General features: G+C 44.5%; 1 protein-coding gene across 7 annotated transcripts; it reads left to right on the top strand.

Moving 5' to 3' along the window:
- The first annotated feature begins 53,223 nt into the window (after positions 1-53,223).
- Positions 53,224-64,017, top strand: LOC147852544 (uncharacterized). Of its 7 annotated transcripts, none has more exons than XM_087334105.1 (13): positions 53,224-53,733; positions 54,236-55,003; positions 55,202-55,448; positions 55,528-56,886; positions 56,981-57,459; positions 57,550-57,672; positions 57,751-57,831; positions 57,908-57,961; positions 58,045-58,196; positions 58,362-58,504; positions 58,596-58,686; positions 62,608-62,778; positions 63,451-64,017. In XM_087334105.1, exons 1-10 carry the CDS (start codon positions 53,575-53,577, stop codon positions 58,381-58,383), a joined length of 3,444 nt encoding a protein of 1,147 aa, XP_087190231.1. In that variant the 5' UTR covers positions 53,224-53,574; the 3' UTR covers positions 58,384-58,504; positions 58,596-58,686; positions 62,608-62,778; positions 63,451-64,017. The 7 variants fall into 7 exon arrangements, with proteins under 7 accessions (XP_087190231.1, XP_087190234.1, XP_087190233.1 ...); XM_087334108.1 differs by lacking the exon at positions 63,451-64,017 and adding an exon at positions 59,971-60,182 and having other exon boundaries at positions 62,616-62,900; XM_087334107.1 differs by lacking the exon at positions 63,451-64,017 and adding an exon at positions 59,971-60,182 and having other exon boundaries at positions 62,608-62,900.
- Positions 64,018-72,089: the final 8,072 nt, after the last annotated feature.

Raw genomic sequence — 72,089 nt, 5'->3', positions numbered from 1 at the left:
AAGACGATGAAGTCCGAAGACAAAACGGCGATGATCACACTTCTCACAGAATTTCGTAACGTGTTTGCTGGTCATACGAAGACATGCGAGGGCTCGACCGTCAGTTATACCAGCATCAGATTCACTTGAGCAAGGACGCAAAACCAGTGGCACAAAGACATTACCGGATGAATCCCAATTATGCCGCCAAAGTCAAGGAGGAAATCGACAAACTGCTAAGAGTTGGCTTTATCCGTCCGGTAAAGAAAGCGACATGGTTGAGCCCGATCGTAGTCGTACCGAAGAAGAACGGAAAATTTCGAGTTTGTGTGGACTACCGGAAACTCAATGCGGCTACGGTAACGAATGCATTTCCACTTCCGTTCACAGATGGAGTGTTGGATGCCGTCGTCGGCCATGAGGTCTATAGCTTTCTAGACGGATTCAGCGGGTATAATCAGATCCGGATGCACCCCGACGACCAAGAGAAAACGGCTTTCGTCACCAAATGGGGGGTGTTTGTGGCCGTGGTGATGATGTTTGGACTCAAAACGGCACCGGCAACATTCCAACGAATCATCATGGAAATCTTTGGTGAATATATCCCGGCTTTTATGCAGGTTTTCCTTGACGATTTCGCCGTCTATAGCCGGGAAGAGGATCATTTGCAGCACCTCCGTCTTTGTCTAGAAAAGTGTAGAGCGTACCGGCTAAGCTTGAATCCAGCGAAGTGTGTATTTGGTGTGTCCAGTGGAACCCTACTAGGACATATTGTGAGCAAGGAAGGCATTGCAGTCGACCCGGACAAAGTGAAAGCCATATTAGAAGCACCGGTGCCGGCAAAGGCAAAGGCATTGAGCCGGTTCTTAGGACAGATCCGGTGGCACAGCCGGATGCTCCGATACTTGGCCGACCTGGCTACACCGTTGCATGCTGATGTACATCGAACACCATTCCAGTGGACCGACACCGAGGATAGGGCATATAGGGCCCTCAAGGTACTATTGTTGCAAGCACCGGTAGTGCAGCCTCCGGATTGGAGTAAAGAATTTCATGTGTTCGTGGATGCCTCCGACATCGCAATCGAAAGCGCACTGATGCAGCTTACGGAGCCAAAGTGGTACCGGCCAGTGTACTATGCCAGCCGAAAGCTATCCCAAGCGGAACAGAACTACTCTACCACGGAACGGGAAGCTCTAGGGATGATCTACAGTGTGACAAAGTTTCGGCATTATTTATTGGAAAGGAAGTTTTCCTTCCATGTAGATCATTCGGCACTCCTCTACCTGGTGTCCAAGGTGTCACTCACCGGTAAGTTGGCCCGAAGGACCTTACTGTTACCGGAATTCGAGTTCGAAATATTCCACCAACCCGGTATACAGCATGCCGTAGTGGATTATTTAAGCCAACTAGAGTCCGGAGAGACGGGCGACGGAGTAGCGGACGAGTTTCCGGATGCGGAGCTGTTTCGAGTCACTATGGAAATGGCAGCAGATGAGACGGTGGCAAAGGAAGACAAGTGGCTCACAAATATGCACCAGTTTCTGAGCACAGGACTGCCTCCGGAGGAGATGAACCGGGACGAAAGGAAATGCCTGGCGGTGCAAAGCCGACATTTCTGCTTACTGCGAGACACACTTTACCACAAGGGCGCGGACGGCATATGGAGACGGGCTGTGCGCAGCGATGAAAAGGACCTCAGACTGAGGGAAGCCCACTGCGGAGTTGCCGGAGGTCACTATGCTGGAGATGCGACGGCCAGGAAAATATGGCAAAGTGGCCTATGGTGGCCAACTACATTAAGAGATGTTGTACGGTACGCAAAAGAATGTGACCTATGCCAGCGAATGGGCCAGCCAACAGAGCAAGCTCGAATGCCACACCAACCTGTACTACCACTCGAACCATTCCAAAAGTGGGGGCTGGACTTTGTTGGACCATTCAAACCACCGGCAATGAGAACAGGTAATCGGTACGTCATCGTCGCGACGGATTACTGCACGAAATGGGTGGAGGTCAAAGCCTTAAGAGACCACACCGCTGCGTCATCGGCAAAATTTCTATACGAATACATCTGGTGGCACTTTCTCGGCCAAGTAGTTGAAAGCCTGACAACATTCTATGCCGTTGTCCATAAACGGAGCACACCGTACTATCCACAAGCAAACGGGTTAGCTGAGTCGACGAACAAAATGCTCCAGAATATCCTCCAGAAGATCGTCAATGAAAACCGAACGGATTGGGATACCAAGCTACATAGCGCGCTTTGGCCATACCGGACAGCATACAAAACGAGCATCCGAACAACACCGTTCCGGTTAGCGTTCGGACTAGAGGCGGTCATGCCGGTGGAATTCCAAGTACCAAGCTTACGGATCCAGCTACGGGAACGGCTGAACGAGAAGGAGTCGGAGGCAATATGGTTAACGGCGCAGTGTGAACTCGAGGAAGAACGACTGGCAAGCATCCTGCACTTAGAATTGGAACAACAGCGACGGAAAGCATTTGTCGACCGGCACAGGAAAGGAAATGAAAAAATGTTCGAAATCGGCAAGCCGGTGTTAGTATTCCAGACCCGGATGGGCAAGATGCCGGGTAAACTACCATTTAGATGGACCGGCCCGTATTGGCTGACACGTGAGTATAATGGGTCCTACCAGTTAGGGACAATTGCCGGCAAAGTGCTAGGCAAATGGGTCAACGGATTCAGATTGAAGCCATATAGAGGACCGATGCCCAAGAACCCATTTGAGTGAAGGACCGACACCGGATCGGGAACCAGTGCGGAAACGGCAACCTGTGAGGGAAACGGCAACCACCAAGATGGAGGAGACGGCAAGCCGGTAACTGGGGAGAATGAGGCGACGGCAAACCATAATGAGGCCGGTAAGGGTCCGATAGGACCAACGGACAAGTAACCTCACACTACATTTTATCAAAAAAAAAAAAAGCGAAGTAATCATGGAAAAGCGAGGTATGAACGGACGAGAGAGCGAGGAGCGAAATGGTACGTAGTGGGCATTTAAGCGCCGCCACAGGACATAATGCTATTTTAGGACACGACGTGCACACGCTCGAAAAAGGCGCCAGAATGCACAGAGTAAAACCACAGCACATGGAGACCTTCTCATTTCGCGAACCCAGGAGCACAGAAGCACCAAGGCATTGGCAGATCACCAGACGAGAACCTACGCACAGAGAACCCCCGCTTTCTGAACTCTCTCTCTCTCACTCTCACTCTCATCACCATCCAACCTCGCCACCACAATCCGACCTCGACACAGACATGGACCTGCAAACGTTGTCGGAAGCCGCCAAGAAATGGCTAAAGCAACACGGGCTCGAGGGCTTCTTGACGATTATGGAGGCACCGCCACACAAAGAAGCCGACAAGGTGATCAAAGAAATCGACATAGAGGTCATAACGGAGGAGGCAATCCGTGCGTTAACAGGCCTTCCGGAGGGAGGCATATTCACGATCGACAATCCGACCTCGGAGCAACTCATCAAGTATTTTGGTGAGTACTCCCTAGCCAGCAAGGGCTACCGGACACAGGGCGGCGGAGATATGTTGTTCCACGAGATTGCCCGTGTGATCCACGAATACAGCCATGTGTACCCTAGACCCCCTGTCATGCCGCAGAACCGGGCAGGGATGATCATCGCCACCTATGAAGGGATCAAGGTGGATTGGCTGGTATTGATCGCAGACGGTTTGTGTGCGGCAATCAAGATCGTCAGAGGAAAAGACGGCAAAGAAGGCCGAGACGGACGGAAGATATGGCACGCAATGGCTCACCTTGTTTGTGCCACCCGTCCAGCCCAAGAAGCGGGGAAGAGTGGCGGACAACACCCCAAAGACTGCTTCCAAAAGACAATAGTTGTTGGCCTCTAAGGCCACTAAGGGGAAGGCGGCGGACGCAGAACAGGCTTAGACAAGGCCATCGACCGAACCGTTGAGATAGCAGGCCAATTTGGTGGAAGAAACAGTACGGATTTTCTCGCTACATACAAGATGGAGATGCAACAACGTGATGTCATTGAAGAGAAGCAAATATCAAGCTTCAAGCGTGCCGTAGCTATTGGGTTACAAGGCCATATAAGGGAGATTCAAGCCGCCCAAATACATGGGTGGGATTTGAAAGGGCGCTTTTGGTTGAATATATGCTTGAAGATGCGTCGAGGATGAATCGTCATACGTTGATGAAGTGGATCGAGAAGAAGGGGAAGAACATGAACACATCGGGAGTGTACACCAAATTTGACCAAATGTAAACCCATCTCCCGAGAACCGACCAAACACTTCTCGAAGGCGATAAAGTTTTGTACTTCTTAAAGGCGGTGGATGCAAAAGATAGATGAGAACTAGGTAGTCTATTAGAGGACGAAGCACAACCCAATGGTCTCATAACGGATTGGGTAGCGGTAAGAAGATCATGTGATCGATTTGACAAACATCGTCGATGGCTAGATGATTCCGACATGGCGGGCCCGGTAGTCCAAAGAAGGAAGGCTCCAATAGCAACTGAGATGACAAAGCAAAGCGAGCCGACCGAAAGAGCGATGGAGAACTCTGTCATTGAAGAGTTGGCACGAAAATTCAAAGAAGTTTCATTAGCTAATATGAGTCGTAAAGGGCCGAAGGGGAAAGACCCATATAGATGTGTATGGTGTGATAGTGTTGATCATGCAAGGAAAGATTGTGCTAGCCTTCAAGAGGCAATTCGACAAAACCTTGTCTACATGGAAGGCAACATTATACACTCAAGTGAGACTCGAAAGCCCTTGCAAGTGAATTTTGGTAGGGGGGGTCTAAAGAAAATCATGGATGAGGCCGATGTGAGCCATGTTGAAGCTATACACTATGTTGCATCCGCCGGTATAAGAATCGGGAAGGAGAAGCTTGGAATGATTAAACTGGGAACGAGGTTTTGGCCGACCGTCCTCGAATACAAAAAAAATAAGGAAGATTAATTCGGATGATGCAAAGCTAGCCAACCTTCATGTACGAGACCTTACTGGGTGGGCGGATCCAGTTGATAACAACACGATCTTCACAGAGGTCATATGCAAAACCCACGAAGTGTTTGTGGATGAGAAGCGGAAGAGGACGGGTCTAGATGAAGGCCCTTCTAAGAAACATGACATAAGAAGCTTTAAGAAGAAGGAAGAGATGATCAAGACCACACGTCAAGAAGATGGAAGCTCAAACAAGAGAGCCGAGGAACCAGCTCAACCCATTGAAGAGAATGCTAAGAAAGGGAAGGATAGATCGACGCCAACATACAAATTAAGATCGGATATTGAACAAACAACTAACTTAAGAAAGGTTCTTGAAGAAAGAGTGCTCAATAGTCGTATTGACCTTACATTGAGAGAACTACTTGGAATTGCAAAGAAGGAGTTCCATTAGACCATCGTCGATCTTATCAAACGTAAAAGACAACAACCAGATGAGGAAGAGGGAATTTCGACAAAGGTGACAACCAATGCCATAACTATGGCAAGAATGGAAGAGAAAGAAGAAGATCTAGTGGACAGTCATTATGCATGACCCCATTGGGCGAGAGTGTCAACGGAAACTCCGGTGAAGATTGGAGAGAGCAAAGAGACGGTTGTGGCTCTTATAGACCACGGATCAGAGATTAACCTCATGTCGATGGATTTCTACAAGAAGGGAAGATGGCTTATCAACACAAACCATGGATGGAAGATTCGTGTGGCGACAAAGGCAACGGAAGATCTTTATGGAGCATGTCTCAACATTCAAGTCATAATCGGGGATGTAGAGATCGACCAACACTTTTTTGTGCAAGATTCGGCTTCCCATTCGGTGATTCTTGGGGAACCCTACATAACATCATCATGGATGGAGACTAAGGTGTTCGATAGTGGAGCAGCATTCGCTCAGGTAAAGAGTCTTGATGGTCAAAAGTCAGTTCAATTCTTGACAGTGTGAGCTAATCATGAGAGGAACCGAGATAGCCTCGGATTTTTAACACGGACTATTGAAGAATGGGGCAAAGATAGTCCAAGAAAAAGTAAGTCCCCGAAAAGAAGAAAGAATCAAGAAGGAGTACTATATTTAGCCCCTAATGGTGCGTGTGGGATGACTACACTCAATGAGAGAGAGAAGCACCAAGTTCAAAACTTTGAACATTGGCTAAAAGAACAAGGAATATTAAAAGAAGAAGATAGCATATCATGGGTCATGGAGGAAGCCTCATTTAACGATACAATTGGAGAAATAGAGAGTATCGTGGACTTGAGCCCTCATGAGCAACATACGATTCAAGTAAACTCCATCAACATGTATACCGCCATCGACAAATGCCGATGAGGGGTCATGGAGGAGTTGGTCAAAGTAAACACAAAATATAAATCAGTAGATAAGAAGGTCAAGCCAATAGCTATTCCGTTACTGGAGGATAGTTGGCAAAGGATGAAAGAAGTTACCAAGGATCCAAGTCTTAGAGACCTAAAAGGGATAGGCCATACCTTCACCGAAGAATCAAGATGGAAACTCCAAGTCGGGAAGAATGACTTTCTTCTCCCCAAAGAAGAAGAAAGTTTTCAGATGATGCTTGAGAGACATGGGAAAGCCTTCGCCTTCTCTCCACAAGAAATTTGATGTGCCGATCCCAAGATGATAGAGCCAATGGTGACATTTATGGTGCCGCATGTACCTTGGAACCTCAAGCTGATACCGGTTCCAAGAGCTCACATTCTGAAGTTGATTGAGCTTCTAAAGGAAAAGGTTAGGATGGGAATTCTTGAGCCGTCCAATGCTACCTACTCCAATAGATGGTTTACGGTGCCGAAGAAGAACGGGTCCTTACGCGTTATTCAAGATCTCCAACCCGTCAACAAGGTGACGATCCGAAATGTCAGAATTGGTCCAAGCGTGGATGAATTTGCCAAAGCCTTCACGGGAAGATTGATCTATTCCATTGGTGATCTCTACTCGGGCTATGATCAATTTAAATTGGCAGTCGATAGTAGAGACATTACAACAATGAGGACACCGATCAGGTTGGTAAGGATGTGCACCTTACCCCAAGGTGCGACAAACTCCATAGCCCACATGGTGAATGCCATGAACAAAGTGTTAAAGGATTGTATTCCTGATATCACAATGCCTTTCTTAGATGACATTCCGATCAAAGGATGCTCGGTGGAAGAAAAAGATGAATCAAAAGATGAAGATGGTTGCCGAAGATTCGTCATCGATCATATAAAGGATAGCGAGAAGGTGTTGCAAAAGCTTGAGGATGCAAGTCTCACGTTTTCGGGAGAGAAGTCCTCATTCGGTCAACTAGAAATATTGATAGTAGGACACTTATGTGGATCTTATGGCCGGAAGCCATCTCCATCCAAGGTGAATGTTATCCAAGAGATGAAAGAGGAGTGTGAGTCCTAAATAGAGGTGAGAAGATTCTTGGGAGCATGTGCGTTCTACCACATATGGATTCCACATTATGCCCATGTCGTTGAACCATTGTATGGACTACTAAAGAAAAGGAAGAAGGTGAATTCATCGAAATTGGCAAGTACTTAAGCTCTCTTACAAAGGATGAATCATGGTCAAAGGAAGACTTCTACCGAATTAGGAAGAAGGCCTACAAGTTCTTCCTCAAAGAAGGACATCTATGGAAGTTTCCAAAGAGGAAGAATGGAACTCCACTTTGAGTGGTGTGCAAGAAACAAGATCAACAAACACTAATTGCTGAATTTCATGATAGTGTGTGGGCAGGTCATCAAGGTATATGGGCAACTTTTGCAAAGCTCAAGGAGAAGTATTGGTGGTCGGGTGTTTACAAAGATGTAGCAAGCTATGTTGAAACATGTGCGCAATGCCAATTATACTCGAATGTTTGACATAGGGATGAACTTCATCCGACATATCCATTATCAATGCACTATAAGTGGTTGGTAGACATAGTGGTTATGCCAATGGGATTGTGGCAAACGAGATACCTCATGCTAGCAAGAGAGGATCTCACCAACCAAGTAGAAGGTCGGGCACTAAGGAATAAAACAACTTTGGCAGTTTGCAAGTTTCTCCTTGAAGATGTTATTTGTTGATACGGATGTCTCGGCAAAATAGTAGCCAATAGAGGAGGATTAGATAGATGCAAATGAAGCTAAAGAGTTTTTCTCAAGGATAGGCGTCAAATTATCACTTACTATGGCATACAATCCGGAGGCAAATGGAAAGGTGGAGCGGGGACATAGCCCAATTGTAAAAGCTTTAGCAAAGGCTTGTGATGGGAAGATGGGGGACTGGCCACGATTATTACCATATGCATTGTGGGCCGATAGAACTACACATAGCACGACTACAGGATATATGTCGGTCCAGCTCATATTAGGGCAAAAACCAATAATGCCTATCGAGCAAAGTGTTACCTCATGGATGGCTTTGCCATAGCAAGAGATGAGTCGAGAAGACTTGCTAGCTACAAGGATCCAACAATTAGAACGGAGACCCAAAGATGTCAAGTTATCAATAGAATGGTTATGTGAGGCTCGATTGAGGAACAAGGAGAATTTTGATAAAAAGCATCGTCTTCGTCTAAGAAAAATTGGAGGAGATTGGGTACTTGTCTATGATAGTAGCCTTGATAATCAGTTCATGAAACGATGGTTTGGCCCATACGTGGTTAAGGAAATTGAAAACAATGCAACCTATTTTCTAGCGGAGTTAGATGGAACTCGACTTGCTTTGCCAATTGTAGGGAAGAGAATCAAGATCTTTAAGAGAAGAGAGACGACAAGTCCTCAAATTGAACCTCTAGACTTCAAGGTTCAAAAAGAATAAGCAATAGCAGCTAACAATCATTGGCACATACCGAAGGATGTGCAGGTTTGGTGGGGGTGGATGTCGTGATGTTTTTAACACATAGTGTGAAACCACCCTCGAAAAGAAATAAAATAGTAGTTCAAATAAACTAGTATTGTGAAGTCAACTTTATTGGTAGAAAAAATACTTTTTCATTTTCCAAAGATAATTCCTTCTAAATAAATGGTCAAAGGATTGAACCTTACAATAAATAATGATGAATATTAAGCTAGAGGCAGTTTTCAAAAGTAGAGAAAAAAAAAAGCACACGTGGATATAAGGAGCACAGTAGAGAAACAAGCTCATAATTTCCTCGTCAGATGTCCAAATTAGAAAAGAAAAGATGCATAAGAAAGCTAACCCAAACAGCTTTCCAAGAATATCTTGCATGTGAAATTTGGGGCTAGAAATAAAAAATAGTGAGGAAAAGAAAAGTCGACTCATATAGACAAGCTTTTTTTTAGGAGAAAAAGGCAAACAATCCTAAACCTATAAATAAGAGCCTATTCTAGTGAAGAAGGGGGGGAGGGAGAAGGAACGCGGAAGATATACTCAATTGGAAAGTGGAAGAAGAAGGATCAACAACATCAAGAGGCATCATCAACAAAGAAACTCCTTCTATACTCCACTCTCTTCTTTCCTCCACCTCTCTTCCCCCATTCATTTATAAACAATCCTTCATATTCGCATCCAACCCATTATAACATGATTCTTATATTATAAAAGAATCTATTATATTGATATAAACTAATGTTTTCTTTCATCTACTTGTCTTATGTGTAAATCTTGATTGTGCTTATTTGTTATCGTCATTTGTGCTTATTTGTTTGTGTGTCTTGTGACAAGGGAGAGCGTTTCGGGCTTGCCCATGCACCTCTCCTTTCACAAAGGCATTCAAACCTACATGTCTTATATGTTATCATCGTTTGTGCTTATTTTCTTGTGTGTCTTGTGACAATGGAGTGTTTCGGACTTGCCCATGCACCTCTCCTTTCACAAAGGCATTCAAACTTACGTGTCTTGCGTGTTAGTGTAAATCTTGCTTGTGTGTTCGTGCGACTTGTGGCAAGGGAGCATTCGGGCTTGCCCATGCACCTCTCCTTCCACAAAGGCATTCAAACTTACCTGTCTTGCGTGTTAGTGTAAATCTTGCTTGTGTGTTCGTGCGACTTGTACCAAGGGAGCGTTCAGGCTTGCCCATGCACCTCTCCTTTCACAAAGGCGTTCGAAATTGTGTCTCCCGTGTATAAACCTTGCTTGTGTATTCGTGCGACTTGTGGCAAGGGAGTGTTCAGGCTTGCCCGTGCACCTCTCCTTTCACAAAGGCGTTCGAAATTGTGTCTCTCGTGTCTAAACCTTGCTTGTGCGTTCGTGCGACTTGTGGCAAGGAAGTGTTCGGGCTTGCCCATGCACCTCTCCTTTCACAAAGGCGTTCGAAATTGTGTCTCTTGTGTATAAAACTTGCTTGTGTATTCACGTATTTTGTAACAAGGGAGCGTTCGGGCTTGCCCATGCACCTCTCTTTTGACAAAGGCATTCGAAACTCTGTCTCTCGTGTGTGTAAGTAAGCCTTTTCCTTGTGTGCCTGTGTGTAAGCCTTCCTCTCGTGCCTTCGTTCGCCTTGTGACTAGGGGTTGATTCGGGCTTGCCCATGCACCTCTTCTTTTCACAAACACGTTCGAATACTTGTGCCTTGTTTGTGTAGGCCTTCCTTATGTTGTGTGTGTAAGCCCTATTTCCTTCCCATCCATAACCACGGCGGTTCCGCCTCACGATCCGCACATAGTGACGGATTTTCACGACACCGCGTCCACATTGGAGGAGATTAATGTCAGAACCACGAAGGCTCCACAACTGCTCTCAATCACTAAGGACCTGATGCCAAATGAGAAAACGGCCATGACGAAGCTGCTCCAGGAATTTACAGATGTCTTCGCATAGTCTCATGAAGACATGAAAGGGTTGGACCCGAAATTTTATCAACACAAGATTAACTTGGCCACGGATGCGAAACCGGTGTAGTAGAGATAGTATCCAACCATCCCGTGTCAAGGAAGAAATTGACAAGCTCTTGAAAATAGGGTTCATTCGACCAGTAAAATAGGCCACATGGTTGAGTCTGACAGTGGTGGTGCCAAAGAAAAATGGGAAAATATTTGTGTGCGTCGTTTACCGTAAATTGAACGTCGTTACAATTATGGACGTGTTTCCCTTACCATTTACGGATAGTGTATTAGACGTAGTCGCAGGCCATGACATGTATAGTTTTTTGGATGGCTTTAGCGGATACAATCAAGTACGAATGCACCCAGACGATTAGGATAAGACTTCATTCGTCACGGACTGGGGAGTATTCGTAGCGGTGGTTATGATGTTCGGCCTGAAGACAGCCCCCGCCACGTTTCAACGAACTATCACGGAAATCTATGGTGAATTAATAGCTGCGTTTATGCAAGTCTTTCTCGATGACTTCGCAGTATATGGGACGCGAGGAGAACATTTTAGCCATTACGGCTATGTTTGGAACGATGTCGTATCGCGCGCCTCGGCCTTAATCCAGCTAAATGTGCATTCGGGGTCACCAGTGGAGCTTTGCTCAAACACATTGTGAGTAAGGAGGGGATTGCAGTAGATCCCAACAAAATTAAGGCTATCATGGAAGCAAAAACTCCTAGTAACGCAAAGGCTCTCAGTCGCTTCCATCAACAAATACGTTGGCACAGCGGTATGTTACGATACTTGGCGGATTTCGCTACTCCCCTACACGCTTCAGTACACCGTACTCCATTCAAATGGACGGCAATAGAAGATAAGGCATACGAGGCACTCAAAGTAGTGTTGACCCAAGCGCCCGTCATACAGACCCCAGACTGGTCTAAATCATTCCACATATTTGTGGATGCCTCCGACATTGCAATCGGCAGCGCGCTAATGCAACTCACTGAGCCTAGTTGGTACCGACCGGTATACTACTCCAGCCATAAATTATCGGATGCAAAGCAGAATTATTCAACAATAGAGCGTGAAGCCTTGGGGATGATTTATAGCATAAACAAATTCCGACATTACTTTCTACGGTAGAAGTTCATGTTTCATGTGGACCACGCGGCGCTACTCTACTTAGTCGAGAAACAGGCGTTAACGGGGAAATTAGCCAAATGGATATTGTGACTCCAGGAATTTGAATTCACAATCCAGCATCAGCCGGGTACACAGCATGCCATAGCTGATTATCTAAGTAGACTAGATAATGGCGACAACGCAATAACGCAAGACGACGATTTCCCCGACGCTGATATTTTGCAGGTTGCGGCTATAGCGACACAAGACGAGAAGAGTTTTCCGGACCGGTGGCTAATGGACATGACCTACTTCTTGACAATAGGACTACCACCACCACGACTACGAACGGACGAAAAGAAAAGACTCGCAATACGAAGCCGCAATTTCTGCCTAGTTGCGGGAGTCCTATATGGTATCTGGAGGCGCGGTATACGTCAAGAGGAGAAGGAAGCCGTTTTACGCAAAGCTCACTGCAGAACGGCAGGAGGGCATTATGCAGGAGACGTTACAGCCCGAAAAGTATGGCAAGCAGGCCTTTGGTGGCCAACTATGCAAAAATACGCGTATCAATATTGTAATAAAGAGTGCGACCTCTGCCAACGCATGGGCCAACCTACGGAGCTCACATGAATGCCGCACCAGCCAGTACTCTTGCTCGACCCCTTCCAGAAATGGGGTCTCGATTTTGTTGGCCCTTTTACTCCGGCAGTGGCACGAACAGGGAATAAATATATCGTCTAGTCACCACGGATTATTGCACGAAATGGGTAGAAGAGAAAGCATTACGGGATAACATCGCGGCATCGGCGGCAAAATTCTTATGAGACCACATTTGGTGCCGTTTTGCCTGCCCAATAGAACTCATAAGCGATCAAGGAAGCCATTTTTTGAATATGGTTATCCACGACCTCACACACCATTACGCCGTAGTTGTTGTCCACCGACGGACAAAAGCGTAGGGATAGGAAATAATATAGGACCATAACGCATGTAACGGTTCATGCAGGAAGCGTGAACGGCTAAATAGACCCTGCATATATAAAGGGCAGAAAACCTCTGATAGACGGTGCGTGTAATTTTGGGAATGTAAAGAAACACCTGATAATAGAATTCTATCTTCTCTGATTTCCTATGTATAGCTACGGCTAATTCACTGTGTGTATCTTGAATACCTAAGCATTTAAGTACGTAAGTGTAACCCTTGATAGGGATTCGGTTGTAGCCGTCTTCCTTATACGCTGATAGGTTATAGGGATTCTTCCCCTACACAGTATGCTTAAACACTTGTTCGTTGTTCCACACCCACTTTGAGGTCTAGGTCGAAGGACTGACCGCGGACCGTGTTACTAATCGGCAACACTTTTGGCACGCCCGGTGATCTGTGTTTTCTCACAAACGAGCAACAACGAATGGATGTTTAGCTGCAGACGCCCCAGAGAACCAATACGACAAGACCGGCCAATAACAAGGTCCGTCACACGCCAGGCAGAAGAACGCGCACGGCAAAAGCCACGCCTCAGCGACCTCAGTACGACCTGCTGTGAGTACAAAGGTGATTCTTCGCTCCCCAAATACCTCGACGAGACGCGGGGACTACGCTCACCACAGCCACCCGGTGGCCTTTCCCAACCCATCATAGCCCCCACCATGGCCTTTGCCTACCCCCGCTTTAACAGCGAAACCGACGCCGCAACGCATATTCGCATGTTCTTGAATTTCTAGAATGCGAACCACATGGCGCAGAGCCTTTCGGAGGCGGTAGGACACCAGTCGAAAATGACGGAGTTCGGGTTAACATTAGATGGGCGAGCTGCGTTTTGGCATTCACAAATGGATTTACCAGCAATAACAACCTTCGATCAGCTGTAGTCCGCGTTCTTGCGATTCTTCCATCGGAGGGTTCCACAACGCGAAATCCTCAGATAGTTTTATACGATTAAGCAACTGCCGACAGAGACGATAGCGGACTTCAGCTTACGCTTCTAAATTTTACAACGAAAACTGGAACGGAGACCCGCAGAAGACGAGGCTCGGGAAACATTTCTGGCAACTTTACGCCGGCCCATCCGGGCAACGCTCAACAACAATAGCGTGAAAGGGGAAACGGCGGATATGGTAATTGAACGAGCGTTACAGCTTGAGTTGGATGATGAGGAGGAAAGGTTTTCTATGTCCTCCTTACGACAAGCGTTACCTCGGGATGAGGAACGCCAATTTCGGCAAGCAATCCAATGCACGATTTGCTTGAACTCCAGGCATTCCGCAATGGACTGCAATATGCGAATCCACTACCCAATCTGCCACTCGAAGGCTCACACAGTCGACCAATGCGAGTACAATATGTTAAACAGAGCCACTCCCGCAGTCCGCAGCATGGACACACAACGTCAACCACATCGGGTTGAACAAAGGAGGCAAGAAGACCGACCCCGGTATAAGGATCGCAACCCACGGGAGGACCGGTACCACCAGAATCGCCGAAATCACAACGATTCCGAGGAGGACGACCCAGAGGACGAGGATTATCGCGGACATCCGAGTTACGCCAAAGGGGGTCGGCGCTACGAGAATCAACGGCCGACAAACAAACGGGGCGGCATCAATGGCTATCGTGGTAAGCCACAACAATATCGGGATCACTGGCGTTACGACGAAAGCTCGGGGGAGGAGCGGAACCAGGAACAACGACGGGACCAATAGCAGCCACCGCGTACATTCCAACAAACGAGGCCGGACCGCGAGGAGCAAGTAGCACCAGGGGAGCGACACACACCACCAGGAGCCGAGAAGGGTGAATCAAGCATCCATTGTTTTATTTGTCAGCAACCCGAACATTATGCCACGCAAGGGAAAGGGGCCCGCTGTCAATACGATTACGGCGGAGGTGCAGCAAGTCACGACACGCCAGCAAACAAAAACGGTTGATTGGGCTGCGCAAGACGAGGTACGCCGACAAGCCCAAGCGTGGGTGGAAAAAGCAAACGCGACAAATACGGAACGTATGCGGCAGGAGTCCGTGAAAACAATGGAGCGAGCAGAGGATGAAAGACCGGTTCCAGACCCCATTTGGCAGGCGTTAGCGGGCTGTGAGATAACGTTAACTATGGAGAAACTGCTGCAGCTAGTCCCACGTTTCTGCCAAACCATGGAAGAACGGGTGACAGGCATACCCGGGGTGAGTATCGCTACAAACCTTACAGACGTCAGCAGCGGACCGCCGGTAGTGGATCAGCACAACCCAGCTATTACATTAATATTACACGGACAAGAAATTCCTGGATGTGTAATCGACGGCAGCTCAAGCATCAATGTCATTAGCGCGAAAACTTGCAAGCAGTTAGGCATTTCAGAATGGGAGGCTTGCCCATTCTGGCTCTGAATGGCGGATACCCGCTCAGTACGACCATTAGGATTAATTCGCAAAATCGGCATTATTGTGGGAGGACACCGATTCGACATCTCGGCGGTCGTCCTCGCCTTGGACGCCCCAGGGGCATACCCAGTGCTTTTGGGCAGACCATGGCTTCGGGCAGCAAATATCAAGCAGAGCTGACAACACAAGTGTATTAGTTTCCGACACGGACGCGCCAAGGTTCGCGTACCTACGGAAGGAAGCACGCCACAACTGAAGGGTATAACACCATTATACGCAGAAGATATAAATATATTGGCTGGGGTGGAGGATGCAGAATTGCAGGCATACCTCGACGAGCACCCTCGGATTATTCCGTTGTTTGAAATAGACGTCATCGCAACCGCGGCAGAATATGCCACGGCCACTATTCTCCACGACGAGCCTTACGAACCAAACCCAGAGTCCATACTGGAACTCAGCAGAGCATGGGCAGCATTCGAAAGGGAAATGGAGATTTCTCGACGAGTCACCGCTTCCGCCCTCGAAGAAGTAAATATGGGTACGGAATCGGAGCCTCGTTTCCTCTCCATTGCAAAGGAATTACGGCCGGACTAGCGAAAAACGATGATCGCACTACTCACGGAATATAAGGATGTGTTCGCTTGGGCTCATGAGGACATGAAGGGGTTAGATCCCAAGTTCTATCAGCATAAGATTAATTTAGCAACCGACGCGAAACCCGTCCAACAGCGCCGCTACCGCATGAACCCGAACTACGCGACCCGCGTGAAAGAAGAAATTGACAAGTTCCTGAAGGCGGGGTTCATACGACCAGTTAAACAAGCGACATGGTTAAGCCCGATAGTGGTCGTTCCAAAGAAAAACGGAAAAATACCGGTATGCGTAGATTATCGAAAATTAAACGTCGTCACCATTACAGACGCATTTCCCTTACCCTTCACCGATAGCGTACTGGACGCCGTCGCAGGCCATGAGATGTACAGTTTTTTAGATGGCTTCAGTGGCTATAACCAGGTACGCATGCATCCCGAGGACCAAGAGAAAATGACATTTGTCACGGACTGGGGAGTATATGTGGCAGTCGTCATGATGTTCGGGCTAAAGACAACGTCGTCAATATTTCAACGGACAATTACAGAGATATTTGGGGAATACATTCCGACGTTCATGCAAGGTTTTTTAGACGACTTTGCGGTATATGGGAAAACAATAGACCATTTCTCGCACTTACAATTGTGCCTGGAACGTTGCCGCACCACATGCTTAAGCCTGAATCCCGCAAAATGTGCTTTTGGCGTGACCAATGGGACTCTCTTGGGCCATATAGTCAGCAAGGAGGGAATAGCGGTTGACCCAAACAAAATCTCCGCGATTACGCAAGCCAACACTCCGACAAACGCCAAATCACTCAGCTGGTTTTTGGGGCAAATAAGGTGGCATAGTCGGATGATACGGTATTTAGCGGACTTCGCCACACCATTACACGTTGCCGTACATCGGACTCCTTTCCAATGGACTGCAACGGAGGATAAGGCCTACGAGGCACTTAAGATAATGCTCACACAAGCCCCCATCGTGAAACCACCAATTTGGGCGAAGCCATTCCACGTGTTCGTCGACGCCTCGGACATAGCAATAGGAAGTGCACTAATGCAGCTCACCGACCCAAGCTGGTACCGGCCAGTATACTACGCTAGTCGCAAATTATCAACAACAGAGCGTAACTACTCCACAACGGAACGGGAGGCGCTAGGGATGATCTATAGCATTAATAAATTCCGGCACTATTTATTAGGATGGGAATTCACGTTCCACGTGGATCATTCGGCACTTCTGTATTTGGTGGAGAAACAAGCCCTGACAGGGAAATTGGCACGGTGGATGCTGCTGCTCCAGGAATTCGATTTCGTAATCCAGCACTGACCAGGGACGCAACACGCAGTGGCGGATTTTTTGAGCAGACTCGAGAATGGAGAAACAGTACAGAAAGATGACGACGATTTTCCGGACGCTGACATCCTGCGGGTAGCAACACCAGCAGAAAGGACGGAATCGACCTTTTCGAACCGATGGCTTATGGAAATGATGTACTTTTTAACTACGGGACTACCTCCACCACAATTACGCACGGACGAGAAGAAACGACTAGCCGTCCAAAGTCGTCACTTTTGCCTCGTCGAAGGCGTTTTATATCACAAAGGAAGTGACGGCATTTGGCGACATGGGATACGTCACGATGAGAAGGAAGCAGTTTTACGAGAGGCACACAGCGGCATGGCAGGCGGCCATTACGCGGGCGACATCACATCCCGAAAAGTATGGCAGGCGGGCCTATGGTGGCCAACAACACAGAAGGACGCATCCGAGTATTGTCGAAAGTGTGATTTGTGTCAACGGATGGGACAACCCGCGGAGGGCACAAGGATGCCACACCAACCCGTATTACCACTAGACCCCTTCCAAAAGTGGGGATTGGATTTTGTGGGGCCCTTCACACCAGCGGCGGCCCGTACAGGCAATAAATACATATTGGTAGCCACGGATTACTGGACCAAATGGGTAGAAGCAAAGGCCCTATGTGAAAATACGGCGATCGTCACAGCCAAGTTCCTTTACGAGCACATCTGGTGCCGGTTTGGCTACCCGATTGAGCTCATCAGTGACCAAGGGAGTCACTTTCTCAATACGGTGGTTTGGGAACTAACACATCATTACGCCGTATTCCATAAGAAGAGCACGTCATATTATCCGCAAGCGAATGGATTAGCAGAATCCACCAACAAGACATTACAGACCATTTTGAAGAAAATCGTCAATGAAAATAGAACGGACTGGGATACCAAACTACAGAGTGCGTTATGGGCGTATAGAACCAGCTACAAAACAAGCATACAGTCAACCCCGTTTCGACTAACGTTTGGGCTGGAGGCTGTTATGTAGGTCGAATTTCAGATACCTAGTTTGCGAATTCAGGTACAGAACCGACTATCAGAAGCCAAGTCGGAGGAGATACGGCTCTACCACCTCCTCGAACTAGGGGAAAAGCGCGTCCACAACATGGCAGTGTTGGAGCAGGAACAGCGACGACGTAAAGCGTTTGTGGACCGACATCGGAATGCAAGGGAAAAGGAGTTCGCCGTGGGTCAAGCGATCCTAGTTTTCCAAACGCGCATGGGCCACATGCCGGGGAAGTTACGATTCCGTTGGACCGGCCCATACTGGATAATTGGAGCGGAACAAGGCACGTTCCAACTAGGTACGTTGGCCGAAGAAGTAGTACGGCAAAAGGTGAATGGGTTTCGGCTCAAACCTTACCTGGGCCCTACGCCACCTAACCCATTCACCACCGAACGGGACAGAGCCAGAGAACTCATAGCGTAAAATGGACAGCCCCACTTGTATCATAATGTAAAAAAAGGTAAATAACCGTTACGAAAAAAAAAAAAAGAGGAGAAGATAGCGACTATTAAAACGACTAAAGGCATGCACAAACTCCTAGTTCAAGAACACGCGGCACCACGATGGCTCACCGCCCAATGAACCCTAAGCCACAAATAAAAGGAAACAGAAGATTTTCTGCACAAAACAGAAACCCATCTTCTAGTTATCAGCGCTCCCATCGCTCCTCCCCCTCACCTTCTTCCCCATCCTACCACAAAGCTCCAACCCACCACAACCACCCGCCCCACTCCCCAGAACGTACAAAAACGGCCGACACTACAGAGGACGCAACAATAGAGGCAGAGCCGCAGCCGACTGCAAGCACGACAATGGTGGAGCCCAACCCACTAGCTCAAGAAGAGTCCATCGTACCCAGACCGCCCACACACGGCGACGGCGACTCCGGGAGAAACCAGCCCAACCAAACAAGGGAGCCACACCACGATGCACCTACGGGCCCTACGTCACCGACGGACGCAGACACCGCAGCAGAGCCAAACATCCGGGCCATTTGGGAAGAGGATTAACGGGATGGGTCCGACGTGCCAGGGCACTATCCCTCAGACGTGCCAGGTGTTGTCCGCCGGAATAGTAACCGACGGACAAAAGCGTAGGAATAGGAAATAATATAGGACCATAACGCATGTAACGGTTCACGCAGGAAGTGTGAACGACTAAATAGACCCTGCATATATAAAGGGCAGAAAACCTCTGATAGAGGGTGCGTGTAATTTTGGGAATGTAAAGAAACGGCTGATAATAGAATTCTATCTTCTCTGATTTCCTGTGTATAGCTACGGCTAATTCACTGTGTGTCTTGAATACCTAAGCGTTTAAGTACGTAAGTGTAACCCTTGATAGGGATTCGGTTGTAGCTGTCTTCCTTATACGCTAATAGGTTATAGGGATTCTTCCCCTACACAGTATGCTTAAACACCTGTTCGTTGTTCCACACCCACTTTGAGGTCTAGGTCGAAGGACTGACCGCGGACCGTATTCCTAATCGGCAACAGTAGTACATAAGAAGAGTACGATGTATTATCCTCAGGCAAATGGATTAGCAGAATCAACGAACAAGGCATTGCAGAATATCTTGAAAAAGATCGTTAATGAGAATAGAACGGACTGGGACACTAAGTTGCATAGCACCTTGTGGGCTTACCGCATGAGCTACAAGACAAGCATACAATCAACTCCCTTCTGACTAGCGTACGGGCTGGAAGCCATAATGCCCATTGAATTTCAGGTACCCCGCTTGCGTATTCAAGTTCGTGAAAGACTGTCGGAAGGTCAGTCCGAACAAATACGTTTACAGCAATTATTGGAGTTAGGCGAAACACGAGTCCAAAGTATGGCAATCCTAGAACACAAGCAAAGACGACGTAAAGCGTTCATAGACCGGCACCGAGGCACTAGTGAAAAACACTTCAAAGTTGGGAAAGCCATTTTAGTTTTCCAAACCCGGATGGGCCAAATGCCAGGAAAATTAGATTCCGCTGGACAGGGCCGTATTGGATAATAGGGGCGGAAAATGGAACCTTTCAATTAGGGACCCTTGCAAGCGAAATATTGTGGCAGAAAGGGAATGGGTTCCACCTGAAGCCGCACTTCGAACCTACGCCACCGAATTCGTTTCACGGCGTAAAAGACGATATGGTCGTTGCTTCATAGTCGAGACCTACTTGTAAGAAATGTAACATTAATATTGTACTTTACCGTTAAAAAAAGAAGGTGAGGACAATCACAACTATTAAAGGGCTTTTATGCATGCACACTTTCCAAGGGAAAGAACGTGCGTCGGCACAATGAGGCACAGGCCCATGAACCCTAACTCACAAAAAGAGGAGAACAGACGGTTTTCTGCACATTACAGAAAACATAATCAAGCCTTCTTCTCCCCTCGCTCTCTAGCTTTTCACAAGAATCACGGTCCAAGCAACTCGCGTGCCCTAACCCCTAATCACTCCTCGCACGATCCCTGCCACGGTACTATGTTGATCCCCATCTCCTTAGCACTGCGACGATGGCTCTTGGAAAAGGGCTTTGAAGGCTACATCCAGGTAGCAGAGGCGCCACCACACCCCGACGCTCATGTTAGGAAATGGAGTATGTGGTGATTGCAATGCAACAGAAGGTGAACGTAGGTGTGTGTATGTATAACAGTAGAGAGAGAAAGATGGAGAGCTCAAGAGACAGAGATAGACAAAAGCATATATTATATTAACGAAACAAAATACATCCAACATTAACTAAGTTATAATGAGTTGGTTTATATACCAACTAAGCTAGGGCAAGCGCCCTTTCTACTATTTAGAAAACTAGCCTGGATGTCCATGAGCTAATGTGAAACCTATCTATGGGAAGTTAAGTTCGATTCTCCACATGCCCCTTCGAACACAACTTCCATCTGTCGGAAAGTCGTTCAGTTCGTACTTCGACTGGTCTAGTCAGCTATGTTGCGTATTGCGTAGCCTATCCGTGTTGCGTCTGCGTACTCCCCCTCAAGCTCGGCAATGTGGACGACGTGAGACCAAGATCCAATGCAAATTGCCCGAGCTTGTCGATGCCTAAGGCCTTTGTAAAGATATCAGCGACTTGTAGGTGCGTGCTGATGTGTTGGAGGTCAATTTCTCCGGCCTGAACGCACTCGCGGATGAAGTGGTAGTGCACTTCGATGTGTTTAGTCCGCGCGTGAAATACGGGGTTATGCGTGAGGTAGATACTACTCATGTTGTCGCAGTACAGGCATATTGGATCTTTGATGGGTACACCCAGATCTTTTAGTATACGCTTAAGCCATACAGCTTCACATGCGGTGACTGTCGCGCCCCTGTATTCAGCTTCCGTGCTCGACAGTGCGACTATCGGTTGTTTCTTGCTACTCCAAGAAATTGCTCCACTGCCGAGGGAGAAGACGAATCCGGATGTGGATCTTCTATCCGCTTTGTATCCTGCCCTGTCCGCATCTGTGTACCCTTCAAGTCGAATGGTCGTATTCGACTTAATACAAGATGCCATAATCCATTGTTTTGCTAACATACCGTAGTATCCTCTTAGCGCAATCGAGGTGAAGGTTTCTTGGATTCTGCATGAATTGGCTAAGTAGGCCAACCGAATAACTGAGGTCGGGTCGCGTAATGGTTAGGTAGATTAGATTGTCAATCAGTTGACAATACTGAGTCGACTCGCTCGCGGTCGTGCAAGAGTTGGCATCAATCTTGAGATTACGTTCAAGAGGGGTATTCACAGGTTTGCCCTCTGTCATTCCGAACTTGTAGAGTAAGTTGAGAATGTAGTGTCGTTGTGAGATCATGATCCCGACTGGTGTCCGAATTACTTCAATACCTAGAAAGTAATGAAGTTCGTGCAGGTCCTTCATTTCGAATGTACAGAGATGTATCGGATTATGACATCCGAAATCCAACTTGGTGAAGATACTACGTGATCTTCAAGTGCCAGGCACGCGGTGCTTATTTGAGGCCGTAGAGTGGCTTCTTGAGTCGGCATATGGCGTGCGGATGATTACACGATTCGAATCCCTTGGAGGAAAGCGTTTTTCACGTCCATTTGATGGAGGTGCCACCCTTTTGTTGTTGCTAACGCGACTACGGTCCGTACTGTCAACATCTTTGCCACCGGGGCAAAGGTTTCTTTGTAGTCTACGCCGTGTGTCTGTGTGTAGCCTTTTGCAACGAGCCATGCTTTAAAGCGATTTACGGAACCATCGGCATTGTGCTTCACCTTGTAAATCCACCTGCAACCAATTGGTTTCTTGTTCGGGGGCTGAGGAACGAGATCCAATGTCTCGTTTTTGCATAACGCTTCCATCTCCTCATTCATTGCGTTGACCCATCATGGATCCTTTGTGGCTTCGGAAAGCGTTTCCGGTTCCCGTACTGACGCTACCTTCATCATGAATGCGTAATGATACGCCATGTACTCGTCGTAGCCGTATCGGTTTACGGGGTTCTTCTCGCGTGTGGATCGGCGTGGCTTGTCATTTGTGGATTCTAGGGGTTTCTTCACGCCGTCCGTATGGATATCAAGGCCATCGAACTCACTGTCGAGATCGAAATGATCTTCATACTCCTGCATTTTTGCTTTGCCTTTGTCCAGCTTTGGACTCGGCCGGGATGTGCTTTCATCGCTCGGCGGCTCTGATGGCCCACTCAGCCCTGTCGTAATTGGGTTGTCTTCTAATGTCTATGTGAGCCGATCCTTAGCTTCTATTTCTATTTCAGTGTCATCCGCGTCGAGCGGGGTTGGAGTCAAAGTGTTCTTTGGTGCGTACCAGGATGCGTATTCGTCGAAGACTACGTCTCGACTTGTTCAAACCTTACGGGTAGATGGGTTGTAGCATTTGTACCCCTTCTGTTCGAGTGAGTATCCTACGAGGATACATTTCTCCGACTTTGGGTCAAGCTTTTGCCGCGTATCGTCGGGAATATGTACGTAGGCGATAGAACCGAAAATGCGGACATGTGATAAGTCTGACTTCTTTCCAAAGAACTTCTCATGAGGAGTTATGTCGTGTACTCATGAGGTTGTGCATTTATTCATGAGATATACGGCCATATTCGCTGCTTCTGCCCAGTACGATTTCGGCAGGTTCTTCTCATTCATCATGGCTCGTGCGACTTCTACTATGTGGCAGTTTTTACGTTGTCGTGAAGAAAACCGTCCACAAGCCGAATTGGTGCGCCGGAGCATAAGAACCGGCTCTTCATGCACGTACGCCTTGTGTTGTACATAGGAGAGAATTAGGGACATGGGAGATCCTAGGTAGGTAGATTCGGTAGGTAGGAAGTTAATAGGAAACGGCTCCTTCCTTGCCTATAAAAGGAGGGAGACGAGGAGGGGAATAAGGATCGCGGATAGAAAGGACGAAGTGTTGTCGGATTGCGGGCCGAAGGCTTCTCTCTCTTCCATACTCTGTAGCTCCTTTCTGTGCAGGTTTCGGGAGGCTCGCGCTGCTCTGAGGAATGCCCGAGTGCTTCCGGCAGCACCTCCAACCTACTCTTTCCTTTCTATGCGTTTACGAACAGGCATCGGCATCTGTTCGCCGGCCTGTTCGGTTGTAACCGACTTCGTGTTCTTGTTGTTTGTCTTTGTTAATACATACATACATTCGTGTCTCTCTGTGTCGCTGTCTCACTCGCGTCTTTGTGTCGAAGGGTTGTGTCCCTGTGGATCTACGCTCGCACCTAGTGGGTCTCTTCCCTTCTCCTTTCTCTCTTGCTCTTCGGTACAAGACCCCCGCGGTCCCGCCTCATTCCACGCATCCGCGAGGAATACCTCGACATATTGGTGAACCCGACGTGAAGGAGGCGGCAGAAGAGCAGAAGATGAAGGGGTCGGATCTTGCAAAGGCCATGGCTTCGGCCGTGGATCGGATATTGAGTGCACGCGAGGGCACCGGCGCCCTCGACAGAGCCATTGAGGCGGTCGTCGGTACGATCGGCCAGTTCAGCGGAAAGGATGCCACGAAGTATTTGGCGTCCTACGGGGCAGAAATGCTGATCCGGGACATTCCGGAAGAGAGGCGTCTTGCCGGGTTTCCTCGAGTTGCGATGCCGAGCATCCATGCGGAGGTGCTCGAGGTGCGGGCGGAGAGCCGTACCTGGGAGGAGTTCGAAGGCCGACTCCTAGAAAAATACGGGCTGGACGATGCACTCCGGCTTTCGAAACGAGACTTCATGGAATGGGTGGAGTCCCCCGGCAAGGGAAGAAACGCATCGGCACTCCTCCGGGAGTTCGAAGAACGCTTTGCGCGCCTTTCGGCGCTTGACCGAACCGTTCTGGATACGAGCCGGGTCCTACTGTTCGTCAAGTCGGTGGACGAGCGGGACCGGGATCAAGGCGGCTCCTTGCTGGAAACCGAAGATGGGCTGACGACCGACTGGGCTGCAGTTAAGAGAGTCTGTGGCCGTTTCAACAAATGGCGGGAATGGGCTGACAACGGGGCGGCCGGTGCGGGCTCTGTCACAGCAAGGAGGCTTGAACCGGCACTGCAAGGGCGAAGGGAAGAAACCCGGGAATGGCTCGAAACCGGTCCGGCTTCGACTGGCATGGTCAATGGCTCGTCCGGAGGAGCAGCGCTGGAGGAGTTGACGCGGGCGATAAAGGATCTCCAGATCGCCCAGACTCGAAGGGAAGGCGGCGAACCGGCTCGTGACCGACGGCCGGCAGCAGGGAACATGTGCATTTGGTGCGACGAGGTCGGCCACATTCGGAAGGACTGCGGCGATTTCGCAGAGGCGTTGAGGAACCGGGTGGTGTACCTGTGGGAAGGCCAGGTGCACGCCGGCGACACCAGAAGGGCCCTAAACCGAAACGATGGGCGAGGAGGTATGAAGAGACTGATGGAAGAGGCAGCAGCCCGACACGTGGAGGCCATCCACTACTCGGTGTCGGCCGGCATTCGGGTCGGGGACAGCGAGGCCCGAAAGGAGAGCAAAGACGGATTCTGGTCGGCAATGCTGGAAGTCCTCGCCAGCGCACGGTTGAGGAAAGACGAAGCGGACCGCGCCGAGAGACGCGTCCGGGAAGTAACTGGGTGGAGCGACCCGGTCGAGGAGAAGACGGGCTTCGTAGAAGCCGCCTGCCGGAACTACGAGGCTCTGGTAGAAGACAAACGAGTGGGGAAAGCCGGAGCGGCCAGGCCCTCACAACGGTACGAGACCCGATTCGAGCAGCGACGGAACGATGCCGATGGGCCCAGCTCACAAGATAACCCCAGGAAGGGCGGATACCGACTGGGGACGGAAATAGAAAGGACTACGGACCTACGAAAGGTCCTAGAAGAACGGATCCTCGATAGCAAAGTGGAGCTATCATTGCGGGAGGTGCTAGGGATCGCCAAGAAGGAGTTCCACGACTCCATTGTGGACTTGGTGAAACGAAAGAGGTTGTCGACGGAGACGGAACCGGAAAGACCGGTGGAGGTGCGGACGACGCACATCGACGACATGGCGCTGGAAGATGAGTGGGCGGAGAGCCACTATTCGAGGCCACACTGGGCCCGAGCGACCACGGTGACCCCGGTAAAGATCGGAGATGTTCAAGAACCGGTGGTGGCACTGGTGGACCACGGTTCGGAAATAAACCTGATGTCCATGGACTTCTATAAGAAGGGAAAATGGCCGATCAACACCAAGCACGGCTGGAAGATACGGGCGGCGACGCGCGCCACCGAGGAACTGCATGGGGCCTGCCCGAACGTGCGAGTCAAGATCGGCGACGTCGAGATTGACCAGCACTTCTTCGTACAGGAGACATCCTCGCACCCGGTCATATTAGGGGAACCATACATCACGGCGGCGCGGATGGAGACCAAAGTGCTGGACAACGGTTCAACCTACGCGAGGGTCAAAAGCCAGGATGGGCGCCATTCGGTCCAATTTCTGACGGTGCGACCGAACCACAAGCGAAACCTCGAATCCCTCGGTGGTGAGAACTGGGAGGATTTTTAGAGAGGGCTGCCAAGGCGTGGGGCCGAGACAGTCCGGACACTCGGGAAAGACCCCACAACTGTACGATAGAACCGAAACCGAAGAAACCTTGTACGATAGGCAGGAAAATTTGCTTCTCCGACGACAGAGGATGTATGATAGTCGGCATCGTTGGCCGAGAAAGGGCAAGGGCAGAGGAGCGACTTCGAGCGTGCGGAGTTCTCGGCCCAGACGAGGAAATCAACGGAGCCGTGGAGGCGGTCTCCTTCGACGACACCTTGGGGATGCTGAGGAAGGTAGCCGGAGAAGACCTTAACGAAGACCGGACGATACCGATATGTTCCGAAGAGATGTACGAAGTCATCGCGGACTTCAGTCAGGGGCTCGAGTCGGATCGGATGGCCCGAGTTAGCACGAAGTACAAGACTGTGGACCGGAAGGTAGGGCCGGTTGCGGCACCCTTACCGGAGGGCAGCGAGTCCCGAATCAGAGGGGTGGCGTCGGACCCCAGTTTACGAGATCCGGCCTGCATAGGACACACCTTCACCGACGGGACGCTCCGGGAGCTCAAGATCGGTGGGGGCGGGTTCCTACTGTCGGCGGAGGAAGACCGGTTTCGGAGAATGCTCAGAAGGCACGGGAAAGCCTTCGCATTCTCACCGGAAGAGATCGGGTGCGTAGACCCGACGATCGTGGAGCCGATGGTGATATTCACGGTACCGCATGTGCCGTGGAATCTCAAGCCGATTCCAATACCGAGAGCTCACATCCCGAAGTTGATGGAGCTATTGAGGCAGAAAGTAGATATGGGCATTCTCGAACCGTCGAGTGCCCCATACTCGAACCGATGGTTTACCGTACCAAAGAAAAACGGAACGATGCGCTTCATTCAAGACCTGCAGCCGGTCAACAGAGTGACCATTCGGAACGCAGGAATCGGACCGACCATAGACGAGTTCGCAGAGGCCTTCGCCGGAAGGTCGATTTACTCGGTCGGTGATCTATACTCGGGGTACGACCAGTTCCAGCTAGCCGTGGAGAGCAGAGACATTACGACGATGCGAACTCCCCTCGGCCTAGTGCGAATGTGTACCCTGCCACAAGGAGGGACCAACTCGGTGGCCCACATGGTGAATGCAATGAACAAAGTACTGAGGGATTGCATCCCGGACATCACCATGCCATTTCTGGACGACATCCCGATAAAGGGGTGCCCGGTGGAAGAGAAGGACGAGACAGTCGGGCCGGACGAATGTCGGCGATTCGTGGCAACACACATCGACGACTGCGAGAAGGTGCTACAAAGGCTAGAGGATGCGAGGCTCACCTTCTCCGGGGAGAAATCGGCCTTCGGGCAATCTGAAATCCTGGTGGTCGGACACCTGTGTGGACCGTATGGCCGGAAGCCGTCTCTGGCAAAAGTAGAAGCCATCTCCGCGATGAAGACCGATTGTAGCTCAGTTACAGAAGTTCGGAGGTTCCTGGGGGCATGCGCATTCTACCACATATGGATCCCGCACTACGCCCACGTTACGGAGCCGCTATACGGGTTGCTGAAGAAGGGGCGGAAATTCGAGTGGCGAGACGAGCACACGGAGTCGGTCCGGAAGCTAAAGGAAGCTCTTGCGGCAGCACCGGCGCTCCGGAAGGTTGTCTACGAGAAGGGTACCCCGGTATACATAACGGTGGATACGAGTCCGACCGGGATCGGATGGGTCGTCAACCAAGAAGACGAGGAGGGCATTCGGTTCCCGATTCGATTCGGCGCGAAGGTCCTCAGTGAGCGACAGCGAGGGTACGCCCAGGTTAAACGCGAACTCTGGGGTATCGTTTCGGCAGTAAAGGCCGACAAAGACTACCTGATCGGGACAGAAGTGATTATCGAGACGGATTGCCTGCCAATTCTCGGCATGGTTTCCGGATGCGCGACACCGGACCTAGCGATGCTCAGGTGGATAGCGTACATCAAGTCCCTGGATCCGGAAATACGACACATTTCCGGAAAGGACAACGCCATGGCCGACATGCTTTCGAGGGCAAGGTTTGATAACGAGGGCGGCATGGTTTCAGAGGACGAAGAAGTCGGCGTGGACTTCTTCGAGGCGGCGTATGTGACGACCGATGGGACGAGCACTCCTTCACTTAACGACTTCGATGAGAGCAAGTACGACGGCGAGTGGCTCCAGATCGGTGGATTTTTGAGGACGATGACGCCGGATGCATCATGGACGAAGGACGAGGCCAACCGGATCCGGAAGAAAGCTTACCGATTCTTTCTCCGGGACGGATACTTATGGAAGCACCCGAAGAAGAGGAACGGCGTCCCACTCCGGGTGGTGGCGATGAAGGAAGAACAGGAGGAGCTGCTGACGGCCTACCACGACAGCCCTTGGGCGGAACACCGTGGAACGTGGGCCACGTTCGAGAAGATAAAGGGGAAGTACTGGTGGTCGGGACTGTACCGGGACGTGCATCGGTTCGTGACAACTTGCGAGAGCTGTCAGATGCACTCCATAGTCCGACACCGGGACGAGCTTCACCCTACGTACCCTCCGACCATCCACTTCAAATGGATGGTAGACCTGGTGACGATGCCGATGGGAGTAGGACAGATGCGGTATCTGGTCCTGGCTCGGGAAGATCTGACGAACCAGGTGGAAAGCCGAGCCCTTCAGAACAAAACGACCACGGCCGTATGTCGGTTCCTAATTGAGGACGTGATATGCCGGTACGGGTGCGTCGGGAAGATCGTGGCTGATCGCGGGGAGTTGGACGCCGAAGAGGCCGAGGAGTTGTTCGACCGGCTAGGAGTCAAGCTCTCGCTTACCACTACGTACAATCCGGAGGCGAATGGGAAGGTGGAGCGCGGACACGGACCGATCGTCAAGGCGTTAGTTCGGGCATGCGGAGGTCAAGTCGGGAACTGGCCACGGCTGTTGCCTTACGCGTTATGGGCTGACCGAACTACGCACAATTCGGTAACCGGATTCATGCCGGCAGAGCTCATGTTTGGGCAGAAGCCGGTCATGCCGATGGAACGTACGATCTCCTCATGGGAAACCGTGGACTGGAGAGACGAGATGAGCCGGGAGGAACTGTTGGCGGCGCGCATACGGCAGCTCGAGCGAAGACCGGAGGACGTAGAGCAAGCTACAGAAAAGCTTCGGGTGGCAAGGACGAGGAACAAAGCCCGGTTCGACCGAATGCACCGGCTCCGACCGAAGAAGATCGAGGATGACGACTAGGTGCTAGTCTATGACAGCAGCCTCGACAACCAGCACCGAGCAACACGGAAGTTCGCAAGAAGGTGGTTCGGGCCTTACGTGGTACAAAGCGCCAACGACAACGGGACGTACCATCTGGCGGAACTCGACGGCACGAGAATGGCGATACCGGTAGCTGGGAAGCGGATCAAAGTGTTCAAGAAGCGTCACGACGACGAGCCGGATCCGATTAACCTTGACCGGAACGACGAACGATCCGAAACCGAGGAAGAACCGACGGGCGGGGATTGAAGGCTGGACCGGTTTTCTCCGTCCCAACTCAATTTGGCGCATGCCGGTGGATGCGCGGTTAGGTGGGGGCGGATGTCGTGAAGAAAACCGTCCACAAGCAGAATCGGTGCGCCGGAGCATAAGAATCGGCTCTTCATGCACGTACGCCTTGTGTTGTACATAGGAGAGAATTAGGGACATGGGAGATCCTAGGTAGGTAGATTCGGTAGGTAGGAAGTTAATAGGAAACGGCTCCTTCCTTGCCTATAAAAGGAGGGAGACGAGGAGGGGAATAAGGATCGCGGATAGAAAGGACGAAGTGCTGTCGGATTGCGGGCCGAAGGCTTCTCTCTCTTCCATACTCTGTAGCTCCTTTCTGTGCAGGTTTCGGGAGGCTCGCGTTGCTCTGAGGAATGCCCGAGTGCTTCCGGCAGCACCTCCAACCTACTCTTTCCTTTCTGTGCGTTTACGAACAGGCATCGGCATCTGTTCGCCAGCTTGTTCGGTTGTAACCGACTTCGTGTTCTTGTTGTTTGTCTTTGTTAATACATACATACATTCATGTCTCTCTGTGTCGCTGTCCCACTCGCGTCTTTGTGTCGAAGGGCCGTGTCCCTGTGGATCTACGCTCGCACCTAGTGGGTCTCTTCCCTTCTCCTTTCTCTCTTGCTCTTCGGTACAAGACCCCCGCGGTCCCGCCTCATTCCACGCATCCGCGAGGAATACCTCGACAACGCTCAGCTACGCCATTTTTTTGAGTTGTATGTCGACACGAGAACTCTCGTCGGATTCCTTCCTTGCGGAGATACGCCGAGAACTCATCCGAAAAATATTCTTTGCCTCCATCTGATCGAAGGCAGCATACATGCCGGCCCGTGGCTTTTTCCACTTCGGCTTTGAACTTTTGGAAGTGGACGAACACTTCACTGTTTTGCTTCATTGAATAAATCCAAGTATTTCTAGAGAGGTCATCAATGAACGTGACATAGTAACGGCATCCGCCGAAAGTAGCTATTTGGGTTGGTCCCCACACATCTGAATGTATGACATCCAGGATCCCTTTGCTTACATTCCGCTCTTTTGGGAATAGATGGCGACATTGTTTTCTGAATTGGCATGCTTCGCACACGCCAGTGATCTCCTTTGCCGTAAAGTTCGGGAGTCCGATTACGACTCCTTTTGTCTGCATGTTCTAAAGCTTCTAGAGATTGATGTGGCCGATTCTCTTGTGCCACAATTTTAAGTCGGTTTTGACTTTCTGGCCTTTTGCGTACATAGCTGACTTTACTTCGCTCAACTGGAGGATGAACATACGGCCTTTTCATCTGCGGTTAGCTACGATTTGATCGCCTTTTTCAATGAAGCACCCATCGCTGTTGAAGCGTACCTACATTCCTTGTTCTACAATCTGGCCGACCGAGACCAGAATTTTCGTGATGGTGGGAACATGCAGTACGTTCTTGAGGTAGGTCTGTTCGTCGTCGTTTCCGAATGGGACATTCCCGATATGCTGTATTGGATGAGTCGTATCATCACTTGTTTCGACATATCCGGGACGTTCGGGCTTCCGTAATTCCCGAAACCAATCTTCATGGGAAGTCATGTGATTGGAAGCTCCCGAATCGACAAACCATACACTATTAGGAGTGAAGACGTTGGTTGTCACAAATGCTTCATTATGAACATTCCGCCATGGTCGTTGTAGTCGGAGTTCGTGGCGTAGTTCGTGAGTTGTCGGCATGCCTCACGTTTCTTCTTATGGCACTCTTCTTCGTAGTGGCCAGGTTTTCCGCAGTACCCGCACTCGACATGGTTTCGGTGATTGCTTGGTCCGGCGTTATGACTCCCCCTTCCGCCAAGCTCTTTGAGCCTGTTCCTGTCCGCTTGCCACTGGTGGGAGTTACGCTCTTGATTCCACCGATCATTATGGCCTTGTCCGAAACGACCTTTGTTTCCACAGCCAAAATCTCTTCTATTATCCGACTGGGAGTAGAGTAGATGACCATCTGATGCGTTGCTCCTCTGTCGGGCGTGATTCTCTTCGACCAGCAATATCGATTGAAGGTCAAAGAAGGAGGGAGGATTCTCCCTTGCAAGAATGGCTTATCTAATCGCGCCGAAATGTGGTACTAAGACTCTGAGGCATATCTACACCAGTTCGTCATCATCAATGACGACGTTGATCAATCCAAGGGCGTCACATAGCTCCTTGATCTTCAAGGTATAGCTTGAGATTGACATGTCCCTCTATTGGATGTTATTCAGCTCCTGACGAAGGTGGAGCTTGCGTGTGGCCGTGTTGGCTGCGAAAATCTTTTTGAGATTTTCCCACGCCTGCTTCGGCGTTTTTGCCTCTCAAATGTAGCCAAGCATATGATCATGAACGCATGATGCTAGACAATACAACACACGGTGTCGTGCCTTTCGGCTCCGGATCGTTGCGTGAGTCGGGTGGGAACCGCTGGGGTTTTGGACTAGGAAGAGGAGAGTTTTAAGGCTAATAAGAATATAAATATGTTGTAAGAAAGAGTTATAGCAAACTCGTGAATCCCACGAGTGTATTGTATTAGATTAATCAATATGAATATAAGAATATAAACTTCGGTTGAAAGAGAATGATATAGAATTCTCGTGAATCCCACGAGTATAGTTTATTAATTGGTGTTTTTTAGAAACATATCCAGTTTCCAAATATTTTTCACACACAATTACATTGTGCTCCCCATCCTTATGTAGTGATGAGGAAGTCTTAGTAATCCATGCTTTTTCTCTAAGTTTAGACCCCATGCTTTTCCTATAGATAGACTATATGCTTTATCTAAAGTGATCATGCTTTTTTCTAACTTGTGCGTTTTTTATCATGCGCGCTAGATGTGTATGTGTAGCTTTTTCTTTTGTTATGCGTTTTTCTAATGTTTATCCTAGCGTGAATTTACCTTTCTATGTGGGACATCTATGCTTTAACACTAATGAAATGCTAGTGTAATGGTAAGACATTACATTATTAACATGGAGGTGCAAGGTTCGAATCTTGCCCTATGCATGTTCCATTTATTTTGCTATTTTCTTCTATTTCTTCATTTTTTATTGAATCTAATACTATATACGTTTTTCACGTAGTGTACAAAATACACTACGACACTCACCCCCTCCAAACCCGCACATCCTCTGGTATGTGCCGAAGTTGTTGGTGTTTGTTAGTCTCCTCCGTCCGGTCTCTACCCGATTGGTTTCGTTGCCGGCTCGTAGTACCCTCGACTTCTCTTGTTATGTTGACTTTGTCTCTCCATTTGGAGCACATCCATTCTTTCCACCCGAACCATTGTCGACATCCGATCCACCATAGTCTTCGTTCGCTTTTTGCATGGCCCGCTTGGTCCTTGTCATCCGCGGTAGTATCTTTTCTTGCCCTCTTTCTTTTCTTCATCAATCTCGACTTCTTTTCGGATTTTCGGTTTAGTCGGATTAGCTTACTTCCGATTCGGTCTCGTCGGATCGTCTTTCGTTTAGTTCGGCTTCCTTTCCGATTTGTATTCGGTCAATCCGGACTCGGTTGATCGGTTTTTACCGATTCAATGCTCTTTCGGGTCGGTTTCTTTTCTTTTCTTTTCGTCCGGATTTGCTTTCTTTTCTTCGTTTTCACCTGCCTTGTCCGGTTCGACTTTCGGCACTTCTTTCCGTTGTTCGCTACGTAGGTCCTCCGATATGTGCTCGTTGTTCGGTCCTCGTGTGGTTGTAATGCATGCTTCTTTTCTCGCCGTAGCACGTGCTTCTTTATTCGCCATAACACGCGTTTCTTTATTCGCCGTAGAGCGTGCTCTGTATTACGCGCTTCTCCCGTCGTAGACCCGACCTCCGCATTGTCGCACTTTCTTTTAGATCGGAATTTCGGATGGATCATTTTCCATCCGAACCGACTTCCGACTTTACCTTCCTCGCCGCCATCTCCCGTCTCTCCGGTCTCACGTTGGTTCTCAGACACAACCGCCGAAGTCTCTAGATATTGTTGGCATGAATCCTCGGTATTACCTTCTTTCGTAGTTTCACCCTTAGCATTCTTCTCGGCTATCTCTTCATCGTATTCGTCGGCTTCGACATTCGTTTTCTCTCCGCCACCTTCCGTCTCTTCGGTCTCACGTTGCCTTTCGATCGCAACCGCCGGAGTCTCTGGAATTAGTGGTGGGGAAGTCTCAATATGGCAATCCGCCATTGATTCGTCCATAGCCACCTCCGATTCGATTTCGTCTTTTGTGGCTACCTCCTTAATCACATCCGCTTCACACTCTTTATCTGCATCAATTATGCAAACATCTATTATGCTTACCCCTTTTTGACCCGATGTCTCGGGCACTTGTATCCCGAAATTTCCTTCTACACTTGAATTATCGGCCTTATCCTTCGCCATCGTTCTTTCACAAGACGAGTGGGTGTCTTGTTCCACTCTTTCTCCCGTGGTACCATCATGTTGTATTTCGGCCTTCATATTGGCTTCATCGTTTTTCCTCAATCGACCATCCTTCATGGGCCATGTCGTTGTTGACGAGATTCTCAGCTTCCTTTCATCATGTCTTCGGCATACCCTTTCGACTTTGGCCCAATCCTCGGTAAGGCCGTTCGCACCGTCATCATCAGTGAGCCACCATGAAAAAATCGATATAGAGATCAGGGAAAGACATTTATTTGTCACCCCCATGGTTTTTAAAACACCTTTGTGTTACCATAGTAACCTGATCTTGAACCTCATCTCATACGTCCAGAGGGGTATTGACGTGAGATAATGATATCGATTAATGCTCGCCCATGATATGTTTACATCACGACATGATGTTATGACTATATCTCTGACCTTATCCTATTTCTTTTCCAGAAATAATCTTTAATGGCTCAAATTAACGACCCAATGTCATCCGCTCAAGCGGAAGGAACTCAAGGGAATCCTCCTGGACAAATGTCCACTGAGATGTATTTGGCACAAATAACCCAATACCTTAGTTTCACCGCTCAACAGATGACCGAACTTCGGCAATCTCAGAGTGCTCTTGAGGCACGTGTCATTAGTCTACAACGTGAGACTAATAGACCTGATGAGCGACAAGGTGAACCATCATTTGTCGTTAAGCCATTTACGGGAGACAAAAAGGAAAGAACCGAAGAAGCAATCTGCACATGGCTGGGACGATGGGAGTCTCATTTTGAGCTCTATCCCACGCCAGATAGTACGAAGATTGCATATGTCGGTCGAGAACTCGGGGGTAAGGCCGCCGCCTGGTGGCGTGGCCTCCGTACTATGGGGAAATTGCCCGATACCTGGACAGATTTTGTCACGGTTTTTAAGGGCCAATTTCTGCAACCTCCCTCTCGAACCGAGGCAGCACAAGCTTTAATGAACCTCTCTAGCAGGAAATTTTCCTCGCTAGAAGACTATGTTCACCATGCTAGAACCCAAATCCAAAAATCGGGTCTAGAAGGGGACAATTGGTTGATAGCTTGTTTTGTCAATGGCATCCCCAATTCGGACTATCACTGGATAGTGCACGATAAGGATCCAAAATCCTTCGAAGAGGCCGTTGAAATAGTTCTTCGCTATCAACGCACTTCGAAGAAGGACCATAACAAACCCAACGAAGCGCCCGGGACTAAGCAACCGCAATTTGTTGGGAAACACAAGACACCCAACGAATTCCTGGATCGCGATTGTAAGCGACAACATCCTTTTTGTGTATTCTGCAAAAAGAAGGGTCATACAAAAGATCAATGTCGAAAGCTCCAACGGAAAGAGCACGACAACAAAGCTAAAGCTGCAGACCATAAAGGTCAGATTCCTAATGTCCTTCAGGTCTATACACATCATTTAAGTACTTGTCAATGTTCTTTCCCTCACTATGTATTGGGTCCCAATGATTTACTACGTGCAAACGGGTATATCAATGGATCTCCCGTACAATTTTTATTTGATTCGGGAAGCTCACACAATTTTGTGAATGATCGTTTGGTTCAGATATGGGGAATCCAACCCACCGTAAGTGATCACACCTACACGGTGCACTTGGCTGATGGAAGAGTACAATACATCAACGGGGCGATTCATTCATTAGGAATTTCTATTGATACTTATATAGAGGAAGTAGACTTCCATGTAATGAATCTTTGTACCACCGATGTAATACTGGGTTATCCCTGGTTTTATAATAAAAACTCTTCTTTATTTATTGATTGGGTTCGTCATTCCATTTCTTTTGTACTGAACGATTGTACGCATTTTATTCAATGTGTAAAAAAACAATCCCTCTCGATTGTTTCCTCGTGTCCATCAATATCCGAGTTGTCTTATTCTACGTTATTTTATTGTGTACTTGATCCGGACATTCACGTTTACAATATCGATAATGTCCCGATTCAATTAACATATTTTGAACAACAACAACTTGATGAAATCTTAAATGATTTTCATGATGTTTTTCCAAGTGAACTACCTAATGGGTTACCTCCTAAACGTAATATAGACCATCGTATAGATATTGTACCTGGTGTTGCACCAATAAGTATACCTCCGTATCGCTTAAGTCGATCCGAAGAAGATGAGGTATCTAAGCAACTCAAGGACTATTTACGAATGGGTTATATACGTTATAGTAAATCTCCATGGGGTGCACCAGTTCTCTTGGTTAAAAAGAAAGAGGGCACATGGCGTATGTGTATTAATTACCGACGCTTGAATAAAGTGACGATCAAGAATTCGTATCCATTGCCCCGGCTGACGATCTAATTGACCGTCTCCAGGGAGCTCGGTATTTTACGAAACTTGATCTCCGTACTGGCTACCATCAAATACGAATAAGTGAGGACGATGTTCCTAAAACGGCATTTCGTACGCGCTATGGCCATTACGAGTTTTTGGTTATGCCTTTTGGTTTGACCAATGCTCCGGCTACTTTTCAACAAGAAATGAATGACATTTTCCGAGAACAACTTGGAAAATTTGTCGTTATTTTCTTGGATGATATTTTAGTTTATAGCCGTACATTACAAGAACATGCTAGACATGTCCGCTTTGTTTTACAAACATTGCGTGACAAACAGTTTTATGCGAAGATCTCAAAATGTGAGTTCTTCAAGAAATCAATTACTTATCTAGGACATCTCATAACTGAACGAGGAGTTGAAATTGATCCTTCTCACATTGAGAAAATCAAGCTTTGGCCCACTCTTCGGAATATTCGAGAAGTTCGATCATTCCTTGGTTTTGTGGGGTTTTTGCGAAAGTCTCTTTGTAATTACTCCCAATTGACGACGCCGTTTACTAATCTTTTAAAAGGTCAAACGCGTAAGTCTACAAAACCTATTGTGTGGAATGCTACACTAGACCTTGCCTTTATCTTGTGGATTCTCTCTTGTAGTTCGTCCGAGGCCACCCGACTAAAGGATATCACTTGCAATCCTTCCGGTATCCGATATTGCATCATCTCCGCCTTATATTCACGTAGGTAGCGTGACACACCCTTACCGTTGAATTCCCCGTTTCGTCGCAGAAGCCGCTCTACTGCCGCCTTCATCTCCGACATCGCACGTTGTTCTTGTTGCATCCGCTCAAACATTATCATCATCATGTTCATCGCCTCTTGTTGATTCTCCATCTCCTTGCCACCCGTCTTCACGTCGGGTTCACCAACTGTGTCGTGCCTTTCGGCTCCGGATCGTTGCGTGAGTCGGGTGGGAACCGCTGGGGTTTTGGACTAGGAAGAGGAGAGTTTTAAGGCTAATAAGAATATAAATATGTTGTAAGAAAGAGTTATAGCAAACTCGTGAATCCCACGAGTGTATTGTATTAGATTAATCAATATGAATATAAGAATATAAACTTCGGTTGAAAGAGAATGATATAGAATTCTCGTGAATCCCACGAGTATAGTTTATTAATTGGTGTTTTTTAGAAACATATCCAGTTTCCAAATATTTTTCACACACAATTACATTGTGCTCCCCATCCTTATGTAGTGATGAGGAAGTCTTAGTAATCCATGCTTTTTCTCTAAGTTTAGACCCCATGCTTTTCCTATAGATAGACTATATGCTTTATCTAAAGTGATCATGCTTTTTTCTAACTTGTGCGTTTTTTATCATGCGCGCTAGATGTGTATGTGTAGCTTTTTCTTTTGTTATGCGTTTTTCTAATGTTTATCCTAGCGTGAATTTACCTTTCTATGTGGGACATCTATGCTTTAACACTAATGAAATGCTAGTGTAATGGTAAGACATTACATTATTAACATGGAGGTGCAAGGTTCGAATCTTGCCCTATGCATGTTCCATTTATTTTGCTATTTTCTTCTATTTCTTCATTTTTTATTGAATCTAATACTATATACGTTTTTCACGTAGTGTACAAAATACACTACGACAACGGCTTGTGGCCTGCTCCCAAGCGGGATAGTTGGCATGTGTTGGGTTGGGGGTGTGATTCGTGAGCTCCTTCGATGTAGCTCCAGTAGCCTTGTCTGACAAGATATTGATGCATCTTGTATTCCCAAGATGCGAAGTTCGTTCTGTTGAGCTTCTCGGTAGGAAGAGCGCTTCCCATTTGAGTATTCATGGTGATTTCTTCTCTGTCGATGGGCCGGTTCTGTTGATCTTCAGTGTGCAACACGACACAATAAAAAATGCTTGATCAGGCAACCACACACTCTGATACCATGTTAGGAAATGGAGTCTGTGGTGATTGCAATGCAACAGAAGGTGAACGTAGGTGTGTGTATGTGTAACAACAGAGAGAGAGACAGAGACAGACAGAGATGGAGAGCTTAAGAGACAGAGATAAACAAAAGCGTATATTATATTAACGAAACAAAATACATCCAACATTAACTAAGTTACAATGAGTTGGTTTATATACCAACTAAGCTAGGGCAAGCGCCCTTTCTACTATTTATAAAACTAGCCTGGAATGTCCATGAGTTAGTGTGAAACCTATCTATGGGAAGTTGAGTTTGATTCTCAACAGCTCAAGAAATCCCCAAGAAGCTCAATGGCGGCACAATTATGAATGCCAGCATCAGAAAGAAGCTGGGTTTGACAGAGGTAGGAGAGAAACATTTCGAGATTCCCCCTACAGAAGACCTGGAAAGATATTTCAGAGAGTACTCAACCTCCGCCAAAGCCAACAGAACAAAGGACATTCCGAACATTTTTTTTCGAGAGGTTGCGAAATTTTTATTGTAAGTCGGTTGCGCCCATGTGAACGCTTATGGGATGCTAAAGCAGAAAGTCGGCATCGTCATCGACACGTTCGAGGGCCACGCCATGGATTGGGGAGTAATCACGGGCCCATCGTTAAGAAAAGGCTTGCACGCCTTTCAAGCTAGGAAGAAGCTGCATCCAATAATACAACAGTACTTAACCGTGTTGTTTCCTCCTTGAGAACTACCCGCACCGGATACAAGACCCACACCTCCACCTCGGTCCGCGAAATGGCGATTAACGGATCTAGCGACGACGGAATGGGAGGAAGAACCAAACCCTGCCACCGTCGAAAAAGCGCTGATGCAAGAGGAAAGGCAAGCCAACTGCGTCGATTCCGGCGAAGCGCCATCTACGGCCAAACAGGAACAACCAGAGCCAAGCCACAGTAGCCCTAGGCCTAAGCGTCGACGGCTGGATCGCAATGATGGTCGCGGACTGGTAAAGGATGCAGACGCACGGGTGGAAGATTGTGCGCCCACAGAGCCCACATCTACACTAGAGCTCATCCATGAGTTGCAACCAATCATAACGGCACAATCGCAATGTGGAAAAGGCGTGCTTATGGCCGAAAGTGAAGTGTTAAGCTATCCGAACATTCCGGATACGAACCATGAGTTCGGCACATTGTTACAATTCAGGACAACATATGAACTCATGGAATCCCTGGCGACACAGCAGATCAAGGTGTCCCAGCGAATGGCCAATGAGCACATGGAACACTAGATGATTGAGCGTGCACTAACACAGACGGTGGAGAGCGAAGATGAGGGTCCACTAGCGAAAGTGGGCCGGAAACTTAATGCAGGGATCTGGCACGTTGGAATTGAATTGCCTCCCCTGAATGTTGCCTTAGTGGAGGTTCATCGGGAGTTAGCAAAAGTGAGCCTGGGTGCCAAAGATATGGCAATCAAAAATAAAAATGTTTGGAAAATAGTAAAAGTGACCCAAGAACAATTGAACAAGGCGTAGGAGCGCATCGCGCAACTAGAGAACAATGTGGCCAGTACGCAACCCCCTCCGGCCCCTGCCCCACACGACACGGAAGTTCAGACGCTAAGGGAAGAGGTGGAGACCCAAGCAGCACTCACAGCAAAGGCAAAAAGGGCTACGAAGCTAGCCGAAACGAAGATTGACCGGCTTAGATCATAGCTCTGACAGGGAAGCAGACATCAAGGCGAAAGGAAGCAAGGCGTCAAAACACTTCAAGATAAGCTCGATGTGGAGGTAGCGGCACATGGCCGAACAAAGGAAGAGAAGGAAAAGTTGCATGAGGAAGCAAGCAAAAAGGAGGTCGTCATTATGACGTTATGGGAATTAGCACAAAAGAAGAAAGTGTGGTATGAAGAGCAGCTCGCACTTGAGCATGAACAAACCCACCAAGTCGAAATACGCCTGAATAATGAAATGGGCCGGCTCAAGGAGCTGCACTTGAAGGAGTCCCAGATCTGGGCACAGATGAAGACCCACTATGAAGAGGCGACGACAGCCAACAAAAGGAAAATTGAGAATTTGAAGAAGGCTTTAGAGGATTCGCAAGCCCACTCCCAAATACAAAAGAACCGGATCCGCGTACTCCTCCAAACAAAGCAGGAACGATTTACGGCGTAGTTGCAAGCAGCCTTGGACAAGGGTTGGGCCAGATGGGTAAAACAAGCGGCCGAACTCCACACCTACCGAGTGGACTGGGAAAATCGGTGCAAAGAAGGTAGGCTTCTATAAGCTAAATGAAGAGAGCATCGTCGCGGTACGAGAAGACCTAACACAGGACTATCACGCGTTAGCCAACCGAGACGTAGAGGAGATAGCACAACTGCTGGAAGATTTCGGCGAAAGTCTGGAATATATCTTCCACCAGTTGTGCGCGATCGGAAGCGAGCATCAAAAGGCGAAGGAATTGAAGAGGGCGGAGGCGATTTCCATCCAGGACAACGACTCTACGGATAAAACATGCCTCCAACTGATCCTAATGACGCTCCGGAGGTAACAACAATGTCGGAGGCCCCCACGCAAGAAATAAGCCCGGAAGAGTCACGCCCATATGTCTGTCCATGCACAGCGACAGAGCCGCCAAGAAACAACGTTTCCTCGCCCACAGACAGCATACCAGCCGAACCCACCACAGAAACGTCGCGAGAAGAGGACAAGGCCCCCATGCAAGAAACAGGCACAGAAGAGTCACACCTAGATGTCTGTCCACGCCCAACAATAGAGCCGCCAAGAAACGACGTTTCCTTGCCCATAGATGGCGTACCAACCGAGCCCACCATAGAAACGTCGCAAGAAGAGGACCAGGCCCCCACGCAAGAAACAGGCCTGGAGGAGTCATGCCCAGACTCTGCGGAGCAAGACGAGACCCCTACCGAACAGGCAGGCACTCCGGAGATGACTACGACGACCGTACCCAACGACACAGTCTGAGCCATGGCAGTCACTGCGGAGGAAGTAGTACAAGAAGAAATACGGTCGGAGCCACCCACGGAGAGACTACAGGCGGAAGTGCCGGTTGAGCCACAAAGCGACAAGCCCAACCACATTACGGCACCACCAATCACGGCAAGTAACGACAGGCGCCCAGAGCCAAATATCCTCGATATTTTGGTAGACGAGTAAAGGGAGGAGGGGTCTGACGTGCCAAGGCACTGTCCCATAGGCGTGCCAGGTGGTGTCCTCCATAAGAAGACAAACGTAAATAACGCAGGATAAAGAGGCGTATTAGTTATAATAGAAGCATTGAAGTAACGTGTGTAACAGGTCACACGGGAAGCGTAATCGACTAGGCCCTGTGTATATAAAGGGCATATGAACATTGTAAAGGGTTAGCGCATTTCTGAGCATAGTCGTTTAATATAGTTTCTGTCTTCTCTAAGCGTTGTCTTTTATCCTTGGTCTCTTCTCTATTGTCTCTGTGTGACTGTTTAAGGCGTAACCGTGTAAAAGGAGTACATGTGTGTAGTTACGCACATTAGGAACTCGGTTGTAGCCATCTCCAGTTTTACGCCTTTTGTACACTCTCTAACGATATAAGTCAATACACTCCACGCGCTACGCAAAATCCTACCCTTGCCCCACGATCACCTTGATACCTACCCCGAAGGACTGAGGGTAGGCCGTGTTCCTAACCGGCAACAATATATGAGTATATATACACTTAGGGCAAGTAGTTAGTGAAGGAGATAATCATTATAGTTGTAACAAGTTATAGTGAGTAGTTGCCTCTATAACTAGTAAGAGTGAGAGTAGTAACTTTGCAATCGTCTGTTAGACGAAGACGAGCTCAAGGTTGTTGCCTCCGAGTCTCCTTGACTTCTCTCTATACACTTAGTGATTCATTTCTTGGGGTTTGTGGACGCCCATGGTTTTTCCCTTTCGGGTTTTCCACGTAAAACATTTTGTGTCTCTATTCTCTTTTTTCTACTTTGTTTGTGTATTGTAGTTTGTCAACCTGATCTTTGCACCCTCATAAGGAAGTGTGCAAACTGGTTGTGGCCAGCTACGATCCTAACACTTTTAGGTACACTTCCTTAGCCAAGTCAAGAGGTGGTGCAACAATTGCTTAATTTGAATGGGGGTCTGTTGCTTAATGTGTCTTTGGGGAAGCGTGCATGCCATATAAAAGTGGTTATAATACATCTTAGACAAGTAGTTCTGATTGAGCATGCATTGAAAGGCCACACAAAGCTCATGGAATGTGAGAAAGCAACTAGTCAGGACCTGCTTATACCATTAAGTAACTTCACCACCCAATGAGACCTCAAATTGTGTGCACTTTGATAGTTTAGTTCTAGTTGCCTTGAGTTGTTAGACTAGATGATTAGCATTATGAAGATGCAAGTGGCTATGTGTTATTCGGCGCTAAGCTCTTTGCAAAATTTGTCATAGAAGTATGACATATGGTGAGTTGAAAATCAAGAAAGTTGAGAGGGTGGTAGGGTATATGGTAGAGAATTGGGATATGCATGTTAAGTGAATTGATTAATTAAGCCGATTGTGCACCTGGGCTACCTTCAAGACAATCTCTTAACCTACGCACCTAATCACTTGTTGACCACACAATACATCTTCTAACCTTGACCTACTCATGATTAGCCCTCTCATGTAGGCTCTCATGAAAGTCACCATTAATTGCAACCCACAATAAAAGTAAGATGATGGATTCTCAAAATCCCTCCTCATTGCTTCCTTTATAAACAATGTAAAGATCCCCCCAATAGAGGAAAACATAATTTTAACTTGTTGTTATCATACTACTCTTGAAGGTTGTCTCTCTACTTTAATTAAATCCTTAATTAAAAGTTAATCAAGCTAAATGTTAACTACATGTCGTTTGAAGGTGTGTAGCAACATACGAGCATTAGATAAGGGCAAACAAATTCATGAGGAGGTTGTGTGTAGATGCTTGCATGATAAAGACATCTTACTAGGGATTGCTTTAATCGATATGTATGCCAAATGTTTTTGCCAAGGCTCAAGAAGTTCTTGAAGAGCTTCCGACTCGAAATGTCATCTTTTGGAATGCATTACTTGTAGGATATGTCCAACAATGGCAATGTTATGAAGTGTTGTACGGTTTTGAACACATGCAAAGTGAGGGGCTTTCTCCAGATGCAATCACCTTCATTTGTATATTGAAGGTTTGTAGAAGCACAAAAACAATGCACATAAGAGAGCAAATTCATGACATAATCATGAGTATGCAGTTACTGGAGGGGGATACTATACTTCGTACCAGCTTGGTGGATATGTATGTCAAATGTGGGATGCTTGCAAAAGCAGAGAGTGTAGAAACGGCTTCCTGATCGAAATATTGTCTCTTGGAATGTGCTTATTGTTGGGTATACTAAGCATAATCAAGTTCATGAAGCTTTAGTTCCTTCAAGCAGATGCAAAATGAGGGCCTTTCCCTAGATATTATCACCTTCATATGCATCTTGAAGGCTTGTGGTAGCTCAAGAGATATAGAAAAAGGTAAGCAAATCCATGATGAGATTGTGGATCATCAAACTACACCAAAAACTGAAGGAATGCTAAGTAATACATGGTACAACACATATTTTTGTGGCCCTTGTCAAAGCTTGTTCGCTGTTTGAGGGAATGTCTCCGGATGCGATAATAGTTTCTTGGGATTTCAAGCTTGCAATGGCATATATTCCATTGATAAAGGCTAAGAAATCCGTAGTCAGCTTGTAAAAGGAGGGGTTTTTTTTAACCAATGTTGTTGGTGGCAATTCCTTGCTTAATATGGATGCTAAATGTGGTTGGGTTTCTGAAGTTACATGAGTGTTCAACAATTTTCCAATGAAAGATGTTGTCTTGTGGACATCACTAATAACAAGATATGCAATATTCATTGTAATAGTGAACTATTCTGTATATTGCCTCTAGCCTTTAATTTTAATACCAATGGAGGATATTTTTTATGGAAAAAAAATGTTAACATGTCACTCGAAACTGTACTCAAAGTTGACCATTTTGTGAAGTGATTACTCCCTCAATACTACTAGGTTTGATGGATGTTAGCCATATCAAAAGTGAGATAGATATTGGTCTACCATAGTCCCCCTGTAATAGAATCATTGTGCTAGTTGCATGCCTTGTTGTTACGGGCATGACCATATAATATCCCGTGGTAAGAATTTACCGTAGTATTCTATACACGTGGATAAGTGTGAGGGTTAAATGAGAGTGTAAAGAAGGGGAGGATTACTTTTAATCCTCGGGATTGAGACAACCCATTAGGTCAAGTGTGAACTTGCCTGGGGGCCTTGGGTTTCGCTATAAATAAGAGGCCTAGCTACCCTCATTTGATCATCTTTTGACTACATCGAGACTCTGCTCGTGTGGTGGGTCAATTCTTGTAGCGAGCGCGCCAGCACCAGGTACGACTCGACGCCACGGCGGTGGTATGGGACGCCGATCAAGGCTCGAGTCCGTCTCGATCCCTTCGCTCGGGGGTGGTCGGGTGGATCGGCACCCTTCTTTCTCTTTCTCCTTTCTATCTATCTTTTCATTGTCCTTATCTTAAGCTTACGTTAGTATCAAGATCTATAATATTTGGTATCAGATTTTTGTACTAATGTTTCTTTGTTTTTCATTTGTCTTTTGATTGATGTTGATCGATCGTTGTGCGGTTGGCCTTGATCCAGACAACGATCAACAAAGAACTTCGGTAACTCTTTCCATAATTTTTCTTTCTATTCTCTCTTCTCCCATCTAATCATGTGTTTAGTTTATATGTAATTTTTTTCATTAAGTCAATGATGTTGTAGTGGTCTTTAATTGATTCTCTAAAACGTTTACATATGTGCACGAGGTCAATACCTCGTTTGACATATTAATAATATGTGATGAGTGTCGTATGCGTACGAGGTTAATACCTCAATTACGTATTACGTTCACGAACATATGTTACGTTTGCGTATGAGTTTAATACCTTGATTTGTTGTAAACGATATGCGTTTGGTCTAGTATGCGTAAGAGGTCAATACCTCCATTGCAAATTACGATGATCTCTTATTTGTGGATGTTTCGTGTGCGTAGAGGTATATACCTCGATTACGTATCTCGATCACATCATTTGTGGCTATTTACTATAACGATATGTTTAATATAGGCATATGTGGTCACATATATACGTATTTGATCGTATATATGTGATACGTAAACATATGTGTATATTCGTTATTACGTGATTATATCGAAAGTTGTCATGGTCGGGAAAAGGATGTTGGTGGCCGTCCTCACATTTTTGTGAGAATGGCGTTGTCACCATCCCTTTTTCAACATTTTTTTATTGTTGATAACCCCGTTGACGACCTCGATTTCGTTACGTAAAGAAACGCCAATAGCCAAAATGATGTTGAGTACGTAGGGCTTGACCCACTTCAAGTGAGGTCGCTCCAATGACGCACGTATCCAACATCCCTCCCTCGTTACATGGATACGATGCCACCATGAGCTCGTTCTTACGAGAGGCATTCGTAATGACGTGACCATGTGATGGCCCAGGTGAGCCTACTACGAAACAAGGGCTCATTTGGCTTGACCATTAGGTTGCACTTTGGCGTATGCCATCGTAATTACGAGACTTGAGGTTAGGTAACGTACCAACATAGTTTTGGTAAATGAGGGCGAAATAAGGACCCTTGACATATATGTTCTTTTAAAAAAACATATATGATCAATTGCCTCGCATATCTCTTATACGCATCAAACATTAAGCATTCGAGAAGAGCAACTTACTTGGTTGGCTCAAGTGTTTAATGTATTTGTTCTCGAGGTCTCGAGTTCAAATATGACCAAGACCATACAACATCCTTGATACATATGACTATAACACATGTTTAGACTTAAGGTCTAAGTGCACCTCGGGGTCCTCGTAATAGGACTTAAAGAGCCAAAACCACTTATGTGGGCACCGAAACATAGTTTATTGTTAACATTTTTTTCGTGTATAAACTATTCATGACGCGAACATACATGGTTGAGCCTCGGGGAGCCACCATGAAAAAATCGATATAGAGATCAGGGAAAGACATTTATTTGTCACCCCCATGGTTTTTAAAACACCTTTGTGTTACCATAGTAACCTGATCTTGAACCTCATCTCATACGTCCAGAGGGGTATTGACGTGAGATAATGATATCGATTAATGCTCGCCCATGATATGTTTACATCACGACATGATGTTATGACTATATCTCTGACCTTATCCTATTTCTTTTCCAGAAATAATCTTTAATGGCTCAAATTAACGACCCAATGTCATCCGCTCAAGCGGAAGGAACTCAAGGGAATCCTCCTGGACAAATGTCCACTGAGATGTATTTGGCACAAATAACCCAATACCTTAGTTTCACCGCTCAACAGATGACCGAACTTCGGCAATCTCAGAGTGCTCTTGAGGCACGTGTCATTAGTCTACAACGTGAGACTAATAGACCTGATGAGCGACAAGGTGAACCATCATTTGTCGTTAAGCCATTTACGGGAGACAAAAAGGAAAGAACCGAAGAAGCAATCTGCACATGGCTGGGACGATGGGAGTCTCATTTTGAGCTCTATCCCACGCCAGATAGTACGAAGATTGCATATGTCGGTCGAGAACTCGGGGGTAAGGCCGCCGCCTGGTGGCGTGGCCTCCGTACTATGGGGAAATTGCCCGATACCTGGACAGATTTTGTCACGGTTTTTAAGGGCCAATTTCTGCAACCTCCCTCTCGAACCGAGGCAGCACAAGCTTTAATGAACCTCTCTAGCAGGAAATTTTCCTCGCTAGAAGACTATGTTCACCATGCTAGAACCCAAATCCAAAAATCGGGTCTAGAAGGGGACAATTGGTTGATAGCTTGTTTTGTCAATGGCATCCCCAATTCGGACTATCACTGGATAGTGCACGATAAGGATCCAAAATCCTTCGAAGAGGCCGTTGAAATAGTTCTTCGCTATCAACGCACTTCGAAGAAGGACCATAACAAACCCAACGAAGCGCCCGGGACTAAGCAACCGCAATTTGTTGGGAAACACAAGACACCCAACGAATTCCTGGATCGCGATTGTAAGCGACAACATCCTTTTTGTGTATTCTGCAAAAAGAAGGGTCATACAAAAGATCAATGTCGAAAGCTCCAACGGAAAGAGCACGACAACAAAGCTAAAGCTGCAGACCATAAAGGTCAGATTCCTAATGTCCTTCAGGTCTATACACATCATTTAAGTACTTGTCAATGTTCTTTCCCTCACTATGTATTGGGTCCCAATGATTTACTACGTGCAAACGGGTATATCAATGGATCTCCCGTACAATTTTTATTTGATTCGGGAAGCTCACACAATTTTGTGAATGATCGTTTGGTTCAGATATGGGGAATCCAACCCACCGTAAGTGATCACACCTACACGGTGCACTTGGCTGATGGAAGAGTACAATACATCAACGGGGCGATTCATTCATTAGGAATTTCTATTGATACTTATATAGAGGAAGTAGACTTCCATGTAATGAATCTTTGTACCACCGATGTAATACTGGGTTATCCCTGGTTTTATAATAAAAACTCTTCTTTATTTATTGATTGGGTTCGTCATTCCATTTCTTTTGTACTGAACGATTGTACGCATTTTATTCAATGTGTAAAAAAACAATCCCTCTCGATTGTTTCCTCGTGTCCATCAATATCCGAGTTGTCTTATTCTACGTTATTTTATTGTGTACTTGATCCGGACATTCACGTTTACAATATCGATAATGTCCCGATTCAATTAACATATTTTGAACAACAACAACTTGATGAAATCTTAAATGATTTTCATGATGTTTTTCCAAGTGAACTACCTAATGGGTTACCTCCTAAACGTAATATAGACCATCGTATAGATATTGTACCTGGTGTTGCACCAATAAGTATACCTCCGTATCGCTTAAGTCGATCCGAAGAAGATGAGGTATCTAAGCAACTCAAGGACTATTTACGAATGGGTTATATACGTTATAGTAAATCTCCATGGGGTGCACCAGTTCTCTTGGTTAAAAAGAAAGAGGGCACATGGCGTATGTGTATTAATTACCGACGCTTGAATAAAGTGACGATCAAGAATTCGTATCCATTGCCCCGGCTGACGATCTAATTGACCGTCTCCAGGGAGCTCGGTATTTTACGAAACTTGATCTCCGTACTGGCTACCATCAAATACGAATAAGTGAGGACGATGTTCCTAAAACGGCATTTCGTACGCGCTATGGCCATTACGAGTTTTTGGTTATGCCTTTTGGTTTGACCAATGCTCCGGCTACTTTTCAACAAGAAATGAATGACATTTTCCGAGAACAACTTGGAAAATTTGTCGTTATTTTCTTGGATGATATTTTAGTTTATAGCCGTACATTACAAGAACATGCTAGACATGTCCGCTTTGTTTTACAAACATTGCGTGACAAACAGTTTTATGCGAAGATCTCAAAATGTGAGTTCTTCAAGAAATCAATTACTTATCTAGGACATCTCATAACTGAACGAGGAGTTGAAATTGATCCTTCTCACATTGAGAAAATCAAGCTTTGGCCCACTCTTCGGAATATTCGAGAAGTTCGATCATTCCTTGGTTTTGTGGGGTTTTTGCGAAAGTCTCTTTGTAATTACTCCCAATTGACGACGCCGTTTACTAATCTTTTAAAAGGTCAAACGCGTAAGTCTACAAAACCTATTGTGTGGAATGCTACACTAGACCTTGCCTTTAAGGAACTCAAGGACCTGGTTTGCAAGGCTCCTTCACTTCTTTTACCCGATCCTTCAAAACCTTTTGAGGTTGAAACCGATGCAAGCGATTATGCTATAGGTGTTGTCTTGTATCAAGATGGTAAACCAATAGCATTCGGGAGTAAGAAACTTGATTCTGCTCAATGTCGGTATACCGTTCAAGAAAAGGAATTATTTGCAGTTATACATGCGCTCAAAACATGGCGCCATTATCTTTATGGAAATCACTTTGTGGTAATTATGGACCACGAGTCCTTGAAATATTTTTGTGACCAACAAGACCTGAAAGGTCGTAAGGCACGATGGGCTGATCTCATCCAGGACTTTGATTTTTCCATACGATATCGTAAAGGTTCCATGAACATTGTCGCTGATGCACTAAGTCGCATCCGTGAAGTTAACACGCTTAGCTTCACTGAAATATCATCAGATCTTTATGATCACCTTTGAGGAAAGTATCCTGATGACAGTTATTTCGCAAAATACTGGGCAAGAGTTGAGTCTGGAACAGACACCACCACATCCTCGAAGGAATACTTCCACATTGCTAACGGTTTGCTCTACCGTAATGGGAAGGTTTGTGTTCCAGATTTACCCGAGGTCAAAAAGAGGATTCTTTTTGAATGCCATGATGCACCCTCAGCAGGGCACCCTGGAATACATCGTACACTCGTTCTCATCTCCACTCAATTTTATTGGCCTAAGATGCGTCCTGACATACATAGCTATGTGACTAAATGTCACCAGTGCCAAGTTAACAAAGCCGAGCGACTTAAAGCCGCAGGACTTTTACATCCCTTGGACATTCCCAATAATAAGTGGGAAAGTATATCCATGGATTTTATTGTTAGCCTTCCTCGCACCCAAAAAGGTCATGATGCCATCTGGGTTGTCGTTGATCAACTAACTAAAATGGCCAGATTTATTGCTACTAAAACCACGGTAACAGCTCCTGAATTGGCTTACCAATTCGTTGACGAATTGTTTCGTTTTTATGGGTTACCGATGGATATCGTGAGTGATCGAGATCCAAAGTTTACTAGTGACTTTTGGACACAAGTCTTTAAGAAGTTAGAAACTACGTTGAGCATGAGCTCCACGGATCATCCTCAATCCGATGGACAGACAGAACGAGTAAATCAAATTATTGAGGACATGCTTCGAGCATACGTTGGTGCAAAACCAACAAAATGGGAACGTTATCTCCCAATTTTGGAGTTTGCTTATAACAGCTCCAAGCATACGTCGACGGGATATAGTCCTTTTATGTTGATGTATGGTTTTCAGCCCCGAGCCCCGATTGATGTTAATATACATCATGATGAGTTGCGAAGTACGCAAAACTTTCTTCGGGATATGCAAGATATGTTGCATATTGCACGAGATAATATAAAAACAGCTCAAGATAGAGCGCGTTTTTATGCCGATCATCATAGGCAACCTCGTGTATTCAACCTTGGACAGAAGGTATTTTTACGTGTACCTCACAATTCTAAGACATTGTCTACGGGTAAGTGCGCTAAGTTAGCCCCACGGTTTTGTGGACCTTTTACAGTCCTCAAACGCATTGGGTCATCATCCTATCGTCTCGCTCTTCCCGATGGTGTCGGAATTCATCCAGTCTTTCATGTGAGTCGTCTAAAAGAACTTCTAGGTTCTGGCGACAATACAGTTACGACTGAAACTCTGGTTACTTCTGAATAATTATCTTCTAAACCACATGTACCAGAAAGAATTCTCGATGTTAAAATCAAAAAATTACGTACTAAAGAAATACGAGAATTCAAAATAAAATGGATGGATAAATCAATAAAAGATGCCACATGGAAACGCGAAAATACTCTTAGAACTAACTTCCCTAACTTTCCATTGCAAGAGTGCAATGTTTTAAAGAGGGGGAGTATGTTACGGGCATGACCATATAATATCCCGTGGTAAGAATTTACCGTAGTATTCTATACACGTGGATAAGTGTGAGGGTTAAATGAGAGTGTAAAGAAGGGGAGGATTACTTTTAATCCTCGGGATTGAGACAACCCATTAGGTCAAGTGTGAACTTGCCTGGGGGCCTTGGGTTTCGCTATAAATAAGAGGCCTAGCTACCCTCATTTGATCATCTTTTGACTACATCGAGACTCTGCTCGTGTGGTGGGTCAACTCTTGTAGCGAGCGCGCCAGCACCAGGTACGACTCGACGCCACGGCGGTGGTATGGGACGCCGATCGAGGCTCGAGTCCGTCTCGATCCCTTCGCTCGGGGGTGGTCGGGTGGATCGGCACCCTTCTTTCTCTTTCTCCTTTCTATCTATCTTTTCATTGTCCTTATCTTAAGCTTACGTTAGTATCAAGATCTATAATACTTGTAATTGGTTTTGAGTGGACTATTGCGGGTGATAACCTCCCTTATAGACCCACAAGTAATGTTGCTAATCAACAATAAATTTTGTCCATCTATTTAGTCTCCATTCCTTTAATCTATAGATGATGCAAATTGGATAACTTGAAATCATGTGGAATTTGGTCAATCGCATACAATTGACTTTCATTTCTTCAAATCCTCCTTGATATTATCTTTTTACGATTGAAGAATACTTTTTAAAAATATTTCCACTTTATGTTGAGTACTTTTGTGGACCAATATTTTGCACATTCCTCTAATTTGGAGCTTTTTAACTCAAATCAAGGTTTCCCATAACTATTATATGTATTGCAAGAAAAAAGAAAGTAATATTCAAGGTAGCCAAGTGAAGTAAAAGTGAGATTATGCAATTAGTGGCCATCCAAATTAAGCAAGCAAATATATTTAACTTGAAGTGTCCATTTCTAAGATCAAATCATATGGTGCCACATGAGATTGATTGGGCACATGATTGATTGAGATTCCTTTTCATGCATGAGAATATACCAAACTACAATAGCATGAACCCAAAGGAATCTTGAAAAAGATCAATATATGTTTATTGGATTCGATTTCTCATACACAGTACTTCCAACCAAGAAGTTCAACAAAACTAAACACTTGTGTTCATTTTTCTAACTTAAAGCGTCCACTTCTAAGATCAAATCATATGGTGCCACATGATTGATTGAGATTCCTTTTCATGCATGAGAATATACCAAACTACAATAGCATGAACCCAAAGGAGTCTTGAAAAAGATCGATATATGTTTATTGGATTCAATTTCTCATACATAGTACTTCCAACCAAGAAGTTCAACAAAACTAAATAGACATTGCGTCATCTTGATTGGTAACATTGAGAAGAAGAAGTGGTTCGCATGAGCGACTGTTAGTGGCGCCATTTTCCCAGACAATTTCTCATACACGTCCAACCAAGAAGTTCAACAAAACTAAACACTCGTGTTCATTTTTTTTGGGAAACAGACATTGTGTCATCTTGATTGGTATCGTGGAGAAGAAGAAGTGGTTTGCATGAGCTACTGTTGGTGGCGCCATTTTCCCAGACATGACAGACATTGCCGTCATCTCGACTTTTTAATTCTTGCAAGAAGAGGGAAGTGGGTGTGTGAATGACTATCGGCAACACTATTGTCACGGACATGAGCAAGGAGACGGAAGTGGGGGGTGCATCATTATGTATGTATGTATGTATGTATGTATGTATGTATGTATGTATGTATGTGTGTATGTACATATGTATGTATGTATGTACATATGTATGTATGTATGTATGTATGTACATATGCATGCATGTATGTATGTATGTATGTATGTATGTGTGTATGTACATATGTATGTATGTTTGTATGTATATTTATGTATGTATGTATGTATGTATGTATGTGTCACTTGTGTATGTATGTATGTATGGATGGGGGTTGATAGACCATCGACGTAGAGGTATTTTGTTTAACCATGGTTAGTGAGGATGGTTAAGTTAACCGAGCCTAGGCTATGGTGAGGTCAAGGAAAGCACCCTTTATACCAGACGCAACTGTTACGACTTCAATCCCTTTCTTCTTCTTCTTCTTTACGATCCTATTCTCTTCCTCTTTCTCTGTCTGTATCAGAGCTCCTCATCAGACCTATTCCTCCTTTATCCCTCCCCCACAAATCCTCTCCATCTTCACGGCCCCCCGCCCTCCCGACTCGACTGCGTAAATCAGGGTTTTCCTGTGATAGTCAAATTAGGGTTTGCTCCTATCTGTTCGATTCTCAGGCCCAAGATCTGGTATGCTTATTGATTCTGATGCCAACATGTTCACATGATCTCTCAACATGTGATTTCTTGAGCAGAGATTAAGGCCGGCCATGGAATCTTACAGAATCTGAAGCTTCGAGACTGCTAATGAATTCTGGGCCGGCTGATTCTGCCGGCCCCACATCTAAAGTAGAACCTTCTTGGAATATTCCCATGGGTATGCGGACTTAGGATCAAAGCAGAGGTCGAACAGAAGGCAATAAGGCCGACAAGTCATGGATCCTGGTGAGAATAACAAAGGGGGTATCTACTTAGCTTCAAATATACCCAACCGCATAAACAATGCGCACGTGTCACAGAGACCCCCTTTCTGGAGACCCCCACCTGCAAACAGTTCTATTTCCTCGAGCTCGATTGCGAGACCTATTCAACAGGTAAGGTGTAGACTCTAATCTTTTCTGGTAACAAGGAGTCTTCAGAATCTTTTTCACTATAATTCCATGGACATTGAGGATTTGGACCTAGCATTATGAGGATTAGGGCCTAGCAGTGGGAGGATTAGGGTCTATTGTTATATGCTTCTTGAGAAGGGAAGTATGAGAGAGATGAAGGAAAGTGGGGTCTTTGTCACATGGGAACCTGTATAGCTAGGAATGCTGAACCTCATATTCAGAAACTCATGCCATTGAGTGCGGCTGGGAAACCTGAGGGAATTGCAGTCTTTCCCACATGAGAATTTCCTAGGTAATGTTGAATATGGAAGGAAAATGTGCGGGGAAGTGTGCCTTTTCCCACATGGGAAGATAGAAGATAAGCATGTCACTTTGGTGAGATGCTTGGTTATATGCGCCATGATGGTCTCATGTTAGATCAATCAAGGAATATGATTGTTCTTTTTTTATAGGGGTACTTACTTCTATGAAATAACTGTGCCAGGTTGAAGATAGGAAACGTGGCTATCCAGCTTTACAGGGGCCACCATCTAGAGCTCATTGTATGCCACCAACAGTGGACTCTGCAAAAGCTGAAGGGTATAATAGCAATCAAAGTGTGGGTATGGTTGGATATAGGAATAATCAATTGTCTGGAGGCTCCAAGCAAATGAAGCCTGCATGGGGTTCATGTTCGGATCCAAATCAGAATGGAAGGCGTCCTACTAACTCGGTAAATCCTTATTCTGGTAATGGGTCATGGGCAACAAACAACCAATCTCCAAATAGACCAAATAATGGTCCTACGAAACTATTGGAACCAAGGTTCAGTGGACCACCCATGAAAAAGCTAAAGGTTGAACAAAGCATGCAGAAGACAGTTCTTGATGAACCCAAATGGAAATATTTGAATGAGCATAGAAAAATGTGTGGTCCATACTCACTGAGACAGTTGATGGATGGATTAAAGGCTGGGTTTCTCCAAGGGGATCTTCCTATATATGGAGTCGAAGGTGGAAATCTTGGTAAGCCAGTGGCATTGAAGGATTTGGTTGAAGGAGTAGGAGGTTGCAATGGTACGTCACTTAAATCGCGTGCTTCATCACCTCATATGTCTCAAGAGAAAATGGGAGTACCTGTGCAAGTATCAAAAAGCTCGGGAAAAGTGGAGGACACAGCTATCACCTCTTGTTCAAGATCTCGAAACCAAGGAATCTCCTTTCCAATACAGCTGCCCAGCAATGCGGCAGCTCAATATTGCCATCCTTCAACGGTATGAGTGAGGTTTTGGCACGTTAACATGAAATTTCTTGTGTTCTTTTGTGGTGAAACGTCATCGTGTTTCTGATTATGCATGATATGGCTTGCTGAAAGATGCTGTGGTTTAGTTGATTTTTCCATTGCTACAAGTTGTAATGTGATGTGTGTTCTACCCATTGTCATTGGATCCATGGTCCATGGCTGTCTGCAGGTTGCTCAAAATGAGTCTCCTGTGTCTGCTGATATTGATGATCTTCCACCTGGATTCAGTGTTCCTAATATTGTTCAAGTTCTGGAGAATGTTAGCTCTCAGAATCCTGTGGCCAATGTGGTACCTTCATCAACAGCAGTTTCTATCCACCCCATTATACCAGTTTCTGAACTTGTTGAAGGTTCAATTCCACCTGGTTTTGAGACAGTAGCAGCTGTATTGGCCTCAAAAGAGCAGCAGGTTAAAGGTATGTGCAGCTTTGTTTCCTGCATAAATATACACTAATTCCCTAAAATATGCCAAGTAAAATTGATGTTTATCTACAGGGAGTTCATGTACAGTTCCAGTTGAGATGATGATTGGTGCTTTTGAGAAGGGTGATTTTCTATCATTTGTGAAGCAACACCTCTGCACAGCTGTCATACATTCGTATGCAAAGTCTGTTCTCGAGGGTCAGATCAGTTTTGGGCTTTCATCATGGCAGCAAAGATCAGTATTACCCATTCCAGATCCGATGGCCAGGAATGTACATAACCAATGCAAGAAAGGCATAACTGCCACTTGTTCTTTGAATCCTATTGTTGGTGCTCTTCACGAGGGGAACAATTTAATTGGAATGAACTCAGAAAGGGATCCAGCTACCCGTGATTTATATGCGAACAATGTTAAGCCATTCAATGTTCAACAACCCCCTGCTGTTTTAGCTCCTGCAGTCTGCTTAGGTGTGCCAGTGCAACCATGGCCTATGGCTGAAACAAAGTTTGGCAATGCTGGGGATGGGACTTGGTTGAACACATTGTCGAGAGACCTAGCGAATAGTAAACATTTTCGTTTTGGTATGGAAAATGCAGTTCATGCTCTAGTTCCATCATATGAGCAGTCAATGCCAGACATTGATGAGCCACCCCCACCAGGTGTGGAGGATTTTACGTACAAACCAATTAACTTCATTTTTGAAGGCAGAATCCCAACTCATATAAGCCAACCTACAGCAGTATCAAGAAAATTAAACAATCCATTGATTCCATTGGGAAACTCTGAAACTACATTGAAGCTGAATAAGTCAAGTCAATTCAAGAATAACTCGGGTCATTTATCATTAGTCCAAAGTGAACTTCTTGTTGCTGTGAAAAAGAATTATTCGAAAAGAGTACTAGATGGTCTTATCAGTGAAGAACTTGGGTGTTGGCTTGCTGCAACAAAAGAGAGGAACAAATTACTGGCACAAGAAAAACATAACCTGTCAAACAGATCTAGTTGTTTGTCAACAATGGAAGATACACCAAGGAATGAAGGCTGTATGCACCCACAGCTTAATTTGTCAGCACTACAGATGTCATATTCTGGAAGTTTTCATGGTTCTATAACTGAGATAATCAGTAGTTCAGAACAAGATGCTAGTATTAAAGACAACAGTTTGAATAATCCTGCATCACAAAGCAAAATTCTTCCTTTCATTCTGAAGGCTCAAGAAATGCTCCGTGACTTAGAAAGATCAGAATCATGTGTAGTGAATGATAGGATATCAATGTCATTTTCTTCTGGAAGCTGCTTTGAAGACAGTGCTAAAGAAGGCATGTCAGACTCTGGGGAGGAAGTGTATCGACATGTGCTGGAAGACAATATTCAGGTTGAGAATGTATTTGAACATGAGCATGAGAAGCCACAAATGATTGAAAACAAAGGTACCTCAAAAACTCATGATTTTTCAGCATGAGAATGCTTTTTGTTTCTAGTATCATTAAGCTATGATCTAATATAATGTGTTCTATATTGCAGGAAGCTCTTCTGATGCAATATTGCCTCTAGGAGGTGATTGCCAGTCTATCACATCCCAGGAGACTAGTCATGTGAAATCGTTGAAGCATCTCATGCTTATAACTTCAGAAAAATCTAAACCCAAAAGAATGAAGAAACTATTTAAAAAGAAAAATACGAAATCAAGGAAGCAAATACAAAAGTCGGGCACATTGAAGCAGGGTTCAGCAACTTCACCTGCTGGATTATATGATGGTTGTGCACGAACTTCCATTGATGGATGGGCATGGCACAATCGAGTGCGGAGTTCCCATCCTTCTGAAAGAGTTCAGAGGAATATAGATTGCATTAATGGAGTTGATAGACCCAAAATTCTTAACCGTTCAAGTTCATCTAGAATTCAAAAGAACACACAAGCAGCTCGAACTAATCGAGCACAGCTTCGGCAACTAGCTGCTGCTGCTGAAGGTTCTGACATTATTAAACTTCCACAGTTGAAGGTATATTCTATCATTTATTCACCTGCAAAAATCTATGGCTGATAAGTTCATGGTTTTTGGAGAGATTCATACATTAATTTAAATTTGCAGGCCCGAAAGAAGCAACTTAAATTTGCAAGGAGCAAGATACATGACTGGGGAGTATTTGCTATTGAGCCCATTGAAGCTGGTGATTTTGTTGTCGAGTATGTTGGTGAGCTTGTGAGGCCCAGAGTAAGTATTTGCCAAACTTTTCTATTAGCATACCTAAGATGAACAGGAATCATAATCACTATGATAAATGTTTTTCAGATATCAGACCTCCGAGAACTACACTATGAAAAAATGGGAATTGGAAGTAGCTATCTTTTCCGCATTGATAGTGACACAGTGGTGAGTAACATGTTATGTTTGAACAGGAAATTAATTCTTTGCTTAAATGTTGAACAAATGTTTCATGGTTGAAAAGGTTGATGCTACTAAGCGTGGAGGGATTGCGAGGTTCATAAATCATTCGTGTGATGTAAGTTAAATTTTTATTCCTAGATTATCAAGACCCTGCCATATAATTTACCTTGTTTCCCATGCTTTCATATACCTGTACAGCCAAATTGCTACACAAAGATAATAACTGTAGAGGGATCAAAGAAAATATTTATATATTCCAAGAGGCGCATTAAAGCAGGAGAAGAGCTTACATATGATTACAAATTCCCACGTGAAGAGCAGAAAATACCATGCAACTGCCGTTCCATAAAGTGAGTTATTGTATGCAATATGGTTATTCACATTTAACCTTATATCTATCTATATGTGTATCACACGGCATTCTTGTCAAAGATTTTGTATGTTGAGTAGAAATAAATTTCGGGAAGTAGAAATATATAATTTGTTTTTAACTTTCTGTACATTTTGGTTTGTAGATGTAGAGGCTCCCTAAATTGAAGCCTGCTGTTTTGGTGAACAACATTTTTGATTGAGTTCAAAATCATAGAAATAAATTGCCACAGCTTGGTTTTATTGAAGCTAAAAAATAGTGCTTGGTGATCCCGGAGAGGCAACAAAGGTCAGTGATGTGCAATATATCCTTCTAATTGAATGGAGTCAATTCCTAACCCCCCTGCAGTTTTGATCGTATGAATGTGTTCTATTTGCAGAATGAGAATGGTTTAAACATCCAGAAAGTCTGGAAAACTGCTCTGTACAACATGCAACATTACGGAACACTTGTTTTGATTCGCTGCCAAGGTACCAATGTTGCTGTTCTTTTCCCTGAGTGTCAAAATGCTCAATATTACTGGCCCTTCTCTGCTTTTCATATGCATGTATCTAGAACAATCGATGGGCTTCCATGATTGAGGTTCTTAGCTTTTTATGATGTTAATATCCATCCCATAAATATGTATATACATTACAGAGATAAACTAGCTTTAAGATTAAGGCTTGTTTTTGCTAATGAAAATCTTCAACTGTTATGTCAGCTTGGTGTTTACATTTGAGATATCTGAAAATGCTCATGATCAGAGAATTTACTGACTCCCGTCACATTAATGAGTGATAGGGAGATTTTCTTGATGGCAAACGAATAAATGTGCAAACTATGCCAATGTGAAAATAATTAATGGGAGTAGTGATTTGTCTCATGATGATTCTTCAAGGGATCATTATAAATAGCTTCCAATAACCATGAACCTTCTAGGCTGAATTGATCTCTCATTGCTTTGACATTGCTAGAGCGTCTGGAACACTGGAGGGGTAGAACAGTCATAGATAGACTTTGTACCTGGATTATGGGAGATAAAGTGTACTCTTTGAGTATGCATTAACAGAATGATTGGTTGATGTAATCGTTAAACTCAAAACTGCCCAACCTATATTTATTTGCCTTGCAATTTTTTTGAAGCCTTTCAATCAAATGAGAATTATTGAAGTAAATTTCATAAATATGCCTTGGTTTTAATTATGAATAGCATTGGAAAATTTTCATGTCTACTGCTCTTCTCAATATGTAAAAATATATAAGAGACAACAATCAAGAATGAGCAACTTGATTACTATATGATTGCATATTGATAGGAGCAATGAAGTAAAGATGTGAAAATTTCTCTAAAGTTAGTCATACCTATGCATACCTGAAAACCAGAGACATGTAAAGGCAATTACCACCATAAACAAGCCTAGGTTATAGAAATGTAATTTTTTCCAATTTGAAACATCCAGGACAATTTAAGAGCTTCATTTGCTAGGTTTATGTGTGCTCTGCAAGCTGGATTCTTGTCGATTCCTGAAAAGTCAAATATCTCAATACCTTTACCATATTTGGTCACTTAACCATCTGTTATAAATTGTTCAACCAATACGTATATGATGGCTACTTTCAGGATAACATAGCAAATTTAATTGCATTTTATCTCCAAACAGTATTCTGCCAGATCCTCTAGTTTTTTATGTCCCAAGTCTTGCATGCTATTTCAAGAGGACATATTTTTTTTTGCTTCTTACTATTGAAGCAAGTCTCTCATGGTATGCCAGGCAAATGAAACCCTTAGTAAATTGCACAAACATTGCAATGGAGTGTGGTTAATCTGCAAGTGGCTTAACTAGCATGATGCATGTCAAAGGAATTGAACACAATAGTTGGGGTATCTCAATGCAAAGCTTGTAGAAAGATTATGGAAGAATTTTTTGGCGATGAGCTTGTAGAAACTGCAATGGAACCTTTACTAGCCATGTTGTGATATATTGTAAGTCTCAAAACATTGAAATCATGAATATTATTAACTCTAAATTTGGTTATTAGTGACCATACAGAATGGAAATGATCCTATTGAGCTGAAAAAAACGCCACAACTTCCGTTGTCGCACTTTGGTCTAAAATTGTTATAGACATACTAAAATTGAGATTCAACCTGACATGTTCACATCTTGGGATGTGATGTTTTAAAGTGGGCATGATAGATAGCTGACTGAACTATTTGACTGCTGCCCGTAGATTCTTTTTATTGAATTCAGTTGTACAGGAATGTAGGAGTTCATAATGTAGCCTACAGTTATTTGCTGATAGAGTAGAGTGCATATTCTTCTTTGAAAAGAAGAAAGAACATTCCGTTGTGGTTGCCTGTGACATGAATAGGTTTGTTGTATTTGATTGAGTAGATGAAGTAAATTTTTAAATTTTCTAATTAAAAAGGTGAACATTTCTCATCACCATATATGAGCCATTTAATCTGCTAAGTTTGAATATGGGCTCCAATTTTTTGTAATTATTGTAAACTACCTAAACAGCATTTGGCATTTCATGTTTCAATTTGTAACATTTGGAACATTCTAGGTTCCATTTGGGGGCATGATGCCCCTTGTAGCCCAAAGTGAGTTTCAAATTGAAGCTGGCCAACTGAAATAAGCTTCTCCCTGAACCTCGAAAACTAGAATTTCTCTAGATTTGAGGGAACATGTGGTTCTTAATATAAGCACACTTATGCTGTATGCAGTAGAACTTTACACAGTAGCACGATCTTCCATAGGAAAAATCTATGTTGGTATCAAGATGCCTAGGGTTCCTATACCACCAGTATATATGGTTGATGGAATTTATTGATAAGTCATTGATCCTAGGATGTATTATGAACATCTTAACTATCGTTTGTCAAAGAATTGGGATTTTCATGTACTATTGTGGTAAGAAAGACACACAAGGCTGGAGTCATTGCTTCTATAAGCATTACATATTCCTATGAAAACATGACTTGGGGAAATATAAATAATAATCTTAACTATTGGTTGGCGACGAAATGGGAATTCATGTACTATGTTTTGAAGCAGGGCACAGAAGGCTTGAGTCTTTGCTAACATGGCTTGATAATATAAATAATAATCTTAGAAAAGGATCTGAGAAATCATTACCAAACAACTTTCACCTTTTAATTAAAACATTTGAATAGCATGTGAGTCTTACTGTTGAAAGAAAATATAGAAAACATCTAGTGATTACTCGGTTTATCTGTTGGAGACAGCAACTATTTTATTGATTGCGAATAGGGTTGGAGCAATGGAAATATTAGACAGACTTGTCCATTTTTTATGCATGGTGGGATAGTTCCAAATAGGGAAACATGGGAGGAGACTCACATTTATAGGATAATTTCCCCTTGGAAGTTAGTTGAGGGAAGATCATCCATAGGGAGCTAGTAGGGTAGAGGAATGAATAAGTAAAGCATGAGCTAGCAATATTAATTGGGTGGAGTATGTTTTCTTGTTGTATTTCTTATATAAATTAAGTTTTCAACTGTTGAGTTCGAAGTATTCTATAGGTTTTTGTCACAAAATAGAGGGTGCTGGAGACTTAGTATGCTCATAACATCTAAGAGTAGTCCCATATTTACGTTGTATTTGCATTTCAGAAGTGAGCATCTCTTACATGCTCGATTGATGTATAATCGTATACCTAGGAAAATTGCATATTTTTTATTATTTGACATAGAAGCATGTAACATGTGAATCTCTTAAGAATGCTCTAAGGTGCGTTTTACATGTCTTATTTTATTGCTTTATGTAACCATATAATATGGAAAGGCATATGGATTTTGTTTGAACACCATATGATGTATGAAAAGCTGCATGGTGATTGTATGCACTGGACCAATCATAATTGGCTGCACCATTTTATTGGTTCGAAATAATGTTGCTATTGGAAGACAAATGTTGCAATGTGGTGGTTGCATGGGAGAGGGATTTACTATGTGGTGGTTGGGTGGGAGGGAGAGTAAGAGTAAGGCATACTTGGAGTGGGATTGTCGAATACTTATTATTTGTTGATGGTGACTTGTAGTAGTATAAGTCAATCGAAGCATATCATGTATTCAAGTACAAGTGTTTTTTTGATTTCTTCGGAGGTAATTGTTTTCATAGGATGTTTGTGGATGACCATCCTCTTTTGGGCAAGTTAGAGAGAGGGAGAATGGTGAAATAATTTGAGCTTTATGCACTTTGTAGATTTGTTCGTTATATAACTTTTATCAATATACCAACTTGTTATGATTTGGCTGAGGATAAAGTCTCATCAAATGGAGAATAAAAACATATCCTTAAATTCATTGACTGTTTCGTTCACATAATTTGGAGTTTGTTATATTTGTGGCTCTGAGAAATTGTGTAATTTTCTTCTGATAGCTGTAAAGGGAAAGGAAGACATCATTCAAGTAGCTCTTTAATTCGGTCCTCGTCAAATAGGGCAAAACGCTTCTACAACAAATAAAATTGCTGTTAAAGTTGACAAGAAGCTACACATGTTCCCAATTTATCATTAGAAGTTCTTAAAGGGTGCCAAACAGGTTCTGTAAGGTGGAAACATTTGTCGATTATTAAAGACCCACTTTCTATTTAAGTATTTTGATCTTAGCTATTCCTTTAAGTTCAAAATTGTGAGACGTTGAATTCAAGTAAATACCATCTCTTTTTTAATATTGGCATGGCTCCTATATTTAAACAAGTGCATTAACTATTCACATTGATTCATATTCGCAATTATCTTTACGAATGTTTAAGGACACCAATTTCATGCTTAAATAACTCTAGTATACTATTGGTGGGGAATAACCATAAAGTGCTTCTGAAAAGGATGCTCTTCATTAGGACTAATGTCTTCTGATTTATATGAATAATGTGGCAACAAATTATTTGTGACTAAGAGAACTAAAGTGTTGTTAAATGGAACTCCATTTATAAGAGATCACATGAAAAGATTGTGCTTCTTATCAGTGTTAGAGGGTTTTGTTTTCTTGTTTAGATGCACTATGGGCTTCAGGGTTATTTATAATGTAGCGAAACTAATACTCTCTTCGTCCAACATTTTGGTTTATGCTTATTTGAAGTAGAATTTGCATTATATTTCTCGAATATCAAATAAAAGAGAATTTACACTTAATCTAATGTTTAGCTTTGATGCATTGCTTTTGGGTGGGTTGGCTTATTTTTTAATTGTTTCTAATTTTCCCCACTTATATTGTTTTACAGGGTGCAACGAACTTCTCAAAACTTGTGGTAAGTGCTTTGTTTTGTGTGTCATTATTTTTGTGATTTTTGCCTCACCAATATGGATGATGGGGGATTATTATGTAACTACCATCATCATACAACAAAGATAAGTAAAGAACCCCATGAATGAGATAAGTATCATTGCATTGTTCTTAATTTTTCAATAACAAGTTTGGACTAACCTATCGTAGTTAATAACTTTTTATGGATGCTTTATTTTTATTGGGACGGAAAATTGGCATTTGACAACCTGGAGAGAGTAGCCATAACTACCCTAAAACCTTGCCTCTCCTTGACTTTGTAAAGATTAATTTTACCTTCTTTTGTGGACATGTTTCCAAAATTCCAAGAAAATGGTCACCCCCTTGGTTTTTTTGGCCTTACTAATGTATCTTTCAATCCATGTAAATTACAATTGTGCACGTATTACTTTCACTTAATTATTGTGTATTATTTGTCCAAAATTCCAAGACAATGGTTGCCTTACTAATGTATCTTGCAATTCATGTAAATTACAAATGTGAGTGTATTACTCTCTCTTTATTATTGTGTGTATTATCGTGCAAAATTCCAAGACCTAGGGTTTGTTGGCTTGATTAACTTATCTTGGAATCCATGTAAATTATGATTGTCTGCATTTTGTTGTCTTTGCACGATATGTTCCTTAGTCTCACTTTATTACTATGTGTATTATGGTATGATATGCATTTTCCATGGTCCTTCAACTTTTGTGTTCATGGAATGGAATTGGAGCAACACATAAAGAAATTATGCAAAGCTTAGTATTTCTGTTGCTTACCTGCATAGAAATGTTTTTTAGATATGAGATTGAATGTGCAACATTGGAGGCGAGTTGCATGAATTATTTTCCTTAGAGTGCAAGTGATCAAAGTAAATCTAGACTAGACATTGATGTCATTTAAATTGATATAACACATCAAAAGTATGGAGTGTAAAGTATAGGTTGTAACAAACTAGATTGTTTGTAATCATCCACGGGATCCTAGAGTTGCTATTGCGAAATATGTGAATGAAAGACAATTGCACATATGATATAACATGAGAATAAGCAATATCTTGTCATATATTTTGTATCAATTAAGTTTTTGGGTGCGACCTCAAAGAATGTCTTTAACCTTATACGTAAGACACGGATAATTGTTGAACATAATTGAAGTAATGCATTTCAGAGGGCATGCACTAGTAATGGTTGGGGCATGGATGTGTCATTGCATGGACCATGGATGGTTAACAGAAAGGAGAAATCACACTTTTACGTTGAATGGATCAGAAGCTAATCAAGAAGCTTGTCTACCATGTGTTTGTCAAATGAATGCACCCAATGGTTTGGGGTAAATAAATGTGAGAAGGAGAAAGAGACTAATGGAAGCATGTGCTTGGAATATTGGTTCTTGTACAATTGTTTTTTTCGAGATACTTATTTTTGTTGAATTGGTTTGAACATTTGAGTTGTAATAGAAGGCATATTTGTCTATATGTTGAGGAGTTCGATATTGCAAAAAAGTTGTTTATCAATTCTCAATCTCAACTAATGCAATTTGTGATTTATAACTTTTGAGTGATGATTTGGCTTAGGGTAAAGTCACACCAATTGCAGAATAATACAACTTATTGATTGATTTGTAAATGGAGAATAAAATAAATAAATATATAACCCATTGAATATTTTATGTATGTTGTCAAATTTCATATAATCTTGGAGATTTACATAAATTGGACTTTGTTGAATTTGTTGTCCTTTTGTGGTTTAAATTTTTTTCATCATTGTCAAAAGAAAAGTGAAGATTGTTGTCCTCTACATAAGTCTACTTTATTTAGGACAACTTGAAACCAAAATTTGCTTTAACGATAGTGAACAACTACATTTTCTAAGTATTAGAAGTCATTTTGTGATCAACTTGTTTTTTCTTCACTTAAGCCATTTGTCGCAAAGTTTAGATAATTGAATATTTTGGATTTCAAGAAACCAATGCCAACACTAAATTGAGTGTGTTTGGGAGGTTATGGATATTTCACAATCACTAATCGGATAGTTAAGTGAAATAAATTGATGGTATTGTATCCCCCACATAAGCACAAATCTCTACCAATTGTAAAATGGTGTGTGATGTTGAGGGTGTCAAGAGGATTCTACACCTAGTTAACCTTGTGCTAATTGAGGTTCGAGGTGAAAAAAACCCTCATGGAATGATTGGGTAAGCATGTACAATCACAATTAAATTCACTCCACTAACAATAATATCATTTTTGAAGGCTGTCAATGTAATGTGCATGGAAATGTGACAATTTTATTGAAGTACATATATTGTTGACATAAAAAAGATAGAGAGAATATAAAAATTAAGGATACTAAGCATTGATAAATCAACGATTGATATTAATGTCAGATCCCCAAAGGAGTTGGAGCAATTGCTACTTGAAGAACATTGAAATATTTAAGGGAGCAAGATGGTGCTATCTGAATGGCACAAAGTTGTTAACTACAATTGAAACGTTGACGGTCGGGTTGAACATGATCCTTATTAATGTTGAGGGTGGGCTTAAGAAGAGGCTCAACAATCCCGTGAATCCCACACAATTGAAAGCTTCCTAGGTCTTCATCAAAATGGGTTTGCCTTCTTGTCCACCATGTTCTCTCTATAGATTAAATGCCACGATGTCCCACTACTTTCATAATAGGACCAAGGTTGGGTTGGTGCAACCTAGGTTCGGTTCTAAAGTTCAACTTAAGTTGTTAGTTCAACCACTAGAAGAGAGCAATAAAAAGCAATCGTCAATGGCAAAGAAGAAGATCATCAAATTGTGATTGGACAAGTAAGAGAAATATAGGAGCTATGATAACAAATTTTGTGTAAACTTAGTATTGATTAATTTTAAAATGTGTATAATGGTGCAACTAAGTAGTTGCCAATGATGTCTCGTGTATAATGGTGCAACTAACTCTCTTAGATCACACAACATATCTAAATTTAGATTTACATTATTTTTGTTTTGTTTTTATTATCTCTTTAATTACATTTAGTTTGTACCAATATCCCCACAAACGACAATAATCAAAACTTTTGGATTTGACGACCTAGTTTGAGAAGTTATTCTCCAAGCTATTTTACTTTGAGATGTTGGAGTGTGGTTTTTTGTGGCAAGATTTCGTGTGTCATCGGTTTGTTGTACATTTGACAAACTCATTACTTCATGAGTTGTAATCACTGATGATGAGCGTACCTTGGTTTTGAGGTTCCCATACCATAGTTCACATAGGGTCTTCAATCCTATTGAGTGATGGCAGTTCCCGTAACTTCTTCCCAAATTGGGAGGCAAATTGGCAACTTCAAGCATTTTTCTAGCATAATCAATTAGACTCGTGTTTTTCTTTTTCTTTATTCCATTTTATTGTGGATTGTGATGAGTTAAAATATGATGATGAATTGGTCGAAAAACATTTGTTTATGCATGATAGAATGACTTTCTTAAAAGTTTCCCATTTGCATTCTAGTGTGGCACCATGTTGTATCTTTGTCATTTGTGGCATATCCTTGACCACCTTAGAATACATGGGCGTTCGCTTAAGGTTCATGCTCAAGAGCGGTTGTTTATTATATTCAATGGTCTTCTCACAATAAAACCTATTCATACATTTGAGGTCAATACATAAAGTCCTATGATCCGATTACGGTTTGCATTCACTAAGTGAGAATTTATGTATACGACCCAAATACCTTTAGAAACTAGTACATAGTCAATCACATTATTTTCATTGTGTTTTCTACATGTAAAACCATTAGTGTTGGGCCATAAGGATACATCATTTGCAGTAAGTAATCTGGTACTATTGCACATTTGTAGGAGTAACTTCCCAAATTGGTTTGGATCTTTTTCATTGTTAGAAGAGGGACCATACATTTGTTGTAGTTATGATGATGATGTGTAGCGGAAGGTGAGGACATGTAAATTTTATGCCAACAATATTTGTATATCCTCTTGCATCTTTGAGAGATGTGGCATGAAATATTATTGTACATCAAGTTGGAAACTTTTTGTATGGGCATTCATGTGACCAAAGACAATAACTTCCCCTTTGGATATCAAATAAGCAATATCATCTTCTAAATCGGAAAACAGTTGATCTTTACCCAAACAAGCATAAAAGTTAGATTCTTGATGAGGAATGTAACATCTAACTACAAAAGTGGGCAAATCATTAGGTGTTTCTATATAAAGCCATATTTAGCATCAATATGTTCATCATTTTTAATGATCAACACATATTTCTCTATTTTCTTCTTAATCAAACAAGCCATCCCTCATCCTCTTCGTTGTCTTAGATTTTTCACTGATATCAAAGAGTGTACATTATTGTAAAAGAATACATGCGGAAGACATAGAGTACATAGTCGGTTATTCGGAAGTATAATAGTTAGGTAAACATAGAGAGAGAGAGAGAGAGACTGAGCCTAGTTGGTAAGGTTGCCCAAGGGAGACCAGGTGGTCATGGGTTCAACCCCTACATTCCACAGTGGCATCTAGTGAAATAGAGATATATATGAAGTATATAATAGAGAGGTGAGGAAATTGGGCTTCGAACCCAAGACACAGTGCTTGTAGTGTTATCGACTTACCATTAGGGTAAGCTAATTACGATAAAAAAGAAGAAGAGAGAGACTGAGTAGAGTAGACACACATATATCAAACATAAAATTCTCAATACATACAATGTGCTCAATGAGCACTATTTATACAAGTCCTCAAAAGGACTAACAAAAGTACTGACAAGTACTTCAATGCTCATAAATGAGCTATTGCCACTAACTCCAAAAATATTCCTACGAGGAATATCGGTCCTAACGGCCTTTCGGCTCCCCACCGATATGGCCTAGCTGATTAGTCTCTATCCAATCCGGCTCTTGGGTTCTTCAGTGGATCCAGGCCTAACCGATCGATTTCCATCCGATCTAGTTCTCGGCTTTTTCAGCCGATCTGGCCCAAGTTGAGCTTGCTCGCTCAATACTCCCCTTCAAGCTCAACTTGAGGTTCTTTGACAACTCCAGCTGGTCCACCACTCCAACATCTCTTGGCTTCACAATGTCGTGGAGGATTCCGGCGATTAGGAGAAAGATCCGTCAGACGTGCGTGAATGGGGGTGTGCGAACACCCACACAATATGGTGGTTGTGTGTAAACTAATTGTAAATATCGAAATGTTTATAAAGACTAGGTATAGTGTTTAATAGGTACTTTTAAGATCCCATAAAAAGAGGGGAATAAAGTGTGTGATGGGAGAAAATCGAGGGGAGGATCACTAACAGAAAATGGTTGTCATGAAGCTAATGTAACCGACCCTCCTTGAGCTATAAAAGGAGGGAAGGAAGACCGTTTTGGGGATCCATCAATTTGGAGGGGAAGGTGTTGCCATTTTGGTGCTCTGGGGGGTTTTAGTTTTCTGCTCTGTGCATTCGGCGAGGGAGAGTGAGGCCTCTGCTAGCATAGGAAGCCCGTTGTCGTGAAGGATTCTGACCATAGAAAGAAAAAAGGAGTCGAATGTGCGTGAACGGGGGTGTGCACAGATGCACACAAAACTGTCTTTATGTACACACATATGTAATATTTATGTGTTGATGAGTACTAGGCTGTGCGATTTAGATAGGTGCTTTAAAGTCCCACATGTATAGAGAAGAATAAAGGTAAAAGATGTTGGGAAACATGTCCCTCCAGATGGGAAGAAGATAACGAACCGAATCGAGGACACAAGGGTAATTCGTCCGAGGCCGAGATCAAAATCAAGAACCGAAATCGATTTAATAGCCGATTCGGAAGACTATATTTGTAAATAGTCCAACTGTGCCCTTGTGGGCTATACTTGTAAATAGCTAGAAAGTTGTTGTAGTATATAAACAACTAGGGCAAACTTTAAGAGTAATTAGGATTATTATTAGTTGTGTAGTTATAGACAAGGTAGTTGCCTATGTAACTGTGGAAGAGAGAGAGAGAGAGAGAGAGAGAGAGTTAAGTAACTCTACATCCGTCAACCCAATGAAGAAGAACTTGAGGTCGTTGCCTTCGAGCTTCTTATTGTACTTCTCCTCTATTATAGTGATTCTATTTCTCGGGGTTTGTGAACCCTCGTGGTTTTTCCCAGTTCAGGTTTTCCACGTAAAATATCTTGTGCCTCTGTTCTTCCTTTTTTGCCCCTCATTTCTATTTGTGCATTACCAAACTCGTTTCTTTGCACCTGAACATTCGAAGTAGAACCGATTGTGGCCGGTCTCGATCTTAACAAAGTGGTATCAGAACGATGGAAGACTCATTCGGCTGCATGTTCAAAATTACCGGCTCCAACTATTCGGTGTGGAAGTTGAAGATGCGAGACATGCTCGTGTGCAAAGACCTCTCTCTGGCTGCCGATGCAGTTCGGAGATAAAGGGCCAGACAAGATCGATGCATAGACTTGGGAAGTCATGCATCTGAAGGCGACAACATATATAAGGTGTTTTATAGATATGAGTCTATACACCAACTTTGATGAAGAGATGAGTGCCAACGTCCTCTGGAAGAAGATTGGCGCAATGTTTGAAAACAAGAACACCATGAACAGTCTCAGTTTTCAGAAAAATTGTGAGACTCCGGTATCAAGACAACTCCAACATGGGGGAGCATGTTAATGTTTTCCAAGGATTGATGAATCAAACCACCTCTCTAGAAGTACCTCTTGCCGATGGGGTATTAGCATTGTTGTTGTTGGGATCCCTTCCGGACAGCTGGGAAACACTAGTTATCACATTAAGCAATGCGGAACCGCAAGGGAAACATTTATCCCTAGAGCAGGTGAAGTCGGGCTTGTTGAATGAAGAAGCTCTCCGGAAGGACTGAGAGTCCAATACCGACCCAAAGGCCCTCGTCACGGAAAGTGACACGAATTAAGGATGAGGCCGAAATTGAAGTCCCTAGTATCAAGATAAGTCGGGGACAATGTCGAAGTCGAGAGGAAGGAACACGTGCTTCTATTGTGGGAAGCCGGGGCACTTCCAAAAGAATTGCCGACACTTTACGAAAAGAGAAAGGGGGAGATGATGGTGTAGAGCCGAAGAAAGAACACCTCAGCAAGCGCTGCGAGTGAAGAGGAGCTGCTGTTCATTAGTGAACAAAATGAGGTCAATCTCGCCGGCAAAGATTTGACATGGGTGGTTGATTCAGGTGCATCGTTTGACCTAACCCCCGACCGAAAGTGCTTCTCATCATACAAGGTTGGAGACCATGGTCTTGTAAAAATGGGAAATGAAGGAGCATGCCGAATTGTTGGCATTGGAGATGTGTGTCTGATGACATCGACCGGGTGTAGACTAGTGCTGAGAGATGTTCGGCACGTTCTGGAAGTTCGACTGAACTTGATATCAGTCGGTCGGCTGATTGGTTGACTAACTCGGATTTGATTTCAATCGAATCGACTGAATCTACTCGATTCAGCCAAGGGACTCGACTCAATTTGGTAGTTGGAGACTTATTCTCAATCTCCCAATCGACAATCGTCTTCTCTTCCTTGAAGATGATGTCTTGGCTCCTAATCACCTTCTTCTCGGCTAAGTTCCATAGCCGATAGCCGAATTCATCATTGCCGTAGCTGAGAGATATGCATGGCCGAGATTTCAGATCCAACTTCCCCCTTTGATCCTTTGCAACATGCACATACGCAAGACAACCGAACACCCTTAGATGTCAGTATGAGACATCTTTGCCGCTCCACACCCTTTGTGGAATATCACCGTCCAAGGGTAGTGAGGGTGATCGGTTTATTACGTACGCTGCCATCATCAGTGCCTCATCCTAGAACGTCTTCGGTAACTTTGCATGTGCAAGCATACTTCGAATCCTCTCCATTATGGTCTGGTTCATTCTCTCGACCAACCCGTTAAGCTCTATTGACTTCGGCATAGTATACTTGAGTCGAATTCCCTATGCTCGGCAATATTCTTCAAACGATCCGCGGTAATCTCCGCCATTGTCCGACTGCCTTCAACTTTCAGTCGGTTTCCCTCTCGGCCCTCTCTTGGAACTCTTTGAAGACAGATAGCACCTCATCCTTTGTCTTCAACATGGAAGCCCACAACTTCCAGCTACAATAGTCTATGAAGGTCACGAAATACTGTGAACTTTGTGTCCACGTAGCATACGTCCGTATGCATGAGTTCCAACGGCATTTTCTTCCTCATTGGGGGCCTCGATCAGAACGAGGTTCGATTTTGCTTGCCGGCCAGGCAATCGACACATTTATCTAGATGCACTTTCTTCACCTCCGGTAGGAGTTCTTTTTCGGCTAGCATCTGCATTCCCTTATGGCTCATGTGGCATAGCCTCTTATGCCACAACTCACCGACTGTGTCGGTTGTCATGTTTACCTCATTTCGGCATAAAAGAGCATTCATTATATACAGTGTGCTGGTTTTCCGGGCCCGAGCCACGATAAGGCTCCCCTTGTAGAACTTCATGACATCATTCCGGATGCTACCCATGTAGCCTTCGTCACCGAACGAGGAACCAAATTTAACTCGGTTGATGAAGTCGAAGAAGAACCGACCGTGCCGAATGGAGGCCGAAGATACCCCCTAA

This window comes from Azolla caroliniana, unplaced genomic scaffold (assembly GCF_043228905.1).
Source record: "Azolla caroliniana isolate FFs.n. ecotype wild unplaced genomic scaffold, voAzoCaro1.0.p SCAF_18, whole genome shotgun sequence".
NCBI lineage: Eukaryota > Viridiplantae > Streptophyta > Polypodiopsida > Salviniales > Salviniaceae > Azolla > Azolla caroliniana.
Note: the sequence above shows the minus strand (reverse complement) of the source record. Positions and strands in the feature narration are given on the sequence as shown.

Bases quoted from the DNA above. Each gene is read 5' to 3' on its own strand.
- LOC147852544 (XM_087334109.1), top strand. From the start codon at position 53,575: ATGGATCCTGGTGAGAATAACAAAGGGGGTATCTACTTAGCTTCAAAT. The intron at 57,673-57,750 runs GTAAGTATTTGC...AATGTTTTTCAG, and splicing joins GTGAGCTTGTGAGGCCCAGA to ATATCAGACCTCCGAGAACT. The intron at 57,832-57,907 runs GTGAGTAACATG...ATGGTTGAAAAG, and splicing joins GCATTGATAGTGACACAGTG to GTTGATGCTACTAAGCGTGG.